This window comes from Phoca vitulina, unplaced genomic scaffold (assembly GCF_004348235.1).
Source record: "Phoca vitulina isolate PV1807 unplaced genomic scaffold, GSC_HSeal_1.0 scaffold18, whole genome shotgun sequence".
Lineage (NCBI taxonomy): Eukaryota > Metazoa > Chordata > Mammalia > Carnivora > Phocidae > Phoca > Phoca vitulina.
Genome location: NW_022589721.1, coordinates 34551118 through 34616758, shown reverse-complemented (window position 1 = coordinate 34616758; position 65641 = coordinate 34551118). Strand labels below are relative to the sequence as shown.

The 65641-nt window shown below is 63.0% G+C and overlaps 4 protein-coding genes across 19 annotated transcripts in view; all 4 read left to right on the top strand.

Moving 5' to 3' along the window:
• The first annotated feature begins 11360 nt into the window (after positions 1-11360).
• Positions 11361-24374, top strand: LOC116639543 (epiplakin-like). Of its 2 annotated transcripts, none has more exons than XM_032416049.1 (2): positions 11361-11418; positions 16496-24374. In XM_032416049.1, exon 2 carries the CDS (start codon positions 16548-16550, stop codon positions 23808-23810), a length of 7263 nt encoding a protein of 2420 aa, XP_032271940.1. In that variant the 5' UTR covers positions 11361-11418; positions 16496-16547; the 3' UTR covers positions 23811-24374. The 2 variants fall into 2 exon arrangements, with proteins under 2 accessions (XP_032271940.1, XP_032271941.1); XM_032416050.1 differs by lacking the exon at positions 11361-11418 and adding an exon at positions 11637-11723.
• Positions 24375-25964: 1590 nt separating this feature from the next.
• NRBP2 (nuclear receptor binding protein 2) lies at positions 25965-33830 on the top strand. 3 transcript variants are annotated; one of them, XM_032415975.1, is made up of 18 exons: positions 25966-26338; positions 26844-26966; positions 27042-27143; positions 27256-27345; positions 27511-27551; positions 27638-27732; positions 27857-27880; positions 27952-28035; positions 28111-28166; positions 28249-28344; positions 29366-29498; positions 29593-29695; positions 29814-29864; positions 29939-30074; positions 31104-31157; positions 31260-31323; positions 31422-31477; positions 31564-33829. In XM_032415975.1, the coding sequence occupies exons 1-18, from the start codon at positions 26216-26218 to the stop codon at positions 31630-31632; spliced, it is 1500 nt and encodes a 499-aa protein (XP_032271866.1). In that variant the 5' UTR covers positions 25966-26215; the 3' UTR covers positions 31633-33829. The 3 variants fall into 3 exon arrangements, with proteins under 3 accessions (XP_032271867.1, XP_032271866.1, XP_032271868.1); XM_032415976.1 differs by lacking the exon at positions 27256-27345 and having other exon boundaries at positions 25965-26338; positions 31564-33830; XM_032415977.1 differs by lacking the exon at positions 26844-26966.
• Positions 33831-36979: 3149 nt separating this feature from the next.
• On the top strand, positions 36980-49578 carry PUF60 (poly(U) binding splicing factor 60). Of its 9 annotated transcripts, none has more exons than XM_032415919.1 (12): positions 36980-37066; positions 41527-41610; positions 43911-44006; positions 44120-44209; positions 45149-45199; positions 47397-47558; positions 47641-47733; positions 47885-48098; positions 48178-48368; positions 48506-48641; positions 48815-49050; positions 49134-49578. In XM_032415919.1, the coding sequence occupies exons 1-12, from the start codon at positions 37043-37045 to the stop codon at positions 49431-49433; spliced, it is 1677 nt and encodes a 558-aa protein (XP_032271810.1). In that variant the 5' UTR covers positions 36980-37042; the 3' UTR covers positions 49434-49578. The 9 variants fall into 9 exon arrangements, with proteins under 9 accessions (XP_032271810.1, XP_032271815.1, XP_032271813.1 ...); XM_032415920.1 differs by having other exon boundaries at positions 36981-37066; positions 41530-41610; XM_032415926.1 differs by lacking the exon at positions 36980-37066 and adding an exon at positions 37295-37864.
• Positions 49579-50385: 807 nt separating this feature from the next.
• The window catches only part of SCRIB (scribble planar cell polarity protein), an 18118-nt gene continuing 2862 nt past the window's right edge, over positions 50386-65641 (top strand). For 3 of the 5 annotated variants that reach the window (XM_032415868.1, XM_032415869.1, XM_032415866.1), the window contains exons 1-28: positions 50386-50575; positions 51711-51828; positions 51937-52015; positions 52105-52194; positions 52296-52352; positions 52451-52514; positions 52608-52682; positions 52751-52895; positions 53255-53373; positions 53587-53786; positions 53870-54036; positions 54112-54242; positions 54340-54465; positions 55184-55351; positions 55594-55980; positions 56642-56704; positions 57109-57198; positions 57708-57785; positions 58477-58800; positions 58895-58975; positions 59060-59314; positions 59651-59761; positions 59861-60154; positions 60264-60452; positions 64324-64434; positions 64517-64561; positions 64780-64854; position 65641. The exon at position 65641 is cut by the window's right edge and continues 62 nt beyond it. In XM_032415868.1, the coding sequence (XP_032271759.1) occupies positions 50417-50575; positions 51711-51828; positions 51937-52015; positions 52105-52194; positions 52296-52352; positions 52451-52514; positions 52608-52682; positions 52751-52895; positions 53255-53373; positions 53587-53786; positions 53870-54036; positions 54112-54242; positions 54340-54465; positions 55184-55351; positions 55594-55980; positions 56642-56704; positions 57109-57198; positions 57708-57785; positions 58477-58800; positions 58895-58975; positions 59060-59314; positions 59651-59761; positions 59861-60154; positions 60264-60452; positions 64324-64434; positions 64517-64561; positions 64780-64854; position 65641 (3802 nt within the window). In that variant the 5' untranslated portion in view covers positions 50386-50416. The remainder of the gene's footprint in view (positions 50576-51710; positions 51829-51936; positions 52016-52104; positions 52195-52295; positions 52353-52450; positions 52515-52607; positions 52683-52750; positions 52896-53254; positions 53374-53586; positions 53787-53869; positions 54037-54111; positions 54243-54339; positions 54466-55183; positions 55352-55593; positions 55981-56641; positions 56705-57108; positions 57199-57707; positions 57786-58476; positions 58801-58894; positions 58976-59059; positions 59315-59650; positions 59762-59860; positions 60155-60263; positions 60453-64323; positions 64435-64516; positions 64562-64779; positions 64855-65640) is intronic. The other 2 variants (XM_032415867.1, XM_032415870.1) reach the window with 2 other exon arrangements.

Sequence of the window (65641 nt, the reverse complement as noted above, 5' to 3'; positions counted from 1 at the left end):
GTGCACTTGCTCACCTTGAACCATGTCCTCAAGATCCAGGATCCAAGAGGGTAGCCGACAGCCCAAGCCCAAATTATGTGCTGAGGGTGAAGTCCAGGTAGGGAGACAGGAGCTGGTGGGCTCCCTCATCCGCAGGGGGGAAAGCTGTGGGAAGGGGCCTGTTCCTAGACATGCACCTGCCCGGTGGAACCTGGTTCAGGTCATTTTGCCCAGATGCCTCCATGCCCGATTGAATTCACTGATTAGTTCAGCATTAATTGTGCACCCACTGTGTGCCTGGCACCGTGGCGAGTCCTGGGGATGCAGTGGTTTCTGATGGAGCTTTTGGAGCAAGGGAGACAGACTTTAACCGGGATGCTGCCAAAATGAGGGAGGTTTCCTCCCCAGAACTGCCGGGAGGGTGAGCCTCGGCAGCTGTGGGCACAGCTGGCCCCGAAGCCGTAACAGACCCTCCTCTCCCTCCACCGAAACTCCTGTCCTCTCATCCCTCGCTGGTCTGTCGCCGGGTCGTGGTGGCTGTACTTACCATGTACAGGCCCGGACCCCCAGCAGCGTCCCAGCGGACCCTCTGTGCTCCGAACACACCCCTCAGCCCCGGGCAACCCAGCCTCTTGGTGACGGTCCTGCCAGCCCCTCAGGGCAGACTGGTAACCCCTCTCTGCACCTGCTGGTCTATGGGCGTGTGGAGCCCAAAGGAAGCAGGGGCAGCTGATTTAGGTTCAGTGCAACTCCAACTGTGTCTCCCAGGGGAAGCAAACCCTCTCTGGAACCAGGACCCCTGGACCTGCAGCGCGGGATGGAAGCACAGACTCACTTCCCGCAAAGGCCGCCCGAGTGATGATGAGTGGGGCCACGCCCACTTGCACCCCTCCATGCCCAGACCCACATAGCCCACCTGTACGCAGAGTGCTTATACTCCCGTCCCTGAGAGCAGGTGCGGCTCCAGCCATCCTAAGGTTGGCAGCTGCTGGGTGTGGCCCGATGGAGGACAACCGTGGGGGCCATGTCTCCCGCCCCCGCTCTGTCGGGTCACCTCCTTTGCCGTAAAGTGGCTCCTTGGTTTGAGATTGTCTTATGCAAAATCCTACACAGGCAAATCTGTCTGAGCCCTGGGAATGCATTCCTTTCGGCACCCATCAAGAAAGAGGACCACAAGCAGTGCGCGTTTTCTTGGGATGATAACAATGCACATTATATCTTGCCACAGGGCAGGTTACACTCCTGCCCTGTGTCCCAGTATGGCCCACAGGACCCCCTGGTTTGGCGGTGCACAGCGCATCACCTGGGCCCTGCCATGAGGACGTCCTGGTCACGGCACGGGTGATACCGTGGATGCTCCGTTTAGATACCTCCCATCCAGAAGGTGGAGACTGACCGACAAGGGAGAGCAGGGAAGCTCCTGGGCACGAGGAGTAGCATGTGCAAAGGCCCTGAGAGTGCGGGGTGTGGGCAGAGCTGTGCAGGCCCAGGAAGGCCTGGTGAGACTCTGGTCAGGCTCTCGGATGTGGAGGGCACCAGGCCATCTGCTCACTTGCTGTCAGATTTTCTCAGAAGTGGGTCAGGAACTCAGAGCGCCTTGCTCATGCTGCCCTCTGCTCTCTGAAGCCACACGACGTCTCAAACTTCGTAACCTGGGTCATCCAGCCGGTAGGGCCTCAGACCACAAGTGTGCCAAAGGAGCTGCTGCCCTTGTCGTTCCCATCTGCGCCCTCCCACACCCGGGCTCAGCCGCGGGCCCCCTTTCCCGGGGACGTCGTGTAAGGCTTGCCGGAGCCACGTGCGTCTGAGTCACCACGGTTGCCTACTTTTGACATCAGCGAGGTGTGGTCCCTCCTGCCCAGGGAGGTCCCTGGGACCGTCCCCTCCGCCTGCTGCCGTGCGGAGAAAAGACCACTTCTGTGGACAGCCGCTCCAAACTGGACTCCCTCAGCAGGGGGCTTGGGGGCTGCCGGCCCTCGAGCAGCTTCCAGAATCTCGAGCCAGCCTTGGGGCTCGCTGCCAGTACGATCCCCGCGGAGGGCTGCCCAGGGTCCGTCCAGCCTTGGGACTCGCTGCCAGTACGATCCCCGCGGAGGGCTGCCCAGGGTCCGTCCACCGCGACCTGTCACTGCAGGGCTGTGGCCCGCCGGAACCTTCTCTGGCCGCCCACCCAGCCCCCCACCTTGGTCCAGCCTCCAGCCACTTGAAGGAAACGCTGGGGCGGGAGGCTCAGTCATCTGCCCTCTCCTCCGCCCTGAAGGCCATTGCCCACCCCCTCCAGCCATCCTAGCCAGCCCGCTGGTCAGCCCTCAGCCCCTTTACCTGGTGCATGTGCCCAGTCACTCTCCGAGCCGCTCCCTCCCCACCTTTGGGCCACATGATGCCATCCCCAGCCTCCACCTTGGGCAGGAAGCCAGGCCACCTGGAGCCATTTACAGGCCTGTGCCTGGGTCCTACAAAAGGGCCACAAACTGGGAGGCTTAAAGTGACTAGAACTCATGCTCTCCCGGTCTGGAGGCCGGAAGTCTGACCCCTGAACCAGGGGTGCTGCGGCGCTCCCCCTGAGCCCCTCTGCTGAATCCTCCCCGCACCCCAGCTTTGGGCCCTGGGCTGCTGGACCTCGGTTCCTTGGCCTGTGGCCGCAGCGCTTCAACCCCCCCCCATCACCACGTGGGGTCCTCCCCGCCTGTGTCTCTGCCTTCATGTGGCCCGGTCACGTGGCTCTGATGAGGAGACCAGTCCTACTGGATGAGGACCGCCCAATGACCTCATCTTAACTTGATTATATCACCTGCAAAAACCCTATTGCCAAGTAAGGTCAGATTCACAGGTGCTGGGGAGGGTTTCCACATATCTTTTTTTGGAGACACAGTTCATCCCATACCTGCTGGGGACCCAGTGGCAGCCCACGTGATTGGTTTGGAATTTGTGGGAGCGGCAAATGGGTTGCTTTTCTCCTGTGGCGCTGAGGCACACGGGGGAGCTGCGTCTGCCACACCTAACCTAAGACGGTAACTAAGTAACAGAAACTGTAGTCAAGGAAAGGGGAGAAAATGAGCAGCAGGGCTCCATTGGATCCTCTGGACCAAGCTGTCCTGAAGTCTCACTTGCCAGGCTTCTCACGCATGTGAGCTGGGAGCCCCTTTTCTGCCTAACCCGCCTTCTGTGAAGGTCTCTGTCACTAGCAACCCAAGCAATCTCTACTGGTGAGAAACTAGCATAGGGAATGGGCTTTACACGTCGTGGCCCCAGAGGACGCGAGGACGTGGGGTGAGGGGCCCAGAGGCCACCCCCTGCTCAGGGAAGTTGGTGATAACACTTGGCCCAGCCGAGGCAGATGACTGAGCCTCCCGCCCCAGCGTTGCCTTCAAGTGGATGGAGGCTGGACCAAGGCGGGGGGCTGGGTGGGCGGCCAGAGAAGGTTCCGGCGGGCCACAGCCCTGCAGTGACAGGTCGCGGTGGACGGACCCTGGGCAGCCCTCCGCGGGGATCGTACTGGCAGCGAGCCCCAAGGCTGGCTCGAGATTCTGGAAGCTGCTCGAGGGCCAGCAACCCCCAAGCCCCTTGCTGAGGGAGTCCGGTTTGGAGCGGCTGTCCACGGAAGGGGTCTTTTCTCCGCGCGGCAGCAGGCGGAGGGGACGGTCCCAGGGAGGCATGGGGCTCCCGGGCAGACAGGAGTCCAGCTGCTTCGTGCAGCGCACAGCAGGATGTAAGGAGGCTTCGGTGCGGCCTCCCGGCCCCGCTCCCCACTGCGCCCGGGGACACAGCTTCAGGAACCTTGGGAGCAAGGTTGGTAGCTGCTGGGACGCTGCGTGGTCATGCTCTGGAAGGCCGTGACTTGTGCACTTCCAAGGTGCATGGAGGGCGAAAGGCATGTGGGTGTCAAGCAGCCAGGGAGGGATGGAGAACGTGCACGTTTGCCCGTCGCCAGCCCCTCTGCCTGGCCCGGGAAGGACACACGTCCCCTCAGTGCCAACAAAAGCCAACAGACCTTCTCCAGATCTTCCAGATCTTCCAGGACAGAAGCCAGAGGTTTTCTTTTTTACCCCTCCGGCGCTGCGACCGTGAGCCTAGAGCTGCGACCGTGAGCCTGGAGCTGGGGCTGTGCGGGGGTGCCCCGCACCCTGTTGCTCAGCCTCTGTCAGTTCACTCTTGCTCTCTCTTCTCTTACACCAGTTTGAGTTGAGTGTTCGGTGACTGATGAAGGCCTAGGGTCTGCCTGTCCCTCCGTGGGCCCAGAAGGGCCTCTGCCTGGACCTGCCACGTGGCTGTTGCTTCTCCAGCTCAGGGGGAAGGCCCACGGGGGACAGGGGTGCAGGTCCCTCAGATCCCAGGATCCCCCAGACTCTGCACTTTTCTATCACAAAGACACACGCACTGGTAAGTGCCAAACTGCGGCTCTCGCCATGCCTTCTCCCTAGTGTAGCTTTGTGTCTTGCAAAGAAAACCTCTTCTTATTTCAACACACCCCTCCTGCCAACCAAGGAGGTGGTAAATGAGTCTTTGCCTGAATCAGTTCTCCCAGGAGACACCCCCCACCCCATGCCAACCCCTTCCTCCAGGCACTCGGAGCACCCCCCACCAAGGGGCGGGGGTGGTGGCAAAGCCTCAGGCGTGTGAGCTGCCAGGCCTCCCAGGCCTCAGCCCAGCCCTGGTGGGAGCACAGGTCCCTCTTGACGGCTCCCTCCTGACCCCTCCTGGGCCATCTTAGCTTCCTCACCGCAGCAGACTCGCCCCACCCCGAACCTTGGAGCCCTCAGGCTCTAGGCCACGTCAGGCCCCATCCCTCCAAAGTTGGCTCCCACATTGGCTCCAGCCAGGCCACCCCTGGCTACCGCGGCCCCACTTGGCCTCACGGCCACGAGCCCCAGCATGTCCCTCAGTTAGATTCGCCCGACACAGGCCGAGGGGTCACGGCTGTGGGGCTCCCAGCGGCCAGTCTGGGCTGCGTCTGCAGACCTCGTGCTGACTGCATTCCCTCCCGGAGGCCCGAGTCCAGCCAGTCGCGGTGCCTGCCGTGCCCCAGGGCCGCGGATGTCACGGTGCCCGGGCTGGAGCCGGCACAGGCAGGGCTGGACCCGTCCTTAGCCCAGGTGGGGAGGGGGACACTCGGGGAGGTGGGGCCTCAGCAAGGGGTGCCCAGGGAGCATCAGCTTGAAGGTGCAAGGGAAGGACACGCAGAAGGGAGGTCTTGGAGGAGGACGCAGCTGGTGCCAAAATGCAGGAGCAGCCCGGAGTCCTGGGAATTCTGGTGCCCAGAGCCGTGGCTTCAGCACACCAGTTTCTGCTGTGCAGGCAGAGGGGAGCATGGGGCAGCCTGGAGGTCCGGGCCCCTGCTCCTTTCCTCTCCCTCCTGTTGTGGGCCATGCCACGCTGCTGCTGTGACCAGACAGCCTCGCTCAGTGTGGGAGGAGGGCCACATGGCCAGCCCAAGCTGCCACCAGGGGGGCGAGGCCCACTCGGGGTCCCCCTGGGGGGCGGTTACTGTCCCTGCCCTGGGGGAGCCTGGCTCAGCCCAAGACCCTGGCCCCAGATCCCCCTGGGAAAGGCCAGGGCTGCCCCAAGTCCACTCTAAGGCCTTTCCAGGCCCCTGGCCTCCCTGTCCTCAGCCGCAGGCCTTTGGCCAGCTCTGTGGAGGCTCGAACAGAAGTCTGATCCAGCCCTATTTTGGATGGGGAGCCAACCACATGACCAGGTGTCAGGAGGCAAGGTACTCCCTCCTCCCCATGGGAGGCCCAAGGAAGAGCAGGGAAAAGGGGGCAGGGGCCCAGGGGCCAGATGGCACAGTTCATCCGGAAACTCCTGGGCACGGAGAGGACACCCTGGCAGCTGGGTGGGCGCACGGGGACATCTATGTGCCAGGCTCCCTGTGGGGGCCCACACACTAGGGCCTCTCTGGGCCTGAGGGTGGAGGCTAAGAACAGAGATGGACGGGCAGGGTGGGCCAGGCTGCACTGTGGGACGGGCCATCCACCCATAGTGCGTCTGCAGCCTGCCCTGGCCTGTCTGCCTGCCCACTCCACCCAACATTTTCTGAAGGAAAGTTCCCAGGGCAACAGCAGCACAAACCCCACGATAAGGACGAGCCCGGGCAAGGGCGGGCCCGTGGTTCCAGGCTGCGAGGTGGGGGGGGGGGGGGCAAGCCCTCTGCTGTCACGCAGTTGGGGGGGGCCCAGTCTATGCCTCCAGGCTCCCCCAGAGGCTGGGATTTCCCTCCTTTGCAGGCTGGATCTCTGGGCACCCCTCCCCAGGCACAGTGTGCTCCTGGGAGGGTCTGGGGCTCAGCATGGTGATGGACATAGAAGTTTCTAGGCTTGTCTGCTGCACATAGTGTCCACTCCGTGGTCGCAGCCAACAGCGGACGGAGGAATCAGTAGATGAATGCGTGAATGGGCCTACCTGACCGCCGACTGAAAAGCGTGTTAGAAAACCATGAGCTGGCAGGGACCTGGGAGGGCCCCTCTGGGGGGATCACCCCTTGTGCAAGGGGCCTGGGAGAAGGGGCTTCTAGGCAGGAGGAGGGGCTGGTTCCTCCCAGACGGGACAGGAGAGGGAGTGGGCAGCGTGTGGGGTTCCTGGAAGCAAGAGCCACCAGCCGGGAGTGTCGTGCTGGGAAGCCTTAGGTGGGGGGTGGCCAGGCCCCAAGGTGGGGTGGCTAGAAGAGGGGGGAGAGGCCAGTGGGGGCCATGTGGAGGTGAGAGGAGGATGCAGCCCAGGGGGCTCACATCTGGCTCAGGAGGGGTCTTCGAGGCTGTAGAGGAGGGGACAGGAACACCCAGAGGTGGTTCTGCAGCCCCTGCTTTGTTGGTCCAGCCAGAGGGCTCCCCAATGTGTGTGCCTTGCCCCCACTTCCACTGACCCCCAGGTCACACACAAGGCAGGCTTGGTACCAATCACCGGTGGCCCCTCATCTGCCCCACAGCAGTGCAGGTGGGCTGGATGGGGTCTGGTGGGGGTGAGAGCCCTCTGCCCCTCCATGGCATAGGGAACCGAGGAAGGGGTGAGAAGCTCCAGCCCTGCACCCCTTTCCCCACCTGCCCCACACGCTCATGGCTGAGGCCCTGAGACTGTTCTCCAGGAAACAGGGAGACTCGGCGCAGTGGGGAGAGCTGGGGCTGGATCCGGGGGTTGGCAGAGCTGTGCTGAGGGGGAAGGCCAGGGCAGCCCCACGTGGACAAACGTGGCCACAGCTCCAGGGGCTCCTGTGCAGACTGCTAAGGGCAGGAGCTGCATGCCTGAGTCTGCTCGGGCTGGGGCCACCGGCAGTGATCCCGAGACGGCAAGTCCACAGTGTGAGCCCAGAACCGGCCTCATGCACAGAGGTATGGGGGTGCTGGGCAGGCCATGCGGCTCCCCGACCCCGCTGCCAATGCCTCATGCCAGAGGCTGCCCCAGGCCCTGCCCACCTCAGGGAAACCGGCCTGGAAGCTGGGCTGCCTGGGGGAGGGGAAGAGCCACGCCTGGGCCTGCCCGAGGGCCCACGGGGCTGCTCCCACCAGGGATCTCCTGGGCCTGGGGGGACCCCTGTGCCCTGGAGGGGACAGAAGTGACCGAGGAGGGGGTGGGGTCCTGCTGACCAGCCGGGCAGCCAGTCCTGGGGGCCAAGGCAGCCTTGGGTGGGGTGAAGGTTGGGGCTCCACCCAGTGGGCTGGTGGGGTGGGGCAGGTGTGCAGGGAGCCAGGTAGGGGGGCGGGCAGGCTGCTGTACTCAAGGCTGGGCTCTCAGGGTGGTCCTCTCCCTCCCCAACTGTGTTCCAGGTAGAGGTGAAGCCTGGGGGGGGTGTTGCATGGAGCAGGACTCTGAACTGAAGGTCACATGGGGGCCGGGTGAGCAGACTGGGTGGGACCCAGTGGAGCCGGTGAGGAGGGGCTGTAGCCTGAGGACAGCTGGGCCAAAGCCCTGCAGGTGCATCAGAAGACTGGGGGTTGGGGAATAGCTCACCCCAGAGTCGTGGGGGAGGAGACAGGTGACCCCAGACAAGCTGGACAACCTGGGGGCTCTGCACTGGGGCCCTGCCTGCCCGTGGAAGGGGTCCATCCAGGAGAGACCTGCCCTCTTGAGGAGGAAGGAAAGCCGGGGCAGGCAGGGTGACCAATCTCCAGACTTGGTTCCCATCTCTTGCGCAACCTCAAGTCCCCTCCCCGAGCAGGGTCAGGGCTGGAGGCACGAGCAGGCCCGGCTGCCATCAGCACTGGGCAAACTTGAAGCTGTGTTGGGGTGGGGACAGAGAGGCTCAAGGGGGCACCTTCCTCCTGCTCTAACAAGTAGAGCTCCCAATTAAGAGCTCAGTATCGCTATTTATGACTCCCACCCATGCAGTGCATGAAAACATATATTTGGAGCAGGATGTAAAGAAATTTAATTCTGAAGCCCAGGCCGGGCATCTGTCCTAGTTTAATGCCGCCTGGAGACACAGTCTGGGGGTCAACGGGTGCGTCCCACCTGGGCTGGGCCTCCCCCCTCCCCTTCCTCTCTCCTGCAACACAGGAGGCGCCCCGGCGGCCGCGGGGCGCTGAGGTCCCAGGTCCCCTTCCCACCCGCCCCAGCTCTGGTTTGCACACTCAGGCACTGCCTTGGTTTTGCACCGGCTGAGTGGCTGAAACAACACAAACAGCTTGACTGTGGTTCTGGAGGCTGGAAATCCAAGGTCGAGGTGCTGGCAGGGTTGATTCCTTTTGAGGGGTACGAGGGAAAGGGTCTGTTCTCCCCTCGGCAGATGCTGTCTTCCCTCTGGGTGCGTCTGTCCAAATCCCTCCTTTTTATAAGGGTACCAGTCAGGACGTCAGGAGGCCTCGTCCGAACGAATTACATCTGCAACAACCTTCCAAGTAAGGTCACGTTCGGAGGGGCTCGGGGCTTAAGACTTCAACACGTGAACTTGGGGGAGGGACACAATTCAACTCCTAATCGGGAATAACGCCTGTTGGCTCACCCCAACTCTGAGCGTCCAGCGCAATGGCGCCTAATGGGCAGAGGCTGCCTTCCCTCCACGGGCCCTGCCCTGAGGCCCATGGCCGCCCTGGCCGAGCCAGGCCACGGCCCAGCCCTCCTGCTGCACAACTAGGCCCGCCTGTGTCACGACCCCTTGCTGATGAGGGAGCAGCATCAGGTACAGGGTGGAGGGTTCCGGATATGGGGGTGCTGAGGGGGACAGAGGTAGCAGGGCCTCTGGGAGGCAGGCAGGTTATGAGGCCCCGCTAAGGACAGGGGCTCCCGTGGGGGCGGTGGGGAGAACTGCTCCTGTCTGTATCTTTGCCGTGGAGGGGCCCAGCCCTTCACGGAGGGGCTGCCTTTATGGGTACCAACGCCTGGGCCTGTTGCTAGAGCCACTGGGCAGCCTGGCTCAGCATCCAGTCCTTCAAGAGAGAGGCCAGCCTGCCCCGCTGCTCCCTGCTCACCTCTGCCACACCCCGCTCTAGGCTGTGCGTCCTGGAAGCCACAGTGATGCTCTCCAGAGGCCGCACTGTGGAGGGGCCGCTGTACCCCTAGGCTGAGTCAGGCCAAGCCCTGCAGGACCCATGCAGCTACGTCCTAGACCAGGCCAGGGTCAGCATGGTAGCACTGCTCTGGGGTGCCCTGGACCCCCTGCTTGGACCCTCTGGCCCACAGAGCTGGGCCGGGCACACCAGCCTCAGGAGAAATGACCGCAGGTAGAGCGGAGGGCAGGACTGGGCTTAGGGGGAAGCACCTCACTGGCCTCCTGACACCACTCCCCCTCCCGGAGGCCCCTCCCTGCTGCCCGGGTGGCAGGGGCGGGGGGGTAGGGGGGCTGCTGAAGGAGCTGCCCGTGGCCCTGGGGGCTGCTGGGCAGAAGCACTGGGCTGGAGTTCTGGGGTCAGCTTGGGGGCCTGGGGAGTAGGACAGTCACCCAGTCTTGCCCCCCAGGCTGTCCTGGGGAGAGCTGACCTAAAGGCTGCCACAGGAAACCGAGGACGGGGGGAGAAGCGCCAGTGGCACGAGGACCAGCTTGCCCGTGCCTGAGCCCATGAGAGAGACCCAAGCCTGCCAGCCTCATACCTCCTTCCCCCAGTGAAGGCCTGGCACACAGCTGGATTGCGTGGCCCGGCATGCTACCTGCATGGCTTGGCCGTGGGAACGAGTGGCCCTGAGGCACTTGCTGGGCCACAAGCTATGGCCAATATAGCACGCTTCCCAGTGGGACATCATGGACAGTGTCCTGGTGCCTGCTGAGCAGGGCTGGGCACGGATGCAATTGGCCCCACACACCTCGCTGGGACCTGGGCCCATGCCAGAGCTCCTACTCTGTTGGGGTCAGGGCTCTCCAGTGGCCAGCAGCAGCCACACAGAATGGCAAGTGTGGGTCCCATGGATGGGGACCAGCGCCCAGGTGGGCAGAGGCCAGCCCCAGGTGCAGGGATCCTTGGTGAGCAGGTGTGAGTACAGAGCCCCCCAGACCCCCACTGTCACAGGTAGCTGGGAAGCCCTGAATGAGCCTGGTCAAGAATGAACCAGGCAAAGGTGAGGGCTCGGGGAGCAGGGAGACTGAGCCCTCCAGGTAGGGACTGGTGGATGGAGAGGCCTTGGGCTCTGCCCTGGGGGGACGAGGGGCACCAGTACTGCCCTGTCCATCTAAAGTCTCTGGGCAGCCTGGAGGGGGGCCAGCCAAAGATCCCTGAGAGGTTCCTGCCCGCAGCCGTGGCCCCCAGCAGGCTGGCTCTCAAGGTTGTGCCCCCAAGGCTCTGGGCCTCTAACCCCTTGCAGCAGCTGCAGCCCCAGAAGGCAGGTGCTCAGATGGGCTTCCAAGACGTGCGCTAGGTCCTCCTGGATGGACAGGGGACCTCCTCTGAGCCCATGTGCAGGCGCTGGACTGCTGGGGTGGGGCCTGGCCGTCCCTTCCAGACAGGACTGGGGGAGCCCCTGAGGACAGCCCCAGGGCAGCAAGCAAGCCCAGCCAACAGCCCAAGGGGGTCTGGCCGGGACCAGATGGGAGCAGAGCAGCTCTGGGGGCACCGGGCCCTGCAGGCCTGCTCCCCAGCAATAAAGTCGAGTTTTGGGGAGGGAAACCGCGTGGGTGGGTCTGCATTTCCCTTACAAACTCCATTCAAACGCCCTCAGGGGCTCGGGATGCACCCCCTCCTGGCACCCCGCGCCGTGGCTCTGGGGGAGCCGTCCACAAGGGCCGGGGGTACGGCGGAGAGGACAGCCGCCCTCCACAATTCAGGGGCGTTCCTCAACAGGGGTGCTCGCAGGCGGCCAGCCTGCCAGAGCGGCGCGCCCGGGGCGTCGACAGGGCCCCGCGGGTCTCCGGGTACCTGCCCGCCGCACCCGCGGGCGCGCCCCCCGCCGCCGCCCTCCGGTGGGGGCGGGGCCGGGGCGGGGAGGGGCCGGCGGCGCGTTTAAACCCTGGCGGCGGGGCGCACCGGCCAAGCAGCGAGCCAGGGACTAAGCAGCCGAGAGCCGGGCGCGCCGTGCAGGCAGGTGGGACACGCAGGCCAGGCCAGGCCCGGGAGCGAAACCGAAACTCCTCCGAGGGCACCGGGGCCTGGGTCCGGGAAGGCTGGGGCGGGGGGCGCGCGTGGGGGCGCGACGCGCCAGTGGAGCGGCCTGAGCTCTGGGCTCGGGCTGGGCCGTTCTTCCAGCCGGGCCGCTGACCTCCCTACAGCCCTGGTGGGCGAGGGTCCAGGTTACTAGCACGGACGTGGGAGATGCCGCCTGCGGGGATCCTCCCCGACCCAGCGGTTTCCCGGCAGGGCTGGTGTGCCGCTCCGGGCGGGGTCCGGCAGGTCAGGTTCCTGGCCGGGGCGGGGCGTGGGGCACCTTGTGGGGCGGGGCGTGGGGAGGGGGTGCGGACACTAGGGGCAGGAGTGAGTCGGGCGCCTACGGTGGTGGGCGGTGCGAGGTAATCAGGCTGACAAATTGAGGGCGAGTGCTGCTCCTGGCTGGGGCCCCGGCCAATTGGGGTGCTACCTGCTGTCGGGGATGGGTGGGCACAGGCAAGATCCTCCGGAGGCAGGGTCGGGAGGGGCTCTGCCTTCCCTGTACCCTCCTGTCATGCCGAGCTTCTGTGGCCACTGGTCTCTGCCCCACGGAGGTGGGTGGATCCTGCTGCAGTTGCCCACAGTCGGGCAAAGGCCAAGATTGCTGCCTCCCTCTGTGGCCGGAGGCAGCCTGGCCTCCTCCTTCTGTCCTGATGTGGCTCAGGTGGACCGCCAGCCAGCCCTCGCCCCACTCCCATCCCAGGCTGGAGAGGGGGCTGACCTTCAGGGGTATTGACAAATGGCGGCCCACACCCAAGGAATGCAGACTCACCCTCCTCGGGAATTGTCTTCCCCCCCTTGTTGCCTGGGGGCCACCTGAGATGGGGCCACTCCAGGGAAGCCACAGGAAGAGTCCTCCCCCCTCTCAGATTCCCTTTTCTTTCCCGGAAAATCTGCTCAGCCTCTCTCCCCCAGCCCCAAGGCCACTAGCCTCTTGGGTCACACACCATGCCCACATCTGCTGGTGGCCACCTCTCTGGGATACCCATCTTTTGGCTTCTGTGACATTGGGCTTGCCTGGGCCTCCCACCCTTGAAACCCCTCCCTTTCCCACTCCCCAGGCCCTGGACACCAGTCACATGCCCTGGTCTGTCTCTCCCCAGCTCCACACCCCCCTGTCCAGCCGCCTTCCCAAGGTCCCCAACGCAGACTCAAGTACCCACTCCCGGGATCCTCCTCATGCCCCACCTGGGCAGACTCCAGAGAGACTCAGACCAGGCTCAAGGTCACTGTCAGCCAAACGGGGGCACAGGGACTCCCTGGCCTTGGCCTTCACTTCCTGCTCTCCTGCTCCCTCAGACACCCAGCCCCCTCCCTCCCACCATGAATCCCTTTGTGCAGGAAACTGGAGCCTCCGGTTCGGCCGAGCGCATACTGGCTCTAGTTTTCCCATCTAGTGCCTGCCTGGCACTGCCCCCCACCCCCCCAGCACAGCCTGTCTGGCTCCGGGCTGGCTGCCCATGTCCAGGCCAAGGGCCACCCACGGCCCTGCTCACTTGGCTGCTCCTGTCCCCGCCGTGGCCCAGAACACACTTCTGTCCCTCTGCTGGGTAGTGAGGTGCCTCTCTTCTCTCCCCACCCTTGTCCCCTGCCAAGGGAAGGCGCACTGTTCTCACTACCCCACAGCCCTGTTACCTGGAGCTCCTGCTGGGACTGGGGCAGGGCTGGGTGCGGGCCGCGCGGGGCTCCCCTGGGCTCATAGGCCCTCTGAAGGCCGTCCTGGAACGAGGCACACTTTACAAACGTGCCAGTCATCGGTGCCGCTGGGCAGCAAAGCTTGCGTCCAGGTCGGGTCCCAGAAGCAGAATCTGACAGCAGGAGTGTTAGGAGTGGGCTCAGGACGGCCCCTGCGGAAGGAAGCCGGGGCGGTGGGGGGGAGGACAGGAGCCAGCTGGCCTGTAATGCAGCCTCACCACCGGGAGGAGGTCAGGGTGGCCTCGCACCCACCACCGGCACTCAGGGCACCAATGGGCTTCTCGTCCTGGGGAAGCCGCAGGACAAGGGCCTCCTTTCTCTGCTCTGCCCCTCATTCCCCGGACCGTCCCCACTGCATGTGTGCTGGGCTCAGTGCCCCCCTCAGGTGACAACACTGTGCGTTGGCCACTAGAACCAGGTGTGGGCCTCTGGGGCCCAGCCGCCGCCCTCACCCCGGCACAGACCCCACGTCCTCCTCGTGGTCAGGTCACTCCTCTTCTGGCCTCTTGGTCCGGGACACAAGGAGCCATGGCCCTCAGTGCAGTGGGACTGTCCCTGACAGAAGCCGTCATCCTCTGGAACTGACCCCGGAGCCACAGGGACGGGGAGTGGGGTCATTGGAGGGATGGTGGGGGGCCACGTCTGCTTCCATCGCTTGGCTCCTGGACCCATGTGGTCCATCTACGGGGGACAGGTGCGTCACATTTTAGGTAGTACACCCCCTCCCGGGGGATGGGGCCACCTGGGAGCTGGTGCTGCAGCTCGCCCCTCTCACGACGGCGCTGCCCCAGCCTGCCCTGCAGAGACCAGAGCCTCTTCACTGGCCACTTTGAAGCCCCAGGTGCCCACATGGGCTTTAGATGCCCAGCTGGTCCCTCACAGCCGTTTGTGATCGTCTTCTGAAGCTTGGTTGCTTAGCAACACCCCCCAATTCCACTGTGTGCTCCGTTATGAGCCCCCTTCTCAAATGCCTGATGCTACGCTCGCTTAGGTGAGAAAGCTGGTGGGTCGAGGCCCTTCCTGGAGCCCAGCACCCGTGGCCAGCCAGGTGGCAGCTACCCTCCAAAGCCCCACTCAGTTTCTGCCTGGTCCTGGCACCGCCTGTCTGAGCTTCTGAGCAGCACATAGCTCCTGGGGTCCAGAGGCTCAGGCCCCACATCTGTGTATGGGAAGGGAAGGGGACAGGATTTCGCCCACCCCAGGGGTTTGCAGAAGGGTCCCAAGCCAAGTCGAGGGACTGAGCCAGTGCAGCCCTAGGAAGGGCAAGGCAGTTCCTGAGGGGACAGAAGTGGGGGCCATCTGCCCGCAGCCCTCCTTAAGTCCCGGATGGGGTCTGGGCAGCACCTGGAAGCGTCCACCCTACCAGATCTGTGTGTCTGCTGGGCCATGCTGCCCCCCGCACTGCCCTGGCCACTGAGGCTTTCCCGTGGAGGTCTCAGCTGCCCACCCCCTCGATCACTTGCTGCCCCCACCCTGCTCCAGGGCTGGAGGCGGTGGAGAGGGCAGGAACAGGGAAGGTGGTCTCAAGCGACACCACAGGTCCTTGCAAGCTGTGAGGCTGAGGGGTGCTTGGAGGCCATAGGCACCAACGTGAGGTGGGCGGGCATGATGAGGACCCCTGGTGGGGCCAGCAGGGGCAAGAGAAGGTGTGAGGGATTCAGGGCTCCGGCTGGACAGAGTGCTTGAAGCAGAACCTGAGCACGAGCAGTTGTGGGGGTGCCGCGGAGTCTGGGGCTCCTCAGGAGGCAGCCGGGCACGTGGTTCCAGGACCCCAGGGCAGGCTGGGCTTCTGATGCAGATTTGGGGGACTGAGGGCAGTGTGAGGGGCTCCCTGGTTTCATGGGTAAGTCACCAGCGAGAAGGCCGCGCAGCCGTGACCCAGAGGCGGGGTAGTCAGATCCAAAGTGCATTTGTTGAGTTTGGCAGCCAGAGTCCAAGGTCACCTTAGCCAGAGCCGTGGAGTGGGGATGCGCGTGCGCCTGAGCCTTGTCCCAAGGCCTGCGTGCGATGCGGGCCGAGAGCTGGTCGGGAGGCCAGGGCAGGCGTGGTCAGGCTCCCGAGCTGAGGGCCAGCACCAGCAGGGAATGAAGTGTGGTTCTGCGGAAACCGGGTGTGGGCCGGCTCACGGGGCGGAGGAGAGAGGGAGGGCATGGCTCCCTGAGCTGTCGCAACATTACCATAACCTGGGCGGCTTCGCACAACAAACTCCTCTCACAGTTCACGGGGCCAGAGTCCAGGGTCTGCTTCTGCGCGGGGAAGTGGTCCTGCACGGGTGCTCCCCTCCGCCTCTGTCTTCCCGTAGAGACACCAGTGTCAGGGATTAGGGCCCTCCCTGCTCTGTGACCGCAACTGAGTTACAGATGCAAAGACCCTATTTCCAGGGTCATAGGTCCTGGAGGCTAGGACTCAGACATCTCTTCTGGGGGGACATGATTGAACCCCACCGGAAGGGGATGGGTGTGGGTGAAGGGGGTTAGTGCGCAGGTGTGATAGGGGATGGGAGGTGGGGTACTTAGGCCCGCAGCTCAGAGAATTGGGGCACACAGCTGTCTGCTGAGAGGGGACAGCTATGGGGCGCTGGGACTCTGAGCCAGCTGACCAGAGCCCAGTGCCTGGCCTTCCCCACGGCTCCTGCAAGACCAGCTCACAAGCACTGAGTCTTTGCTCTCTTCAGCCTCCGAGGCCAGGTGTGGGCACAGAGAGGACATAACCGAGAGAGCAAAGGGGTTGGGGAGTGGGGGCAGGGAGGACACCGAGTCAGACCGAGGCAGGAGACTCTGGGGGGTTCCTGCCTGGAGCCCACTGGGGGTCTGGGAAGGAACAGAGGCCAGAGCAAAGGCTCCAGGGTGGGGTGGGGGGGTTGGAGGAGGTGACTGGAAGGGGGAAGGGCACTGGTGTCCCTGAACCCAAGGGGTGGCAGGATAAGGAAAGAGCTCTGGGGAGCAGAGGGGAGGCCTGTGAGGCTGGAAGGTGTAAATTAGAGGCGGAGGATGAAGGTGGGTGGGGCCACAGGCCGGGTGGCACGGGGCTGCCCCCACCTGGAGCGTGCAGGCCCCTCCAGGCCCGGCCCACACCAGGACCCTGAGGGTGTTGGGCTGGGACGGGGGCCACAGGATGGCCCACAGGAGAAAACAGAGCCCACACATCCTGGAGGCTACCCTGTTGGCCTGAGGTCCCTCGTGGTCCCTCCTGGGACCCCACGGGGCAAGGCAATGGACCTCACTTGGATGCTGATCCCCGTCCCCCAGGCTGATTCCGGGCTTGGGGCTGACCCCTGACTGTTCCCCTCCTGCCTGCCTAACAGAGCCTTTCTCCCCCCGCAGGGAGCAAACACAGTGGGCCTTGGGGGAGTGAATTCTGCACAACCAGCCAAGCATGATGAATGGCCACACCTCTCCTCCTCTTGATGTCCTGGCCACCAACGGCACTGAGCTGACCACCGTCCCCAAGACCGTGAAGGCCATGCTGGGAGCCAGCACCCCCTCCGGGCCCCAGTCCAAGAGCATCGCTGGGGTATATGTGGAAGCCTCCTGCCAGGCTCAGAGTCTCTACACGGCCATGAAGCAGGGCCTCCTGTCTGGTGAGCTTGGGCTGGCTCTGCTGGAGGCCCAGGCCGCCACCGGGGGCCTTGTGGACCCCACGCAGGGCCACTTCCTCTCTGTGTCTGAGGCCGTGCGGCAGGGCCTGGTAGGCCTGGAGCTAAAGGAGAGGCTCCTGGCTGCTGAGCGGGCCGTCACTGGGTACCCCGATCCCTACGGTGGCGGGAAGCTGGCACTCTTCCAGGCCATCAGGAAGGAGGTGCTGGAGAGAGCACTGGGGTACAGCTGGCTAGAGGCCCAGCTGGCCACTGGGGGCCTGGTGGATCCCGTTCAGGGTGTGCGAGTGGCCCCAGAGCTGGCCTGCCAGCAGGGCCTCCTGGACCAGGAGACGTGGCGTGGCCTGGCAGAGGGCGAGCCCAGCTCCGGTGCCCCTGGCTTCCTGGACCCCAACACAGGCGAGTGGCTGTCCTACCGTGGGCTGCTGGGCAGGTGCGTGAGAGCCCCCAGTACAGGGCTGGCTCTGCTGCCCCTCAAGACCACTTTCCAGACCCTGAGTGGGGCAGTGAGCTTGGCAGAGCTGCTGGAGGTGGGGGTCCTGGATGGGGAGACTGCCCAGGGCCTTCAGGAGGGCAAGCTGGTGGCGTCAGATGTGAGCACACGGGCCGCCGTGAAGCGCTACCTGCAGGGCACGGGCGGCGTGGCAGGGGTTGTCCTGCTGCCCGCGGGCCACAAGAAGAGCTTCTTCCAGGCCATCACCGAGCACCTGCTCCCGATGGGCACGGCCCTCCCGCTCCTGGAGGCTCAGGCCGCCACCTGCACGCTGGTGGATCCAGCCACCGGCCGGCGCCTAGGGGTGGATGAGGCCGTCAGGGCAGGCCTGCTCGGCCCGGAGCTGCACAGGCAGCTGCTGGTGGCCGAGCAGGCGGTGACGGGGTACGATGACCCCTTCAGCAGAGGGCGAGTCTCCCTCTTCCAGGCCATGAAGAAGGAGCTGGTGGACAGGCCTCTGGCGCTGCGACTCCTGGATGCCCAGCTGGCCACAGGTGGGCCAGTGTGTCCAGCCCGCAGGCTCCGGCTGCCCCTGGAGGCCGCCCTGCACCTTGGATGCCTGGACGAAGAGACGTGGCAGTGTGTCTCCCGGGCCACTGGCTTCTCAGACCCCAGCACACAGGGGAGCCTTGGCTATGGGCAGCTGATGGCCCGCTGTGTCACCGACCCAGAGACAGGGCTGGCCTTCCTTCCTCTCTCAGACGGGGCCCTCGGAGGGGAGCCACAAGGACCCCCATTCATTGACCACAGCACCCGGCAGGCCTTAAGTGAGGCCACGGCCACCATTTCCGTGGGCAAGTTCCAGGGCCGGCCCGTGTCACTCTGGGAGCTGCTCTTCTCCGAGCCCATCTCCGCAGAGCAGAGGGCGGCACTGGCCCAGCGACACCAGGAGGGCGCCATCTCGTTGGAGGAGCTGGCGGCGGTGCTGAGGGCCACCCTGGAGCAGGCTGCAGCCACGGCCAGGACCACCTTTGCTGGGCTCAGGGGGCCCGTGACGCCAGATGAGCTGTTGAAAGCAGAGATCATTGACCAGGACGTGTACGAGCAGCTGAAGCGAGGACAGACCACAGCCCAGGAAGTGGGCAGGCTGGACTCGGTCCAGAGGTACCTGCAGGGCACCGGCTGCATCGCGGGCGTGCTGCTGACCAGCTCCCGGGAGCGGCTCAGTATCTACGAGGCTCGCGCGAAGGGGCTTCTCAGGCCCGGCACGGCACTCATCCTCCTGGAGGCACAGGTGGCCACGGGCTTCATCCTTAACCCAAAGGAAAACAAGACGTACTCTGTAGAGGAGGCACTGAGGGCCGGCCTCATCGGGCCCGATGTGTTTGCAAAGCTGCTGTCGGCCGAGCGCGCCGTCACCGGCTACAAGGACCCCTACACCGGGGAGCAGATCTCCCTCTTCCAGGCCATGAAGAAGGACCTCGTCGTCCGCGACCACGGCATCCGCCTGCTGGAGGCCCAGATCGCCACGGGCGGCATCATCGACCCCGTGCACAGCCACCGCGTGCCCGTGGACGTGGCCTACCAGCGCGGCTACTTCGACGAGGAGATGAGCCGCGTCCTGGCGGACCCGAGTGACGACACCAAGGGCTTCTTCGACCCCAACACGCACGAGAACCTCACGTACCTGCAGCTGCTGGAGCGCTGTGTGGAGGACCCCGAGACGGGCCTGCGCCTGCTGGCCCTCGGCCGCTCACAGCCCGAGCTGGTGGATGGCGCCACCCGACGGGCCTTCCAGAGCCTGCTGCTGTCTGTGAGGTATGGGCGGTTCCGGGGACAGAGGGTTTCCGCGTGGGAGCTGGTCAACTCAGAGTGCTTCAGCGAGGAGCAGCGGAGGCAGGTCCTGCGGGACTACCGACAGCACAGGGTGTCGCTGGCACAGGCGGCCCAGCTGCTGGGGAGAGCAGTGGGGAGGTGGGTGGACATCACGCTGCCCATGCTCCGGGGCCGAGTCACAGCCTACCAGCTCTGGGAGGCCCAAATCATTGACCAGGAGCTGCTGGACCGGGTGCTGGAGGGGGCAGTGAGCCCCGAGGCCCTCCTGCGCGTGGACAGCGTCCAGCGGGCCCTGCGTGGCTCGGGTGCTGTGGGCGGCGTGCTCCTGCAGCCCTCCAGCCGGCGGCTCAGCCTCTACCAGGCCATGAAGCAGAAGCTGCTGGGGCCGGGCGCGGCGCTAGCCCTGCTGGAGGCTCAGGCGGCCACTGCGGCCATTGTTGACCCCCACGGTCTGGAGACCCTGTCCGTGGATGAGGCCGTGCGCAGGAGGCTGGTGGGCCCAGAGCTGTACGGCAGGCTGAGGCAGGCGGAGGACGCGGTCAGCGGCTTCAGAGACCCCTTCTCTGGGGAGCGGGTATCCCTGTTCCAGGCCATGAAGAAGGGCCTTGTCCCTGCAGAGCAGGCTGCCCGCCTCCTGGATGCCCAGGTGGCCACAGGAGGGGTCATTGACCCCACAGGCCACCATCGCCTCCCCATGCCCGTGGCCACCCAGCGTGGCTACCTCGACCAGGAGATGGCGATCGCCTTGTCCAGCTCCTCCAAGACCTTCCCCACGCTAGATGGCCGGGGACGCACCAGCTATGCCCAGCTCCTGGACCAGTGTGTGAGGGACGAGGCCTCTGGGCTCTACTTCCTGCCCCTGCCAGAAAATGCTGCCGCTGTCCCCACTGACGAGCAGGTCCAGGAGACCCTGCGGGCTGTGCCGGGGGCTGAGGACGGCACGTCCCTCTGGGAGCTCCTGAGCTCTTGCCGCTTCACTGACGAGCAGCGGAAGAGCCTCTTGGAGGACTTCAGGGCAGGGCAGACTACCACGCAGCAGCTTCAGGAAACGGTGCAGAAGCGGGTGCGTGAGGCAGAGCTCCTGGCACAGGCTCGTGTCACGGTGCCCGGCCCAAGGGGGGAGGTTCCTGCCGTCTGGCTGCTGGATGCTGGCATCATCACCCAGGAGACCCTGGCGGCGCTGGCTCAGGGCACACAGTCACCTGCCGAGGTTGCTGAGCAGCCCGCCGTGAAGGCCTGCCTGTGGGGTACGGGCTGCGTAGCCGGCGTGCTGTTGCAGCCATCGGGGGCCAAGGTCAGCATCAGCCAGGCCATGAGGGACGGCCTCTTGCCTGAGGGCCTGGGGCGAAGGCTGCTGGAGGCCCAAGTGGCGTCTGGCTCCCTCATTGACCCCCTGAGCAACCTGAGGCTATCTGTGGAAGGTGCCATCAAGGCCGGCCTGGTGGCTGGGGCCCTGCATGAGCAGCTCCGGCAAGCCGAGAGGGCCGTAACCTGGCACACTGACCCCTATTCAGGAGGCGCCCTCTCACTGTGGCAGGCCATGGAGAAGGGGCTGGTGCCCCAAAGGGAGGGCCTCCCCCTCCTACAGGTGCAATTGGCCACAGGGGGCGCAGTGGACCCTGTCCACGGGGTGCACCTGCCTGAGGCAGCAGCCTGCAGACTTGGCCTCCTGGACAAGCAGGTCAGCCAGGTGCTAACCTCAATGGCCGAGGACAGTAAGTTCTTCTTCGACCCCAGTGCACAGGACAAGGTGACGTACAACCAGCTCAAGGAGCGCTGTGTCCTGGACACTGACACTGGCCTGTGGCTGCTTCCACTTGCCCAGGACAGGGTGCTTAAGGTGGACGAGCACACGCTGGTGGCCCTGAGGGCCATGAAGGTGCCTGTTGGCACTGGGAGGTTCAAAGGTCTCAACGTGTCACTGTGGGACCTGCTCCACTCAGAGTACGTCGACATCCACAAACGGCGGGAGCTGGTGGCGCTCTGCCAGTCCGGGAGGGCCACCGCCCTGCGGCACGTGGCTGTGGCCATCACCGCCCTGGTTGAGACCTCAGAGAGACAGCCCTCGCAGGCCACCTTTAGAGGACTCCGGAAGCTAGTGTCGGCCAGTGACTTGTTTAGGTCCCGGCTGATTGACAAGGAGACGCTGGATGCGCTGAATCAGGGCAGAAGAACAGTGCAGGAGGTGATGGAGAGGAGCAGCATCAGGTGGCACCTGGAGGGAGGCAACTTCATTGCTGGGGTCCTCATCCAGGGCACAAAGGAGAAGATGAGCATCTACCAGGCCATGTGGAAGGGCGTCCTGCGGCCCGGCACGGCCCTGGTCCTGCTGGAGGCGCAGGCGGCCACCGGCTTCGTCATCGACCCCGTGCGCAACCAGAGGCTGTCCGTGGAGGAGGCGGTGGCCGCGGGCCTGGTGGGCGGCGAGATCCAGGAGAAGCTGCTGTCGGCCGAGCGCGCCGTCACCGGCTACAAGGACCCCTACACCGGGGAGCAGATCTCCCTCTTCCAGGCCATGAAGAAGGACCTCGTCGTCCGCGACCACGGCATCCGCCTGCTGGAGGCCCAGATCGCCACGGGCGGCATCATCGACCCCGTGCACAGCCACCGCGTGCCCGTGGACGTGGCCTACCAGCGCGGCTACTTCGACGAGGAGATGAGCCGCGTCCTGGCGGACCCGAGCGACGACACCAAGGGCTTCTTCGACCCCAACACACACGAGAACCTCACGTACCTGCAGCTGCTGGAGCGCTGTGTGGAGGACCCCGAGACGGGGCTCTACCTGCTACAAATTGTGAAGAAAGGAGAAACCTACATTTATATTGATGAAGCCTCAAGGCAGCTTCTGCAGTCCCAAACTACGACCATGCACGTGGGGAGGTTCGCCAGTCAGAAGGTCTCCCTTTGGGACCTACTGTCGTCTCAGTACTTCACAGAAGAAAGGAAACGGGAGCTCATCCATGAGTACAGAGCCCGGAATGCGTCCCTAGAGCAGCTGTTGGGGGTCATCACTGCTATGGTGGAAGAAACAGAGGAGCGATACCAAGGCATGAAGGTGGCAGCCATCCGTGGAGAGGTGACAGCTGCAGAGTTGTTCAACTCTGGAGTCATTGATAAAAGGACCCTGGATGCCCTGTCCCGGGAGAGATCAGGGGGGCAGGATCTCAGCAGGTTGGCGCGCGTGAGACCCTATCTGGAGGGTACTGGCTGCATTGCGGGGGTGACTGTACCTTCTACCCAAGAGGTGATGAGCTTCTACGAGGCCAGCAGGAAAGGACTCATCCCCATGGGGTTTGCGGCTCAGCTGCTGGAGGCCCAGGCAGCCACGGGATTCATGCTGGATCCCTGCAGCCAGAAGAGGCTCTCCGTGCAGCATGCCGTGGCTGAGGGCCTGGTGGGTGAGGAACTGCAGGCAAGGCTTCTGGAAGCCGAGAAGGCCGCCCTAGGCTACACGGACCCAGCCACGGGAGACACGATCTCACTGTTCCAGGCCATGCAGAGGAGGTACGTCGGAAGAGAGGAAGCGCTGAGACTGCTAGAGGTGCAGGTGGCCACGGGGGGCATCATCGACCCCCTGCACCACCACCGGCTCCCGCTGGACGTGGCCTACACACGGGGCTGTCTGCACCAGGACACATACCCACTCGTTGCAGATCAGAAGCACATGAACAAAAGGTATGTGGATCCAAACACTCAGGAGAGGGTCACATACCAACAGCTACAGGAGAGGAGCCACAAAGAAGCAGGGACAGATTGGGCTCTCTTCCTGGTAGTCAGGGACCACCAAACCTCTGCCTATGTTGACGAGGCAACAAGGAGGGCCTTAGAAGCCGAGCAGGTGCAGGTCCCGGTGGGAAGGTACAAGGACCAGAGGACATCAGTGTGGGAGCTGCTCAACTCTGAGTACGTGACCCAAGAGATAAAAGTCCAGTTGATCAGTGACTATAAAATACATGTGACCCAGGCATTGGAAAAGGTAGTAAACATTATTTTAGAACTAATAGATGAGAAAGAAAAAAGCAAGAAGCAACTATGGTTCCCAGGGATCCGAAAACAAATCACGGCTTCAGAACTCATCGATGCAAAAATCATCAGCAAGGAGGTGATGGGTGACCTGGCCCAGGGCACCAAGACCCTGCAGGAGGTGACGGAGATGGACTCGGTCAAGCGCTACCTGCAGGGCACGGGCTGCATCGCGGGCGTGCTGGTGCCCGCCAAGGACGAGCCCGGGCGGCAGGAGAAGATGAGCATCTACCAGGCCATGTGGAAGGGCGTCCTGCGGCCCGGCACGGCCCTGGTCCTGCTGGAGGCGCAGGCGGCCACCGGCTTCGTCATCGACCCCGTGCGCAACCAGAGGCTGTCCGTGGAGGAGGCGGTGGCCGYGGGCYTGGTGGGCGGCGAGATCCAGGAGAAGCTGCTGTCGGCCGAGCGCGCCGTCACCGGCTACAAGGACCCCTACACCGGGGAGCAGATCTCCCTCTTCCAGGCCATGAAGAAGGACCTCGTCGTCCGCGACCACGGCATCCGCCTGCTGGAGGCCCAGATCGCCACGGGCGGCATCATCGACCCCGTGCACAGCCACCGCGTGCCCGTGGACGTGGCCTACCAGCGCGGCTACTTCGACGAGGAGATGAGCCGCGTCCTGGCGGACCCGAGCGACGACACCAAGGGCTTCTTCGACCCCAACACGCACGAGAACCTCACGTACGTGGAGCTTCTCCAGAGAGCTACTGTCGACCCAGAGACGGGCCTCTTATTTCTTTCCGTTATTTGAGCAGAATGGCCTTTCTTGGTGTTGTTGCTTCGTTTTCTAAAAACATATTGCTGTATTTCAGCAATCTCAGAAAGTCCGATGATTTTAGTAATCTATACTACTTGTTATAAGTATACATATTTCTGGAGACAAACCAGTAATTTCCATTTTCCTTCTAGTGTTTTCACTTTTCCCATGTTGTGCTAAAATGAGTGTATGCTCTCAAGATATTCATATGTACATCTCCAGGAAGTTTTACTTGTCAAATTTTAGTCTTTGTGTATCTCAGTGATGGATATTAGGTGACCTTTTCTGGTAAACTTTGTTGCAGTTAGCGCTAAGAAGCCTTTCCTTTGTTTTTTGTTTTTGTTTTGGCGTATTCCACTGAATAGTATACATCTGATTGTTGTTTTCTTTTTTTATTGAATGTACTCTCATACATTTGAAAGATATGCTTCTGCTTGTGGACTAACTCATTTCCTATCAGTCAGTGGTCTGCGGCTCTTTGGGGTCCCTCTTGGTGTCCGTGCTTCCCACTCTGTGGTCAGTGAGGGTCTGAATCTGTCTTAGAGCAGTCTGTTACATATGTCCCCTCACAGGGGTGTGACTGGCATGTTTTGGAGCCATATCCTTCATAATTTACAGAGAAATATTCATGTTTATAAACAAAAGTTTCTTCTTTTCAGATTGAGTGTTCAGATGTTTTAAATGTAGAGATAAGAAAGTAAACAATAAAAAAAACATGTCACACACGTAGGGCAACAGGTCTTGGAGCATGACCCCTGGAAGATCCTAGAACTTCAGTCCTTAATTAAAGGGTGTCTTGTTGGGACATGGGGCCCGTCCTTCCTGGTCTCCCTGTTCACTACAGAGAGAGTTGTGAGCCGCTGAGGGACATTTCGGTGTGCCTCCTGCTGCTAGATGGCAGCCGGGACACAGGGAGCAGGCTGCTGCCAAGGCCCTGGCGAGCAACGTGGGTCATACAGGGATGACAGCAGTGGGGATGGTGAAGGGGTCAGACGCCATCTCTGGCAACATCTGGGGAAAAGAGAGGTGTCCCTGTGGACTCTGATACAGCAGTGGGGCTGAAGACCACTGAACTGAGACGGAGTAGGAGTTCAGGGCTGGGGTTCGAGTTTGAGAGAAGGCACGTGTGTGTACCACTTTTCTCCCTAGAAAGAGACGATGAAGGATGGGGGAGGAAATGAGCAAGTGCGAGAGAGTGAGATCATGGGAAGGCAGTGGGGGTTGTGGGGTAAAGGGAGATTTTAAGCAAGAATTCTAGAGCGTGTCTCTCGTTGACATGGCCAGAGGATGTGATGAGGGGCCTCCTGAAGAGAAAGGGGCTGCATGTGAGTAGGGTAGGGTTCCCTGCTTTGGCCTCCTCTGTGTCACCGGAAAGGGAAGAAATGGCCATTTCGGAGTGTGGGACAGTAAACGCGTGCAAAAGAATAGAAAGAACAGAGCTGCGAGCAGTGGGAGGTTTGTGATCATGAATTAAAGTCACTGGGTCAGCCTGCTATTATCACTTCAGTGACCGTCCCACGTGTTCCTTGGGGGAGGGGATGCTCCACCCCAGGCCTTCCCCCAGACCTTCGGGTCCAAGCCCCTGGAGACTGAACGGGGTCTGGGGCTGGGTTCGGGGTTTGCGTAGCATGAGTGTGGTGGGGAGGCGGTGCAGGAAGAACCTGCAGCTCCAAGAGCTGGGCAGGGACCTTTCCCGGAGCCCCTGACCCGGTCCCACGCAGGTCGCAGAGCGCCCAGGGAGGATCCGACGTACCCGGGTCCAGGCCGGCGCCGAAAGCCCTGAGGTCGGTTCGCTGGAGTCAGGCTGGTGGCGGGGACTGCTCTCCCTGCAGCCGACAGCGGAGGCGTCCCGCGGGAGCGGGGCGCCTGGCTCCCAGCAGGACCTCCGGGGGCGGGCGCTAGACGGGATAGGCGGGGCCCCGACCGGGGCGGACTCCGTGGGGCGGGGCCTTAGTCAGGGACAGGGAGGGCTTCAGGCAGGGAGAGAGACTCATAAGGGATGGGGCTCGCGAGTGGGGGTTCTGCCCGGGCGAGCCCTCGGGTGGGGCGTGGCCGTAGGCGGGGTGGGCGGGGCCCTCGTCGTCGGGCGGGACAGGGCGTGGCTTTGCCAGGGAGTGGGCGGGGCCCGGGCTGGGCGCGGCACGGGGTCTGCCCTCCGCCGGGATTCTCCATTAGGGCTTTGGCCCGAAGCCGCGGCTTCGGAGGGGCGGGCGGCTTCTACCCCCCGGCCGGCCGCGCGCCCTCGCCTCCCAATTCCAGGAGCAGGGTGGGGGCTCGAGGCGGCGGCCGGCGGCTCCGCTCCCGCCTGGACGTCTGGGCGCTGGGCCAGGGCAGGCGGCGGCGGCGGCGGCGTGGGGCCGCGGATACCACGGAGGGCGGCGGCCTGGGCCGGCTGAGCCATGGCGGCCCCGGAGCCGGCTCCGAGGCGGGGCCGGGAGCGGGAGCGGGAGGATGAGAGCGAGGACGAGAGCGACATCCTGGAGGAGAGCCCGTGCGGCCGCTGGCAGAAGCGGCGAGAGCAGGTGGGCACGGCCGGGCGGGGGGGGGGGGGGGGGACGGAGAGGGTGGTCGCCGCCCACCTCTGGCGGAGGGGCGGAGGAGGCCACGCGGGGCCATGGGCAAGCCAGGAGGCCAAAAATCTCTCCGCGGCCTCGCGCAGGCAGCCCCCCTAATTGGCCGGCCCTTGGACCCCTTTGGCCTGGTCCCCACGCCCTGCTGAGGGACCCCCAGTTCCCTAGGGTCCAGTCTCCTCCCAGGATCACCTCCCCATGCCTCTGCGACCAGACCAGCTGCTAGCCCCATGAAGACCATCCTGAATCCCTTGAAACCTGCTCCAAAGCCCCTCAGCCCAGCCCTTGGATACCACTACTTGGCTAGTAGAGGCCCACCCTCCTCCAGGCCCCCAGAGGGGGTCAGGGCCAGCATCCCATGCTTGCTCTCCCCTCCAAGGATGTGGGTAGAGACCAAGCCCCCACTCTGTCTCCTGACACGTACCAGCACACTCATATCCCCCACCCCCACTGCCAGGTGAACCAGGGGAACATGCCAGGGGTCCAGAGCACCTTCCTGGCCATGGACACAGAGGAGGGGGTGGAGGTGGTGTGGAATGAGTTGCACTTCGGGGATAGGAAGGCCTTCGCGGCCCATGAGGTGAGGCCTCCCACCCCTTGAGCGACCGCGCCCCACCCCCCCCCCACCACCCGGTGACCGCACCCCCCTTCCCAGGAGAAGATCCAGACCATGTTTGAGCAGCTGGTGCTGGTAGACCACCCCAACATTGTCAAGCTGCACAAATACTGGCTGGATGCCTCAGAAGCCCGGGCGCGGGTGAGCCATGGGCACAGGTCCACCACAGGGTGGGACGTGGCCACAGCGGGGGTGGGGGTGGGGGTGGTGGCAGGGACCCACCTGCAGTTGGCGGAGCCCGTCCGCCCCGCAGGTCATCTTCATCACAGAGTACGTGTCATCGGGCAGCCTCAAGCAATTCCTCAAAAAGACCAAGAAAAACCACAAGGCCATGAACGCGCGGGTATGGGGAGTGGGCTGGGGCTGCATTGGGGATGTGGGTGAGGGGCAGCTCTGGGAACAGGACTGGGCTGGGGCCGGGTCAGGGATGCGAGGTGGGGGTGTAGGGTGGGCACCACAGGCCCAGCCGCCTCTCCACACCGGTCCGATGGAGTCTGTCCACCACCAGGCCTGGAAGCGCTGGTGCACGCAGATCCTGTCTGCACTCAGGTGAGGGCCTGGGCTTGCCCTTGCCACGCCCCTATGCCCTCAGTGCCCCCTGACCTGACTACACCTACTCTCCTTCCCTCCTTCAGCTTTCTACACGCCTGCAGTCCCCCCATCATCCACGGGAACCTGACCAGTGATACCATCTTCATACAGCACAACGGCCTCATCAAGATTGGCTCTGGTGCTGGCAGGCTTGGAGGGGGGTTGGCGGGGCGGGGGGGGGGCTGCCGGAAACCGTGGGCAGAGGACACCCAACGCCCCATCACATTGACGCCTACTCTTTCTCCCTGTGGTGGCCGGTGCAGTGTGGCACCGCATCTTCTCCAATGGTGCGTGGGGACTCAAGGGGGGTGGAGGGCGCGGACAGGTCCAGTCTGCTCATCCTCTGCACTCTCCACAGCGCTCCCAGACGATCTGCGAAGCCCGATCCGTGCCGAGCGTGAGGAGCTACGGAACCTGCACTTTTTCCCGCCAGAGTATGGTGGTGAGTCCTGAGTCCGGGAGCCTCTGCTGTTGCTGCCTCTTCCCTATCCAGCCTGACTTGCTGTCCCCCTTTTAGAGGTTGCTGATGGCACTGCTGTGGACATCTTCTCCTTTGGGATGTGTGCACTGGAGGTACTAGCCCAATGGCCTCATGGCCTTCCAGCTAGCTCACCCTGCATCTCTTCTCCATGCCTGACCTGGCCCTGCCTCCTAGATGGCTGTGCTGGAGATCCAAGCCAATGGGGACACCCGGGTCACAGAAGAGGCCATAACTCGTGCCAGGCACTCACTGAGCGACCCCAACATGCGGGTAAGCAGCTGGCCTTGCCCCTCCCGGCTGGCTCTCAGGAGTCCCAGGTAGGGCCAGTGTGGTGCAGGGACGGGCCCAGAGGTGCAGCGGCTCAGTGCCGTGGAGGGGTGTGCCAGCCGCACTGCCCCGAGGCCTACCCACAAGGAGGGCCTTACCCATGGTGCATGTTGGGTTTCAGGCCTGCAGGCCTTAAGTGACTTTCTAAGGAAGGAGAGGCCAGAGAGATACTCCATCTGTGAGCACTAGTGTTATGCTTGTTTTGGAGACGAGAAAGAGGTTTGGAGAGGCAGTGTTCCACTCCACGTCCCTGCCTTTAAGCTCCAGGAAGCCAGCTAGAGGCGGCGTGGCCCCAGCTTATGTCGGGGGCGTGGTGGGGAGGAGGCAAAGGGAGTGTGGGATGGAGGCTGTGTCCACAGTCTCTCTAGGCTATCTGGCTTGATCACGTGGCCTCTGGGGATCAGGGTCAGAAGTGATGGGGACTGGATGGGGCTGGTGAGAAGTGAAGCCAGAATAGACGTGAGGGGCAGCAGAGGACATGTATGTGGGGTGGGGTATGGACCCATCAGGTCATCTCCGGAGCTGGGCCTGAGCTGAGGCAACCAAAAGAGGAGCAGTCTGTGGGTAGGCGGGTTTATGCTGGGCTACACGGACCTCCAGGAGCCTGGGCTGATCTGCTGGCCCTCTGCCCAGCACCCCTCCTCCCCCTGCCGGGACCGCAGGGCAGGGCTTCAGTCCTCCCTCCACAGTGCAGGCTTCATCTGTGAACTGCGGATGACGACAGTGATCCCCTACGATTTCTGTGAGGGTTACAGGAAGTAGAGAATGGCAGGTTCTGGGCCCAGGGCCTGATTGTCCTACTTGTAGAATCAGGTCCCAGCTTGGCTGCTAACAGTATACTTCTCCCTACGCCCGTTCCTGCAAGAGGACTCTCGTAAGGACTGGACCCTAGGGGTCTGGGGACTTCAGGGGCCTCCTCTCCTCACACTGCACCCACTTCGGCCTCTCCTCTCCACGCCCCCAGGAGTTCATCCTCTCCTGCCTGGCCCGGGACCCCAGCCATCGGCCCTCTGCCCACAACCTCCTCTTCCACCGCGTGCTCTTCGAAGTGCACTCGCTGAAGCTCCTGGCAGCTCACTGCTTCATCCAGCACCAATGTGAGGGGCCCGTGGTCTGGGGGCGGGCCAAGGGCCTGGGGGCGGGGTGTGAAAGGGCCCCCTTCAGGACCCTGAGTGCTCCTGCGGCCTGCAGACCTCATGCCTGAGAACGTGGTGGAGGAAAAAACCAAGGCAGTGGACCTGCACGCAGTCCTGGCAGAGATCCCCCGGCCGCCCCGGCCCCCGCTGCAGTGGCGGTGAGCGAGGGCTGCCCAGAGGCCTCTCCTCTCCACATGGCCAGCCCCCACCCAGTCCTGCCCCACTGGTGGGGCGGGCCGGCTGGCCCCCCTCATGTGCTTCTCACACCTGTGCCAGGTACTCGGAGGTCTCTTGCTTGGAGCTCGACAAATTCCTGGAGGATGTCAGGTGAGAGCTGCCGTGAGTTTGGGGAACCGGTGGCTACCAGGCCTGAGCCCCTAGCCACCCCAGTGTATCCTCAGGAATGGGATCTACCCGCTGATGAACTTTGCGGCGGCTCGGCCCCTGGGGCTGCCCCGTGTGCTGGTCCCACCCCCTGAGGAGGCCCAGAAGGCCAAGACCCCGACGCCAGAACCTTTTGACTCGGAGACCAGAAAGGTGAGCCCCTGCTCCTGCTGCACCGTGCCCATCTGCGGGCCTGTCCGTAGCCCAGAGGGGTCTCTTGCCAGGGGCTTTGAGTGCCCCCCAGCGCAGCACTCCTCCAGGCTGCCAGAAACAGGTCCTGGCTGACCCTGATGGGGGCATAGGAGATGGTAGGACAAGCTAAGATACCCCCCTTCTCAGAGGCTCCTTGCCCCCTGCAGACCCCTCCCCCATCCCTTGCTGCCCGACCCCCAGCCCTGCCCTCATCGTGCTGTGCTCCAAGCAGCCTTCATCGGAGAATCTCATCTGCCCCAGGCCTCTCTCATCTCCCACCCTTGGCTGATTCCCTGACGTTCGTGTCCTGGTGTCTCCTCCAGGGCCTCCCAGACATTGTGTTTCCCCCAATCTCTCCTCCTGTAAGGCTCCCTCCTGGCCAGGGGCCTGCCCTGATCAGCCTCAGCCCCTCTGTCCCTTTCCACGTCCATGCCTACTGGGTTCCAGAGGCTCTGGCTTTGGCCTTGGGTATGTCTCTGTGGTCTCCACCCCGATCTAGGCCACCCCCCTTTCCTACCTGGATGGTGAACCAGCCCCCAACCTAGCCTCCTTCCTCCTGGCTTCCCTCCACGGTGCAGCCAGGATTCATGTCCTAACAGCCAAAGCTGCCCACAGGGATGGTGGAGGTCCTCAGCTGCCCCCCAGGTGTTCTGAGGCCTGGCGCTGTTGGCGTCCCATGCCTCTGCCCCTTTTCCCGCTGACCCCTCCCTTCCACCACTTCTCACAGCTCTCTCCTTGTTCAGGTCTTCTCCCCACCTGTGAAAACTCTGTTTATCCTTCAGTGCCCAGACTCAGTGTCTACTCTTCTGGAAGTTTTCCTTAACTTGCCAGGCTGCTGGTAGTGAATGTGCTTCTTAGGCTCTCCTTAGAGACTTACCCCCATTTCTGGTCCTTACCGTTCCTTCTGCCCCCTGAGGCGGCCTCTGCTCTTACTGCTCAGCTGCTGAGGTCCAGCCTGTGTGGGTGACCTTGGTCAATCCCTATCCCCAGGTGATCCAGATGCAGTGCAACCTGGAGAGGAGCGAGGACAAGGCCCGCTGGCATGTGAGCAGGGCAGGGGTTGGGGCCCACAGAGGAGCAAGGGAGGGGAAGCAGTGGGGGGGCTGGGGGACTCTGGGAGCCAACCATGCCCCCCTACCTCCGCAGCTTACTCTGCTTCTGGTGCTGGAGGACCGGCTGCACCGGCAGCTCACTTATGACCTGCTCCCAAGTAGGCCAGGCGGGGACCCAGGCAGGGACGGGTGCGGGTGTGGGCCCAGGCGGTGGCCTCACATGTCTGTCCTGCCCCTGCCCGTGCCCCTGCTGCAGCCGACAGTGCCCAGGACCTTGCCACCGAGCTGGTACACTATGGCTTCGTTCACGAGGTGTGTGGGCTGACCCAGCCGAGCTGCGAGGGGGACACAGCAGAGTCTGCGCCCCTGTCACCCCATGCCTCCCTCCCACCCTGCAGGATGACCGGACCAAGCTGGCTGCCTTCCTGGAAAGCACCTTCCTCAAGTACCTCGGAGCTCAGCCGTGACCTTGCACCCCAGCCCCCAGGGACCAGCCCTGGCCACCCACATGGGAAAGCTCAGCATTGGCCCAGGGCTCAGGGGACCAGGGGCTGACCTCTGCTTACATGCTTGGGGCTGATGACCAAATGCCTGCTAGTGAGGAACTTCTGCCTTCCACAGCTTTCAAGGAGGCCCTGGAGTGGGGCCGGGGGTGGGTGGGTTTGGGGTCCATCAGGGGGTGAAGGAGCCTGGGTTGGGGGTCAGGGGAGTAGTTAGGCCCCACATGTCCTTAGGATCAGGATTCCCCCACCTAGCAGCTTCCACAACTCGCAGTCCCTTCCCATATCGTCCATTTCCTGGCCAAGAGTTCTCCCCCACCCCAAGATACCTGGTCAGTGATTGAGCCTTCAGCATGGGGGAGGCTGCCCTGCAGGGAGCCAGAGTGTGGGGGTGGGGGATCAGTCCTGGACAGATGCGTGCCCAGGGCAATGCTCCAGACCCTGTTGGAACCGCAGCCGCACACCGGGAACCCCCACGTTAAGCCAGTGGTAGCATACCTGCAGGCGGCAGACACGATGCTGGGCACTAGGCAGGGCCACGGCCGGGCAGGGGAAGCACATGGCAGAGGTGCTTCAAGAGTCCCCAGCCTGACACGGCTCCTGCGCAGCCCTCCAGCCCCTGCCCAGTGCACGCCCATCTTGGAGCCCTCTGCTGACTTTCCACTGCTCTGGGACAGGGACCTGCCACCCCCTCTGCAGACTGTTCTGGCCCCTGCAGCCCTCTCCATAGGGCTGTTTTCTCTCCCACATTCCTGGGCCTGGAGGGGTTGGGTTTAGGCATCCTCCTTGCTCCTCGATGTGCCTCCTCTCAAATTCACCACCCCCCATGTAACTGCCCCTTCTGTGGCAGCTGCCTCCCAAGTCCTGAGGATATCAGCCCCTGACTCCCTGTCTCTCCCACTCAACTCCCTCCCACCCCTCACTGCCCTAGCCTCTTTTCTCCTGGACCACCTCCCCTCCATCTTCAAATTGAGTTAAACGTTCTTCAGCATTTTAAATTGCATGTATAAACTTAGTGCATTCAGGTTTCTTTTGAAGTATTTCTATTGTCAAACCAGGAAAGCTCACCACTGTGTTACTTCTCTTGTTGCTATAAGAATTTACCACAAACTTAGTGGCTTAAAACACCACAAATTTATTGTAGTTCTGCAGGTCAAAAATCTGGTACATGTCTCACCAGACTAAACTCAAGGTGTTAGCAAGGCTGCATTTCTTTCTGGAGGTTCTAGGTGAGCCTAGAACTATTTCCTAGGTTTCCATATTCTGCTCCTTCAGGTTGTTGGCCTGCAGGTGTCAGGCATGGCATGGGCACAGGGCACTGGCCAAGAATTAATTTCCTTGCAACAGTAGGGCCAAGATCCCCATCTTCTTGCCTGCTATAAACTGAAGGTCATTTTTGGCTTCTACAGGCACCGCCATTCTTTGGCTCATGTACTCATCCTCTATCTGCAAAGCCAACAGCAGCCGGTAGAGTCTTTCTCATGAACCATCTGTGGTTTTCTGCAGCCAGGAAAGCTTCATGTAATTAGGTTGGGTCCACCTGAATAATCCGTCGCAAGTTCCTTAATCATATCTACAAAATCCCTTTTGCCATATAAAGTAACATTCACAGGTTCTGGGGGTTAGGGCATGGACATCCTGGAGAGAGGGTATCATTTTTCCACCTACTACATTACGCTAACCAAAAACCAAAACAAAATTACCAAGATGTATCAAATAAATTAAATGTACAAACATAATGAATCTCAAGTTGTCTTAAATATCCCAATACTCTACAAAGTTACTCTTTCAACTTAAAATAACAAATCTGCAATAACATACAAGTCTAGCTGGAAATCCTGATGCTATTTTAAACAATTTGAGTGTCAAATGCATAACAGATTGTACCCATGATTAAACTGAACTCAAAAGTATCAATACAATCATTGCTTCGTTTAATCATGCTTATGTTGAGGTTTTCATTTTAACTTTTATCTTTTCAAAGTTATATACATATCATTTTAAAAGTAGAATGGGTTTTTTTAGAGCCAACAATAAATGATCAATGCAGTCTCCAGCTCTTGATCCTTCCCAGATTTAACCCTTAGCTATTTCTTCAGGCATGTAAAATCCATTTTTCACAAACCACACATGCTTTTACTGCTTTTTATTGGTTTTTCTGCATCAGGTGTCCCCTGGGTGTCCTTGGAGAAGGGGGGGGGGTCACTGGCCTCAGTTTCCTGACCCAGCATCATCCCAGTGTGGTGTGTATTATTACAGCTTCATTACTGCAGGTCTTAGCAGAGAACAAGGTGTCCTAGGGTTTTATTTGCTTTCTTGCACAACTTTTTGTTTTGCCTGGAGTTAATAATTGCCTTTCTTTTTTGTTTGCTTAGTTTTCTATACATGTATTAATTCATTCTTAGATTCTCCTGCAGAAGTGTGAACCTCTCAATACTTGAGATTCATTGCACAATTGACTGCTCAGTTTCATCTTTCCCAGAGCCCCCACTATAACAGCTCTCTGCCCCAAGCTGCTTATTTTTGGGCCTGTGGCCCAGCTGTCAGCACGAGTTCCTCCTTCACCAGCATCCTGGAGCACCTCCTTTCTCCTTTTACTCGATCCCTCGCTTTCCTCTTCCTTCATTCACCCTTTGTTTGAGGAAGAACATCCTCTAAGTTTCCTGAGAGAGGGTGCATGGGAAGTTATGGAGTCTGCCTATTTGTCCTTAGTCTACTCTTATATCTGCTTGTTAGTGTAGCTAGGCACAAAAGTTTGCTTAAGTTGAAAACTATTTCTTCCCAGGATTTTGAAGGTATCATGTGATTTTCTTCTAGTCCCAAGACTTCCCATGCCTTTCTGAATTCTAACCTTTTGTGATTTCCCTCCCTCTCTCTTCCTCTTCCTCTCCCTCTCTCCCTCCCTCCCTTTGGAAATGATGTTTCTGGATTAAAAAACTTCTCTTTCATCTATTGTCCAGAGATCCCAACCCTTCAGTTCTAGGAAATTTTCTTTGTTTGGGGCATTTTTTGTTGGTTTTGTTTTTTGTTTCTGTGGGGTTTTTTTTGTTTGTTTTTGCTTATTTTCCCCTCTCCTTATTTCGTGGAACTTTTATTATTTAGATGTTGGAATTATCTTTTGAGAGGCACAATATGCAGTAGTTAAGGGCATAGGCTCTGGGCCATTCTGCTGCTTCCTGCTGTGTGATATTGTGCCCCTACTTCCTCGTCTGTAAAAATGGGATAATAACAGTACCCACTCCATGGAATTGTTGTAAAGATCACGCAGGTAACGTTTGTAAGGTAATGAGAACAGTGCCCAGCACACAAGCACTCTGAATCCCTTATATATCACTGTCAAATTTCATAGGGGAAGCTGCTACCAGAAAGTGGTGCTTGTGCCCCTACCCCCTGCAGTGGTGATGGCAAGTCCCAGCCCATTCACCACTTCATCCGTCCCCCTCTGTTATGGAGACTGGTGAGGTACCAGACCAGTTCTAAGCACTAGAGAATACTGCTCAGTGTGATTGATTATATTTTCTCTTCTCTACCTATCAGGCTTTGTTTTATACATTCTGGAAGATTTCAACTGTATCTTTCAACCCTCCATTAATTGTTCATTTTCCTTTATTTTTAATTCATAAGCACTCTTTCTCATTTGCTGAATGTTCTTTCTTTATGGCCTCTTGTTCTTGATTTTGGTCTTCTTTTAAGTTTTTATCTTACTTCCAGATAGTTGAAATATAGTGTTTTATTAGTTTCAGGTGTGCAACATATTGTTTTGACTTTGGATGCAACATCCTCTCTAATATCTCTGAGGATATGGTTTTAGCTTTTCTTCTTGCTTTATTGTCTTCTGAGTCCCTTTCCCTTTTCCATTTTTGTCTTCCTCCTCCTTAGGTGTCTGGTGATCCTGGGCTGCCCAGTTGCTCTTAAGAGTGGTATCTTACTGGTGGGGCTTATTGCCTGGTGAGTTTTGAGGCCAGGGATCTAGCCAGGCCATTCTCCTGAGCACCCTCCAGCTGCCAGTCTTCTTTTGAGCCAGGAGCTGCTGCAGAGAGGAGCTCTGAGGTTCATGGGTGGCACATGGGTGGCTGGGGCCTAGACTTGGAGCTGGGTGGAGGTGGGAAAAGGGCAAGAATCTCATTAACTCCCTGACTTTTGGAATAGGACCCTGGTCTGAGAGCCCAGCCACTGCCAGTAGGGATAGAGGTGTGGGGTCTCCTTTTTCCAACTACATTTTCACACACAACCCCTCGGACACTAACCTCCAGTCAGCTAAAGCAGATCCCATTGTCCACCTTTCTCCATTTGCACAATATTTCACTTCTGTGTTCATGGGGTTTTGCCTTTACAAAACTCTTTTCCTATCATTTTAGAGGGGAGGGATGTGAAGAAAATATTCTGCCATGTTTAACTAGAGGTGTCTGCATTTTATTTTAAACCCTCCCAGGGTTGAGAAGGGACCTGCCTAACTGGGAAAGGCACTTTGTTGCCTCAGGCAGGCTGAGGTTGCTGGACTGACAATCTCACTGCCTGAGCTTGCAGATGTGGTTTCATTGAGTTAGGGTCTTGGGGCTGGGTGTGACATGTGGCAGACGTCCAGGGCAGCTCAACGCCATGATGGGTGCCTGGAGCCTTTAAAAAATAGTTGGGAGGACTTAGGGGACCCTGGGTGCAGGCCCTTTCCACTGAATTGGTTCACAAGCCTGTCTTGAATTCCGGGTCTACCGACTGTAGATCATTGAATCTAGGACGCCATCATTTTTAAGATGCACTACTGTTTTATGAGTCACTAGGAAAGAGAACGCTAATTACACGAGCGCCCACCATCCACTGGTAGGCACACCCCGACTTCAGAGGGCACGACGCGAAGAAGCAACTTGGAATCTGACTCCGAAATGCGGCCACTCTTTATCACTCTCTCAACATGATCTTTGGGGCAGATGGGAGTTCTTCAGCGCCGGAGGGGATCCGAACTTCCCCTGCCCTGCCCCTTACGTGCGAGCGCGGAGGCAGGGAAGTGGAGCAGCGGCAGAGCGGGGCAGGAGGGTGGAGCGAGGGGCTAACTGAGACAAACTGAGGTGGGCCGGTCCTCCGCCGACTAAGGGGAAGCCCGGCGAGGAGACAAGACACACACAGCACCGAGGAAAGCGGGCACGCGGCGTACACCGCCCGCCCCCGCCTCTTCCGTCCCCTCCGCTTCGGAGCCTTAACTGTCCCTCCCCACACCGGAAGCTCATTCCTCTCTCTCCCCCGCCCCCCAGTCGAAGGCGAAAGGGACTTTTATCGCGAGACTTCCGTCCTCCTTCGGGCGCTTCCGCCGGCGCCCAGATCGCGCGAGACCGCGGAGGGAGCAGGAGCGTGTGGCGCGCGCGGCGGCCGCGACGGACGCAAGATGGCGACGGCGACCATAGCTCTCGTAAGTGAGCCGCCCGTGACCGTGGGCCGCCGCTCAGCTGGCGGGAGTGGGTCGTCGGCCCGGCTAGGGCGCCGAAGGCCCCTCGGAGACGCGGCGGTCGCTCCCGGGCCCCCGCGGCTCTTAGTCGCGAGAGGCGGGGCGGGGCGGGCGCGAGGCGGGGGCCGGACTGCGGCCTCAGCTTCCGGCTCGCGGGCTACAGCTTCCGGCGGTCGGCGTCGCGGGGCCGTGCAGCGCGCGGAGCGCGGCCCCATCGGGGTGCGGCCGGCCCGCCCGAGGCGAGCGGCCCCGCATGGCGCCGCTGAGCTGCAGCCTCAGAGCGGAGCCAGGCGGCCGTCGTACTGTTCTGCCAACGGGTGCGCCTGCAGCCCGGACTTGACGGCGGGGCTCCGGGGAGCGAAGGCGTCTCTGCTCGGCCGAGTGAAGGGGCCGCCGGGCGTGCAGGGCCCGTAGGAAGGAATCTCGGCCCGCTGGGAAGGGTGGCGGCCTCGGCGGCTTGCATCCCCAGCTGTGACTCTGCTGCCAGCTGGTGCTCTGCGGAGAAGGGGTTACCAGCCAACAGGGACTCCGTCCTGTCTCAGGAAGGAGAGAACGTGCTGTCTGAGCACGCGTTTCTCGAGCACAGTGTGTCGGGGCACAACGGGGAACCAGAGGCCGTCCCTGCCCTGTTCGGGGGTCTGGTGGACACGGAGCCCGTGGACTGCGAGCCCGAGGGACCTGTGCTCAGGGTGTTGTGGGCACCCAGAGGAAGGAACCCCTGCCTCCTCTGCTCAGTGCTTACCTACTTTTTAGTGGCATCGAGTGAGTGGCATAGACGGAGAACCCTTGTACACACCACGCTTCCATGGTGAAGTCTCCCTTGACCCTTTTGCCTCCCTACTCCGTTTAAATGAGTGTCTGTCCTCCTGGACCCTTCATGGCATCACTTCATCCCTTTACTTACCTGCCACCCTGCCACCAACGCATAGCCAGAGTGACACCGTGAAGCCTGTCTGAGAGGGCAACGTTTGCAGGTGGCTGGAGGCTGGACGGATAGGGGAGACATTTGGGGGTCAGGGAGTATACTTAGGCTGGAGCTAGGCCTTGGCCAGCCCCTGGGCTGGGGGCTGACACCCAGTGAGGGAGGCTGGACCCATGTCACTGGGGCAGGAACTGCCTCCCAGGGGGGGAGAGGCCCCTGCTTGTGCGGGGAGCCCAGTGTGTGATTTTCAGATCTGGCTAACCTTTTTCTACCACATCTTGTTTCCTGTTGAAGCCACAGGAGCAAGTGACCTTTGTGAGAGAGAAGTTAGAAAAGAGAGGCAGGTGGAGGACTTGGGTTACTGTCCCAGAGAGCGGTTAGGACTGGACAGTGACGGAGAGGGAAGCTTGGAGACAGGGACCCAGACTCCTGGGAACATATGGAATGTGGAGGAGGAAGAGAAGCCAATGAGAGTGGATGATTGGTCTCCCCTGAGCGTCCTAGGGCCACATGAACACCAAGCCTCAGCCTTGGCTGCTCGAAGCTGTGACTAGCAGCACCCTGTACCTCTGGAGACTGAGGGATGAGCTGGCCAGACAGGTGCATCACGGTAGAGGTGGGCGTGGGCAGAAAGTCTGAACCCTGTACGCTGAGGTTTTCAATAGGGCTGTTTGTTGCCCGTTGAATTCTCTCAAGAGGTTAACACGTGGGAACTGTAAAGATCCAGGCTTATATCAAATTCTGGGAGTGAGTTCCAGGCTGTGGCTTGATATGTTCCTCTTCTAACCTGTTCAGTGGACAGATTTCTAGGCAGCCTGTTTTCTTGTCGTCTTAGTTGGGCGTAGTGAGAGCTTGTTCTGTCTTGTGGTCCATGCATGCTGAACAGTGCTGGTTGCTGTCCTAAGATGTGGCTTCAGCTCTTCTGGGAGGATAGAGTGGCACTGAACTTGGCTGATAGTGAGCTGGTAAGGAAGGACACAGACAGATGCAGAAGTGCCTTCCACCTGGTGGCTGCGGAAACAGGCCTCAGCCCCTTCCTATCAGGGACATAGTCTTCTGGTGGCATAGTGTGTGTCTGACTTACCAGACCATTCTTCCCTACCTTTGACAGCTGGGCTCACTCCTGCTTGGGGCCGTTACCCTTGGGTTCCATCTAGCAGGGGCACCAGACCCTCTGCCTTCCCTGGGGGCACCGTCCCTCTCTTCCTCCTGAAGACCCTGGCATGCATGCTACCTCCTAGGCCTCCCTGGCTGCCTAGGCCCAGTGTGCTTCAGTCCCTTTCTTTGCATTTTGTGCTTGATTTTCTTCTTAGTGCTCATGAACCACAGAAGTCCTCTTACGTAGGTGCCAGTTGGCATGTGTCTCATCTGGTTTTTGCTGCATCCAAAGTGCCCAGCACAGAGCCTAGCCATCTGGTAGAGAGCAGGGCACCACGTGAAGAGGACTGGAACAGATGGAAAGCATACTGCCAACGGTTCTGCTTTGGGGATTGGACCCTGGGTGTTACACCGATGCTAATAATCACTAAGATTTGCGGCATGCTGGTCTTGTGCATGGATAATCTGAAGTACTTTACCTGGAGTGACTCACTGAATCTTCATGCCAGCCCCAGGATACAGGCCTGAAGAGCCAGAAACCTGGAAATGTTAAGTAATTACTTAACTTTTCTGGTTTTCTAATGGAAATGATCCTCTTTGTCCTGGGCTGTTGAGCAGTGCTGGAGTTTGGGTCCCAGACTCATGGGCTGCGTTGCCTCCCAGAGGGGACCGCTCCCCCCTTGAGGCACTGCTGCCTGGTGCTGGGGAGCTTTGTGACCACAAAGCCTCCTATTTTCATTGCCACAGGGTGACAGCATATGACCAACTGTGGTAAGAAATAGCAGTTTTCTCCAAGTTTTTTAGTATCTGCTTAGAACAGAAGCTGAGGCTCTGTGGGACGAGGAGCTTGGTTTCTTTGGAGGCGATGGCGATGTCCTGTGTAGCATTCTCGCCTGGACGGATTTTTCCGGAGAAGTCTCTTTTGAGTTGTGTTCTGCTCTCAGCAATGTCCTGTTTCCTGTGTTGGCTGTTACGTTAATTTGGGAGAGCAGGAAGTTGTTTACAAATGTGCCCTCAAGTTGGCTGTGTTCATGGGTCAGGGGACTGGATTGCTTCCCCAGACCTGAAGTGATCTCTTGCTGTGAGCCTTGAGAGGGCAGCCTCTGCTCCGGATGTGCTCCTGGGGTGCCAGGGGACTTGAGGCAGGCCAGACACTGATCCTGTCCCCAGCTGCCATACACCCACTCGGGGGGCACCCGTGTCCTTTGGTTCTCTCTTCCCTAAGAAGCAGTGGCGCTGAGTTCGGAGCAACTTCAGCCAAGTCTCCGCGTGGGCGTTAGCCGCAGGTTCTGTGCCCACTGGCCACGTCTCTAGCACAGACAGGCTTGTGTTGCTATCTCCTTTGGGGCTAGAGAGCCCGAGACACGCTCTGACCAAGTCAGCCTAGCCTCTGGCTTTGTGCACAGGGCTACAAGGGTGGGTATGGCTGTCCCCTGTGTTCCTATACATCGGTAGGTCTTGCAAGGTGGGAGTGGGGAAAGTGTATTCTGCTCTCAGTTCCTGCTGTGTAGCCCCTGAGAAGGTGGAGTGGGTCTCAGGGCCCTTTTACCAAGTCCCCCACGACGTTGCCCACGACATTGCCCACCTCCTGCCCTTGGCCTGTCTTTGCTCCTGCCATCCTGCTAAGCTGAGCTGGGAGCTGTTCCTTCCAGTAGGCTCTGCATAGCCCTGGCCCCACGGCCCCTCTGGGTGTGGGGTAGGGCCAGGCTCTCAGCTGCCAGCCCTGGACAGTTTGACTGCTGGGGGAGGGAGGCCTGTGCGCACAGACCACTGCCTGGCCCTGTCATTCAGAGGGCAGCCCTCCTCAGAGGTGTCTTCAGGAGGGGCTTGGGGTGTGGGCTTGACCAGAGCCTGTGGAAGGCATTGGGACTGATGCTGAGCCGTGTGTGGGGGGGGGGGGGGGGGGGTTGCTAGAGAGGTTTCCCTGTCTGCCTCAGGAGGGGATGAGGGGAGATGGCCAGCTGTGCCCCTTGTCATCCTGTCTGGCCTGGCCCAGCCTGCTGGCAGGAAAGGAACTGATCTTTTAGGACCTCAGCTCTGTGGCCAGGGGCCAGGTTTAGGCCCAGGGGAGGATGCCTTTCCTTGGCATGGGGCAGGAGCTCTCTTACCCTCTGTCCTGTCCTTTCCTGATGACTCCTTGCCAACTCCAGGCTACCTTAGATTCTGCCAGGGCAGCCCCTTGTGCCAGAGCCCTGGTCAGCTGCAGGTGTCCTGGAAGAATGGGTGGGGCGGGTGGATACTGTGGGATGTTCAGGGGCCAAGCCAGAGCTGGGCTTTTCCAGTGCCCCTGCTGGCCTCTCTTTCTCGTCCACGGGCACTTAGCCCTTAGCTAGGGAAGGGGAGAGAGGGCCGGGGCGGGTGGATCTTATGACTGTCCATTACAACATCTCCTTCCTGCCTGCAGCAGGTCAATGGCCAGCAAGGAGGGGGGTCCGAGCCGGCGGCGGCGGCAGTGGTGGCAGCGGGAGACAAATGGAAACCTCCACAGGTACTGACCTTAAGCATCCTTTCCCTCAGGCCCGCCCGCCCACCTGTCTGCCTGCCTGCCTGCCCGCCCGCCTGCGTGTCCCTGGGCCCAGAGAGATGGGGGTGGGGTGGGAGGAGCCCTAGGGACTCTTCTCTGCCTTCTGGGTGGAGTGCCCGTCTTGCTCCCTTACCGCCCAGCCTCCGGCCCGGCTCCCGCCTCTCCCTGTAGCGCCCACCTGCTTCTGTGGTGGCTCGCAGCCTCATGTGTCTTCAGACTTTGGGCAGATAGTGACGATGGTCAGGTGGGGTTGAACCTGAGCCATGTAAGTTGTTAGTCGTCCGTGTCCTACAAGATGGCAGCCATGCTGTTTCAGAATGTGATGGGTATTAAGAGCCAGAAACACAGATTTTCATTTGAAATCTCGAATTTAAATAAAACAACAAAGCAGAATAACGTGCAAGTCAGAGCACGGGGTCTGTGTGGGACGCGGGCCAGGCTTCAGAGGGGGCATGGGCAGATCTTGTCCTGCTCTGGTTGTTTCACCCTTGGGAGCTTGTCCTATAGGAGGTGGAGCCAGGCCTTGTTGCTGGGTAATAAGGTTCTTTGTGCTTTTCCATGGCAGCGTCTGCCTCCATTCGGTTCCAGTGGGGGCTCAACAAGGTGGCCTGGGGGCCTGTTGGAGCTGGGCCCTCCTGTGGGCCCCCCAGCACACTCAGGGGAGGGCTGGCCATGGTATGCAGCCTGGATCCTGGGAAGTTATGGGGGCTGAAGCAGATGGGCAAAGGGGCCAGGGCGTCCCTCTAGCCAGCCCTCCCCTGCCCTGGTTGATGGGAGAAGGGCCTTTTGTTTACCAAGACAAAGAAGAGATTGAAAAGTTTCTAAGGGGCTGGAAGGGGGTTGGCATTGATTACCATGGTGACAGCCTGCTCTAGAGTCACAGCCCCTGGCTCTCAGGGCCTCTGTCCCACTAAAGAGAACCGGGCTTGGGGCCAGCTGGGAGGGCGGAGAGGACAAGCTTCAGGGGCCAGACTGGGTCACCAGAGTAGGGGCCTCCAGGCCCCTTCTGCCCTTTGACCCTGTGCTGGAAACCCAGTACTTGGGCTCGTCAGGATGGTGGTTCTTGGGGTTTGGGTCGGCTGGCCCCTTCCTGCCTCCTTCGTACCTCTGTCCTTGCTCGTCACATCTGCACTGGGGATCTGCCTCCTCTGCTGTCCCTCCTAAGGCTGTGTGCTGGGAGTTGCAGAACATCCCCTCTGGAGGGGGCTGGCGGTGGTCTGTCCTTGCAGTTGCTGGGTAGCCCCAGGCCCTCTGAACTCGTGGGCAGGCAGGTGTGATCTGATCCCTGATACACACACTCTTTGGTCCCGTGGCTGTGTTTTTCTTTTTGCTCGCATGGCTATATTCTTTCCCCTGCAAACAGCTTACAAATGAATTTTGACAGAAGGAATGTAAACTTAATCCTAGTTCCATTGGATTTGTCTGCGGCGGGCTGTGCCTGCTTTATCCCCATCCCCCAGAATATCTTCTATCTACCCATGCTCGCCTGGGTAGGGTGCTGGCAGGTCCACTTTTCCTCTGTGGCTTGTCTGCTCCTGGCTTCTCTTCCCAGGGGGCTAAGCACAGCCCAGGGAGGAGTTTGGTGGAGGTTGGGTGGAGCCCTCCTCTGGGCTGTTGTGACCTGGGAGAGCAGCTCCAGGTTCTCAACAGTGTGCAGAGATGGGGGATGGGGCGCTGCATGGAGGTGTGCTGGGAGGGAGGTCCTTTCCCTTACTTGCTCCTTGAGTGATCCCTGGAACTCCGCCCAAGCAGGGACGCTGAGTCTGTGGCCCTGGCTGGGGCTGCAGGAAGGTGTGGGGGCAGGGGTGGACGCCAGGTAGTCCGGGAATGAGGAGTCCCTGCACATCCAGAGAACGAACCACGGCCCCTTTTCCTTATAAAGGATGGCCAGGGCCAGCTCTCTTGCATGGTAGGGGACTGAGGTTCTGGGGTCAGCTTTGCTACAAGAGCTGGGCCCCTTCTACTACTTGCTGCCTGTCTTCATAGCTCCTGAGGAGGCCATTGTGGCCTGGGCCCTGCAGCTGCTCTGGGTTGTCCCAAGGCCCCCAAGGTACCTGCCTTCCTCAGTGGCATGGGTCTTGAGAGAGACAGGCCTAGGGACAGGCACAGGGATGGCAGAAGGGCAGACCTGCCTGTCCCTAGGAATGGGCTGGGCTGGAGGCCTTGTGCAGTTGTAGGGGGAGATGGGTGGGGTGGGGTTCCTGGGGCCATATGAGGGAGGTCTTGAGCTTGTTCTTAATGACTCCCCTGCTCACCACCACCAGGGGACAGACTCCATCAAGATGGAGAACGGGCAGAGCACAGCCGCGAAGCTGGGACTGCCTCCTCTGACGCCCGAGCAGCAAGAGGCCCTCCAGAAGGTGAGAGTGTACCTCCTGGGGACTGGTGGGCATGGAGGGGGGCAGTCGGCGGAGGAAGGCGCATCTCCCCACAGACCGGGCCCCCCAGTGCTCCTCACCGCCTTCTCCCGCAGGCCAAGAAGTACGCCATGGAGCAGAGCATCAAGAGCGTGCTGGTGAAGCAGACCATCGCGCACCAGCAGCAGCAGCTCACCAACCTGCAGGTGAGCCGCCAGGGCCCCACCCTCTGGCCTGGCGCTGGCTCCGCTGGAGGCCGCCCCCCCCCCCCCCTGGGCCGGGGAGCCTCCGCTGCCCCCCCCCCCGCCACCTCCACCTCCTCTTCCTTCTCTTCCTCCTCCTGTGCCTTTGGCCATCCCCACAAGGTGTTGTGGTTCTGTTTCTCAAGGACTCATTCTTGGGACGCCCAGGTTCCTCCGTGAGGCACGAGTGGCCCAGCCTTACCCAGCTGCTGAGTGCCCATGGCCCCCTCCCCGCCCTTTCGCTGTAGCCGTGCCCGCACCCTGAGTTGGCTCCTCCTCTTGGACTTGAAATTGTCGCCTCAGGTCGCCTCTGCACCCATGTGGTGGTGCAGCATGTAGGGGCGTTCCTCCCCATCCCCATGGCCTCGGATAAGAGCCGTCAGGCCCCGGCCCCTGCAGTGAGTCCACACCAGCTGAGCTGGGGTCCAGGACAGAGAGGACAGGCCGGGGGCACCTCCGGCAGCACCCTGCTCCAGCCCCGTGGCCAGAAGCAGCCGTGGCTGTGGGGGGGAGGCCAGGGCGAGGCTGACAGGCGCCTGGGCCTCGAGCCCCCTGCCCCCTGCCCAGCCCTCAGGAGATGCCCTGGCTCTTCACTGTGCTCCATCTGCACCCTCCTCCTCCTCCTCCTCCTCCTTCTCCTCCTTCTCCTCCTCCCCTTCCTTCCCTCCTCCCCCTCCCTTCCTTCTGCCCCGCCGGCCAGGCTGTGGGGCGGGGCACCTGGGGCTCTGAGGCCCCCCTGGGCAGGTGCCGGCGGCTGGCCAGTTGGCTGGCAGTTTGGGAAGGCAGGCGGACCTCCCTGGCAGGGCGGGGACTCCGGGCCTTGCCGCTGTCTGAGTGAGGTGTGACAAGAGCGGGAGACTGCTCGGCTCCAACAGACTGAACTCTGTCTTTACTGTCTTTCAGATGGCAGCAGTGACAATGGGCTTTGGAGATCCTCTCTCACCTTTGCAATCGGTCAATAGAAATGCTCACTTCTTCCGGGGCTCATGTCCTTAGTCAGGGCTAGAGGGGGGCAGTGCAGCCCGCGTGCTGGGGACCTTGCTCCCCTAGCCGGCCCTGCCCGCCAGCTCGGGACGAGCGCAGCAGAGCGCCAGGCGTGGCGGGGCCAGTGGTGTGGGCGGGCACCCACCCGGGACCGCCCCTGGGGAGGCCTCCATCTGCTCTGAGGTCCCGCCTTAAAACTAACCGGCCAGGTAACTGCAGAGGGCAGCAGGCCAGGAGGGTAGCTGCCCACGCCAGGCCCACCTGCACCCATGTCGCCCTCACGCACAAGGCACAGCGCCTGGGCCTCCAGCTCTGCCAGTCTCCAGGCTGCCCGGGCTCCTGGGTCGGGGTCAGGCCCCCGAGGAGAGAAGAGTCCTAACTCACGGCCCCATCAGACCCTGGAGGGAGGATGGATGGATGGGGTGGGGGGCTGGGGGGTCCCAAGCAAGCAGCAGAGGGAAGGGCAAGGACTTGGTCCTCTGGGCCTGGCTGTCAGCAAGGTGTAGGGGCCATGCAGCCAGGGAGCAGGCAGGGGCTGGGCTGAGCCCAGAGTGGGCCAGGGAGGAGGCAGAGGCGGTAGCTGAGACCTTGGCTGCCGTGGGCGGAGGAGTCTGGGAAGGAGATGCTCCTCCATCCCCCAGAGGCAAGCTGAGGAGGAGGCCAGGCCCCGCTCCAGGAAGTCTGAGGGGGAAATGTGGCTCTTTCCTGGGGGTCATCCCTGAGTGTGCTGCTCTAACAGGGGAGATGTGGCCCCGTTTCTGAGGGCCAGACAGACCCAGTGTCCTCTCTGGAAAGCAGCTGTCTGTGGGGAGATGTCAGGGAGAGGGCTCTTGGCCCACCTGTTGGGAAGCCCGCACTGAAGAGGAGACGTACTCCTATCTTGGGGAATTTTGACCCGAGGGGTAGATGGTTTCATGTTGGGGTGCCTGGTGCAAGAGGGGACATAGTTCCACCTTTGGTGGTCCTTGGTCTCAGCAGGGGCCTGAGGCCTACTTGTCGGGAGCCCAGTTTGAGGAGGGCAGTCCCATTTGGGGGGCGGGATTCCTAGTTTGGGGGATATGTGGACCTTATTTTTAGGTTCCTCTCTGAGGGAGGGGAAGGCCTGGTCTATATACTAGGCCAGCTGGTGTCTAAAGAGGGAGACTGGTCTCCGGTTATGGGGGCCCTTTGAGGGTGAGGGGAGCCCCGGTTCATGGAGAAGCTAGAGCCAGGGCCCTGTCTTTGCCTGTCCTGGGCCTATGGTGTCTTCCCCGGGGCTCAGCTCCTCCTGGTGGCCCACTGCGTGTGGCTGTGGGAACCCCCCTGCGTACCACATCGTGTAGAGGTGGCAGGGGTGGGAAGCCCATCCCTGAGGGCGTGGAGAGGTCCCTTGGCCCAAGCTGGCCCCAGTGCAGGGGCAGTGTTTGCCCAAGCAGAGCTCTGGGCCCGCTGGGCCTGTTACCTCCCTGCTCCAGGGAGCCCCGGGGCTCCTCTTTTTGGCTGCTCTGCCACCTTCTGATGTTCCTGGGGGCCGGGTCTTGTGGCTGCAGATGTGAGCTCCAGCCAGCCCTTTTTTGTCAGGAGTTCAACACACTGGGGGGCTTGCAAAATGCTAAGCCCCTACCTGAGTTGGCCCTGCATGAGCAGCTGCTCTTTGTTCTCTCTCCAGGGAGCCCCCATCTGGGCTCCTGACCTCCTCCCCTGGGCTCTCTTCTGGGCAGTAGCTGCCCTGTCTTCTGCCCCCTCTCTTGCCTCCACACTAGTGGGTCCCTCCAGCTTGGATGGCTTCCCCTTCCCTCTTCCGTCGGAGCACTTGACCAGGACCCTAGGAGGATCTTCCAGCCCAGCTTGGGGTACCTGGCCCCCAGACTGGAAGGTGGGCAGGGTGGGAGGGCGCGCAGCCCTGCCTCCCGACCGCCTGTCAGCTTTGCTGCCAGTCTGCCCAGGACCTGGATGGGCCGGGGTGCGTCCATGTCCTGCCTTTGGGCCTGGCCTTCCTTCCTGGGGGTAGGGTCCTGCTGACCCCTGCTACCCTGACTACAGGAGCGGAGCCAGCACCGTGCTGCCGCGTGGGGAGCCCTCCCCACAGCGGAGCTGGGTAGGTGGGCCAGGAGGGGAGTGGGCTGCTCAGCCTCTTGCCACCCCCTCACAAGCCAGTGGCTCTCTCTCCCCTTGTGTCCTGCTCCAGATGGCAGCTCAGCGGCAGCGGGCACTGGCCATCATGTGCCGGGTCTACGTGGGTTCCATCTACTATGAGCTTGGGGAGGACACCATTCGCCAGGCTTTTGCTCCCTTTGGACCCATCAAGAGCATTGACATGTCCTGGGACTCTGTCACCATGAAGCACAAGGTGGGCTTTAGTCTGCCCCTCCCCACCCTCCACCCTCCCCACCTTGGGCTCTGTTGGCCTCACGGCACGTTCCTGCACCCAGGGCTTTGCCTTTGTGGAGTATGAGGTCCCAGAAGCTGCACAGCTCGCCTTGGAGCAGATGAACTCGGTGATGCTAGGAGGCAGGAACATTAAGGTGAGGGCCGAGGAGGTGGGCCTCAGGGCTGGCACATCAGTGTGCTCTGTTCAGTCAGCCAGGTGATGCAGAGCAGCCTGTCCAGAAGCCTGAAGGCTGACGTGGCCAGGCCTGTGCTGACGGGGGGCTTTGTGCCCTGCCTCTCTCCCAGGTGGGCAGACCCAGCAACATAGGGCAGGCCCAGCCTATCATAGACCAGCTGGCTGAGGAGGCACGGGCTTTCAACCGCATCTATGTGGCTTCCGTGCACCAGGACCTTTCAGATGACGACATCAAGAGTGTATTTGAGGCCTTTGGCAAGATCAAATCTTGCACGCTCGCCCGGGACCCTACAACTGGCAAGCACAAAGGTTATGGTTTCATTGGTGAGTTCGGAGAGACTGTGGTGAGGGCGGGGCCCACCTGGCACGGCGGCTGACCCTCAGTGCTGTTCCTGCCCTGCAGAGTATGAGAAGGCCCAGTCGTCCCAGGATGCCGTGTCTTCCATGAACCTCTTTGATCTGGGTGGCCAGTACTTGCGAGTGGGCAAGGCTGTCACCCCCCCGATGCCCCTGCTTACACCTGCCACACCTGGGGGCCTCCCACCTGCTGCTGCTGTGGCTGCCGCTGCAGCCACGGCCAAGATCACAGCTCAGGTGAGGGCGGGTCCGGTCGCATAGTTCACTTGGTGGGGACAGCTCCCTCCCTCATCCTCTGGGGCTTGGCGCTCTGTGTGGTCTTGAGCGGAGGCAGCCAGATTGGGGACTGAGTGTGGTGGCCTTCTGGGTTGCAGGAAGCAGTGGCTGGAGCAGCGGTGCTGGGTACCCTGGCCACGCCTGGACTGGTGTCCCCTGCACTGACTCTGGCCCAGCCTCTGGGGGCTTTGCCCCAGGCTGTCATGGCTGCCCAGGCCCCAGGAGTCATCACAGGTGAGCCTGGGTGGGTCAGGCCTTCCCTCCTTCCCCTGCCAGTCCTCTGGGCATAGCCCTCTGCGCCCCAGGTAAGACATTGCTCAGTCACGGCTGAGTGGTGCTGGGGTGCCTTCCTGGGAAGGGCAGAGATGGGGGGGGTGTGACTGCTGGACCTGGTGGGTTTGCTGCAGGTGTGACCCCAGCCCGGCCTCCCATTCCGGTCACCATCCCCTCTGTGGGAGTGGTAAACCCCATCCTGGCCAGCCCTCCAACGCTGGGTCTCCTGGAGCCCAAGAAGGAGAAGGAAGAGGAGGAGCTGTTTCCCGAGTCAGAGCGGCCAGAGATGCTGAGTGAGCAGGAGCACATGAGCATCTCGGGCAGCAGCGCCCGCCACATGGTGATGCAGAAGCTGCTCCGCAAGCAGGAGGTGCGCAGCCGGGCCAGGGGCGCCGCAGGGGGTGAGGGGAGTGGTCCAGCCAGCCGTAACTCAGTGTCCCCTCCCGCACACAGTCCACAGTGATGGTTCTGCGCAACATGGTGGACCCCAAGGACATCGACGACGACCTGGAGGGGGAGGTGACCGAGGAGTGTGGCAAGTTTGGTGCTGTCAACCGCGTCATCATCTACCAGGAGAAGCAGGGCGAGGAGGAGGATGCGGAGATCATCGTCAAGATTTTTGTGGAGTTTTCCATAGCCTCCGAGACTCACAAGGCTATCCAGGCCCTCAATGGGCGCTGGTTTGCTGGCCGCAAGGTGGTGGCTGAAGTGTATGACCAGGAGCGTTTTGATAACAGTGACCTTTCTGCGTGACCTTGGCCCGGTTGCCTGGACTTGCACTTGCTCCTTGTTCCCTCTGGGTTTTCTAGTGATGTGTTGGTGTCGCAGGCCCAGCCGCCCGCGGGGGGATAAAGGTGCAGATGCCGTTGGCCCTCGACATCCCTGTGTGGCAGTGGTCCTGTGCTTCTGGGCTCCCGGGGGCCTGGGCAAGGGGGGAGGGCCGGCCGCAGAGTCCGCAGGGGCTGCCCTGCCGCCGGGGGAGGGCGGGGGGCAACCCACCCCACCCCACCCCTCCCCGGTATCACCTGTTCCCGCCGAGTGCTGGGAGAAGCCTGTAGATGGAGCGGGTTGGGGGGGACGGCTGGCCGGCCGCGGTGGGGGTCGCGGGGCCGACCCTAGGGAGGGGGCCGAGGCGGAGGGGCCCCAGGAAGCCTCTGGGCAGGCCGCGGGAGCCCGGTTCTTACGCAGACTTCATGTCCCATCGTACTTTGCGCCCGCGGACGGAGCGGAGCTTCCCGGCAGGCTGTGCGCGGGGCCGCTACGGGTTCTCGGAGGCGCCGGCGCCGCGGGGCCTTGTGGGGGTTGCAGTTCCCGGCCGCGATGGGCGGCGAGGGCGGGCCTCGGCTTCCCGGCGGGCTGCGCGGCGGCCGGCGGTTGTCGGCGGGGCAGTCCGGCGGGCAGCGGCGGCTGTTCCGGCTGCGGCACAGCGGCGGACGAGCGGGCTGGCCGGGATGCGGCGCCGCCGCCTCCCCAGAGCCTGAGCGCCGGCCGGGCCGCGCGCCCACCCCTGCCCCCGGCCCCCACCTCTCCCCCCCCAACACACACCCTCACCCCGCCTCCGGCCGCCGCGGGCCGAGCGTTCCGAGCGCGGCCCGGGCCCTGCGCCGCCGCCGCCGCCCCGCCCCTCCCCCGCCCGGCCGGCCCCGGCGCTCATGCGGACCGAGCCCCGCCCCCCGGCCGAGCCCGCCGCCCGAGCCCGCGCCTGAGCCCGCGCCGCGCGCCCGCCCGCCCGCACCATGCTCAAGTGCATCCCGCTGTGGCGCTGCAACCGGCACGTGGAGTCGGTGGACAAGCGGCACTGCTCGCTGCAGGCCGTGCCCGAGGAGATCTACCGCTACAGCCGCAGCCTGGAGGAGCTGCTCCTCGACGCCAACCAGCTGCGCGAGCTGCCCAAGGTGAGCGGCCGTCCGCACCTGGGCACCGGGCGGCGGGGTCGGGCCGGCTCCGGGCGCCGGCTGGCCGGCCCCACCCTCCTCACCGATCTCGGGTGCTGGCACCAGGTGGCAGTGGTCATCAGGTGCGCGCCTGGGAGTGGCGAGGCCGGGCACAGCCTGGGAGAGCTGCGGTGGGGCGAGCGCCGCGGCCGTGGTAGGTGGGACGGGGTGGACGCAGGGGACGGTGAGCCTGGTCTGGCAGGTGGACACCAACCTGCTGGGCTGCTCCGGAGGCGGGGAGCCCAGCCCTCGCCTCGGCCTGCTCTCCTCCGGGGGCTGAGGTGGGGTGGGCGGGCGCTCGGAGAGATCCTTGGCCCTGGTAGGTCTGAGGTCTGCAGGCTCTCCGGCTCTCCTTGCTGTCGCGCCTCCTGCCCAGCTTGCTTTCCTTCTAAGGCCGCTCTGGAGAAGACGCTGAGGGAAGCAGCTCATAAAAGGATTTCCTTTCTGGAGACAGGGTGCTAAGTGGCCCAGGGCCTGGGGGCTGAGTGCCGCCCCCCGTCCTGGGCTTGGATGGGAGGGCTCTGTCCCCCGCTGTTTCCAGGAGCCTTCAGAGCTACCTGTGCTTGTGGCGCTACACTGCTTTTGTCGAGTTTGGTTTTTTTTTTTTGTAGCTAGCTGTCAAGTTCTTGCCACAGACTCGGGCCGGGGTGGTTGGGCGCCGTGGCAGAAGGCACTGTGGGCCCTGGCAGGCTCCCCTCCTGGGTGGGTAGAAGAGGCTGCAGGTGGCGAGTGGAGGCTTGCGGGAGCACCCAGGGAAAGGACCGGAGAACCACCCAGCCCGGAGCAGATGACTTTTGGGCACGTGAGGTCCGTCCTATGGGAAGATGGCGGCAGGGAAGGTGTCTGAGGTGATGTCAGGGCACCAGATGGCAGAAGCTAAGAAGTTAGAAGTGCAGGCAGGTGTGGGTACACGATTGTCTCTCCTTTTTTTTTTTTTTTTGCTGCCGACGGGGGTGATGAGGCAGGACCCTGGGTTCCTGTGTGGCCTGGAGCAGGCAGAGGCCCACGGGGTCTGTGACTTGTGAATTCGTGTCTGCTCTGGAGCGGCCCTCTCCTACAGGGTCTGTCCTCCCCTGAGCCCACTTCCTGCCCACAGCCCTTCTTTCGGCTGCTGAACCTGCGCAAGCTGGGCCTGAGTGACAACGAGATCCAGCGGTTGCCCCCCGAGGTGGCCAATTTTATGCAGCTGGTGGAGCTGGACGTGTCCCGGAACGGTGCGGAGCCCAGCGCAGGGCTGGGGTGGAGCTTACGGGTGGCAGGAAGGGCTTTGAGCTCTTGGGGACTCTGGGTGTGTCTCCACGGTGAGCCCTCTCCTGTCACAGATATCCCCGAGATCCCGGAGAGCATCAAGTTCTGCAAGGCTCTGGAGATCGCAGACTTCAGCGGGAACCCCTTGTCTAGGTGGGTGGTGGCCGCGGTGGGGGGCGGTGGCGGGCGCGGGGCTCCCACAGCCTGTTCTGGACACCTGAGTTCCTCTTCCTCTGGCGCAGGCTCCCCGACGGCTTCACGCAGCTGCGCAGCCTGGCCCACCTGGCGCTGAATGACGTGTCCCTGCAGGCGCTGCCCGGGGATGTGGGCAAGTGCGTGCCCTCCAGGGCAGGGGTGCTCGGCTCAGCCCCACTCCTCCCTTTCTCCCCACTGTCCTTGCTTCCCTCACTCCCCACCCTGATCTCTCTTCCAGCCTCGCCAACCTGGTGACCCTAGAGCTCCGGGAGAACCTGCTCAAGTCCTTGCCTGCGTGAGTGGGCGCGGGTCTTTCTCCAGCACTTGTTTGAGCCGCGGGCCTGGGGGGCTTGGGCCACGCGACCACAGCAGAACCTGCTGTTTGTTCTGTAGGTCTCTGTCCTTCCTGGTCAAGCTGGAACAGCTGGATCTGGGAGGCAACGAGCTCGAAGTACTGGTATGGAGAAGGCGGGGCCGTCGTGGGCCGGGGGGCAGGTGAATCTCAGGCTGTCCCCTGACCCTGCCCCTCTGTCCCCATCTGTTGCTGCAGCCTGACACCCTCGGAGCGCTGCCCAACCTCCGTGAGCTGTGGTTGGACCGGAACCAGTTGTCAGCACTGCCCCCGGTGAGTGAGGGTGTGGCAGCCCTTGGCTGGCACCTGGCCGTCCCCTGACCCTCTGTGCCCACCCTCAGGAGCTGGGGAACCTGCGACGTCTGGTATGCCTGGACGTGTCGGAAAACCGGCTGGAGGAGCTGCCCGCGGAGCTCGGCGGGCTCCTGCTGCTCACCGACCTGCTGCTGTCCCAGAACTCGCTGCAGCGGCTTCCTGATGGCATCGGTCAGCCCCAGCCTGGGCGCTGGAGGGGCGTGGCTGGTGGTGAACCCTGGCCTAGAGGGGGCCCTGGGGGGAGGGCCCTGAGAGATGCCCCCGAGAAGGGGAAAGGATGCTGGGGTGAGGGGTGACTGGGTGCTGCACCTGAGGGGCCGAGGCGTCTCGTGGGGGCAGGGTGTGGACGGCGAACGGGGCAGGGCACGCGGGTGTGCAGAGCTGTCCCCTCTGGGGCTGGGGAGGACGGGGCAGGCGGCGGGGAGGAGTGCTGCCCTGGGCTTGGGTGGGGCTTTTCCGAGCTGGGTGCTGCATGGGCAGCCGGGCCCTCCACCCCACTCGGCCCTGTCGTCACGTCTCCCCGACCCCAGGTCAGCTGAAGCAGCTGTCCATCCTGAAGGTGGACCAGAACCGGCTCTGTGAGGTGACCGAGGCCATCGGCGACTGTGAGAACCTCTCTGAGCTAATCCTCACGGAGAACCTGCTGACGGTACGGCCCGGCCTGGCGGGACCGGGGGAGCGAGGTTGGGGGGCCGCCGTGTGGTGGGTCCTGGCTGTCTGCTTGGATGGGGGGACATTGGCAGGAAGCAGTTGGCGGGGGGTGATGCCGCATGGGCGCTGGAGACTGCCCTGAGGGGTGCCCCTCTCCTTCCAAACCCTAGCGGATTTCTGCCAACCGCTGGCCCTCCCTCTTCCTGGCCAGGCTCTGCCCCGCTCTCTGGGGAAGCTGACCAAGCTGACCAACCTCAACGCGGACCGGAACCGTCTGGAGGTGCTGCCAGCAGAGATTGGAGGCTGCGTGGCGCTCAGCGTTCTCTCCTTGCGGGACAACCGCCTGGCCGCCCTGCCGCCGGAGCTCGCCCACACGGCTGAGTTACACGTGCTGGACGTGGCCGGGAACCGGTGAGTGCCCAGCCGCCCGGCCCCCGCTGAGCGGACCGTGCCCACCGGCCGCCGCTGAGCTGACCGTGCCCACCGGCCGCCAGGCTGCAGAGTCTGCCGTTTGCGCTCACCCACCTCAACCTCAAGGCCCTATGGCTGGCTGAGAACCAGGCACAGCCGATGCTCCGGTTCCAGACCGAGGACGACGCTCAGACCGGCGAGAAGGTGCTCACCTGCTACCTGTTGCCGCAGCAACCTCCGCCCAGCCTTGGTAGGTCCGGCGACCGCGTCTGCGGCCGGGGTGGGTGCGGCCTCAGACAGGCCCGCCAACGTTCGGTTTCCTTAGAGGCCCCGGGGCAGCAGGGCAGCCCTTCGGAGAGCTGGAGCGAGGCCCCGCCCAGCCGCGTGAGCGTCATCCAGTTTCTGGAGGTCCCCGCGTGCGGCGACGATGCTGACGGAGCTGCTGCTGAGAAGCGGGTATGGCGGGGGGCTGCCTGGGTGGGCTGCGTCCTCCCTGCCCTCCCCTGACCCCTGCCCTGCCCTGCCCCACCCCGCACCCTCGTGCACGTTGCAGGGCCTGCAGCGTCGGGCCACGCCTCACCCCAGCGAGCTGAAGGTGATGAAGAGGGGTGTCGAGGAGCGCCGAGGCGAAGCCCACACCCGCCGGCCGGAGTCCAGGCCGCCCTCACCCCTGGAGGAGGTGCCTGTGGGAACCCGCACGGCAGGCTTGCACCTCTCGGGAGCCCTGGGCGTCTTGTCATCCTGGCTGTGGGGCTCTGGGGGCCTGGGCTGGCCGGGGGGGGGGGGGAGGGGGCGGGGGGGGGGGGGGGAGGGGAGGGGTCCGGGGCCAAGCGTGCTGTGCTCTCCACGGGGCAGGGTCATGTCACGAAGGGCTGTGGGGTGGCCGCGGGAGAGCGTGTGGCGTGGGCGTGCGGGGCAGGGGCGCGGGGGAGCCGGCCGCGGCCGCGTTCCCGGTGGCATAGGCGATGGAGATCGAGACCCGTGGGTCCGCATGCGGGTGGCGGGGGCAGGATCGGCTTCGGCGTAGGGAGCTGGGACCAGAGCGTGCAAACCCAATCCTGCTCCTTTAGAGGCCTGCAGCCACAAGGGCTAGGGGAAGCTTCGGGATCCTGAGGGTGACACCTAGGGGGACGTAGGGCAGGCCCCCCCACCCTGCGAAGCTGCATTTGCAGAGCCGTGCTCCCGTCAGGGCCGTGGGGCTTTCTCAGGCTGCCGTTCTCCTGGGAGCTCGTCTGGTTCTTGTTCTTCAGTTGTGTGGGGAAGATCTTTGAGGGGCCGCGCCACGGAGCTGTGGTTGTGCACGGCCTCTGTTGAGGCTGGGACACACCGCCCCCACCTGTGCAGGGGTGAGCCCGCCCGGGGTGCTGCACACTGACCCCCTGCCCACCCGGCCGCAGGACAAGAGGCTGAGCACCGGGTCTGGTCTGAGTGAGGACTCGCAGACGTCCGCGGGTACAGCTTCCCAGGGTGAACCCGAGGGGCCGCTGGCCGAAACCCAGGGGCTGAGCCAGCAGGAAGCCGCCGCCAACACCCAGGAGGAGGCTGCGGAGGAGACCTATGAGGAGGTGAGGCTCGCGCCGGAGGCTGAGCAGACGTGTGGGCAGGACCGGTCAGCGTGCGGCTGGGCCTCCCGGGCGGGCTCTCCCCTCCGGAGCTCAGCTGGGCCTCTGCCAGCCGTGTGCGTCCCCACACGTTCCCTTGCGGGCTCTTCCCCGGCCCCGAGCACGGTGTCTGGCGCCTCTGGGACGCCGGGGCCCTCGGGGCGGGGGCAGGCCCTGCCGCGGTGCTCATGCCCGGCTTCCCGCAGCCCACCGTGCGCTTCGCGGAGGACACGCTGCTGCTGCCCCCCGGGGAGGACGGCGAGAGCGAGGAGGGGCAGCTCGCGGCACCCTGGCCCCTGCCCGGCGGGCGACAGCGTCTCATCCGCAAGGACACCCCTCACTATAAGAAGCACTTCAAGATCTCCAAGCTGCCGCAGCCCGAGGCGGTCGTGGCTCTGCTGCAGGGGACGCCGCCGGACGGGGAGGGCCCCGTGGGGCCCGCGGCCTGGCACAACGGCCCCCACGCGCCCTGGGCTCCTCGGGCCGAGGAGGAGGCCGAGGAGGACGAGGAGGAGGAGGAGGAGGACGAGGAGGAGGCGGCAGTGGCCGAGGAGGAGAAGGAGGAAGCGCTGGTGTCGGCGCCGTCCATCAAGGTGGGTTCCCGTTCACACACCCGTTCGAGCCGGGCTGCCCTGGCCCCTCCTCGTCAGGCCGCGGTCCGTGCCGGGTCTCCGGCGGCTCGCCCAGTGGCTCTGGGCCCACGTCCCGGGTCTGGCTGCCAGGGGCCGGGGGATTGGGGGGTGGAGGGCACCCCCAAGGGCTGCTGACTCCAAGGTGCTCCTGGGTTGGGTTCAGACGGGCCCCGGGGTCTGGCGGCTGCATCACCGCCTGGACTCTTCCTTCCTCGGGTCCTCCTCAGAGCTGGCCTTCGGGCCCACTGTGGACCCTCACGCGACTCCTGTCCCTGGCCGTCAGGTGGCCGTCAGGGGCGCACGAGAGGTCCCGCCTGCTCCCTGGGGACATCTCGCTCCACGTGTATCTGATGTCGAGGTTTTGTCCTGAGCACGGGCGTGATGCTGTGGCAGCTGAGGGGCCCAGGACAGCCAGGCTCGGCCTCAGCCCGCTGTGGGGTGCCCCCCGACCAGCTGAGGCTGCCCCACGTGGCCACACTTCCAGACTGGACGGGAGGGGCTGGTGCTCAGGCTGCGGGAGCTTGGTGTGGTGGTTCCTGTCCTTTCTGCTCTTGGCGGGGCCGGGTGAGGCGGTGGCGGGCGGCAGCTCACCTGCATGCCCTCGCTGGTCCCGTCCTAACAGGGGGTGTCGTTTGACCAGGCCAATAACCTGCTGATAGAGCCCGCACGCATTGAGGAGGAAGAGGTCTGTACTCGCTCTCTGCTTCGTGCTCTGGGTCCCGGGCTGCTGGCCTTGCTTCCTGGGCTGCGGGCTCTCGCGCCTCCTGCCCCCGCCCTGCTCGCCTGTGCGGACCCCGCCCCATAAGAGCTTCTGTCCACCTTCTCAGGGTTGGGGCCTCCCGGGCCTCTGACACAGACGGACAGACGTGGAGCTGGGGCCTGGGGGAGGCAGCCAGTCTGGACGGGGCTGCCGAGGCGGCATGTGCGGGTGGGGCAGGGCCTCGGGCCCCCATGCAGCTGTGCCCTGCCCTGTGCAGCCCCTCTGTGCTGCGTGGGGCCGCCCAGGCTGCCGGACGGGACCAGGCCCTCCCCGTGCCCTGCCAGGCCCACAGGCGGCCCCCAGACAGCGAGGGTCTGTTCTGTTTCCAGCTGACGCTCACCATCGTGCGGCAGACGGGGGGCCTGGGTATCAGCATCGCTGGCGGCAAGGGCTCTACGCCCTATAAGGGGGACGACGAGGTGAGGAGCTGTGGCCGCCTCGGGGACCCTCTCCCCGCATCCCCGCCTTTTCTCCAAGAGGCTTTTGTGGTTTTGAGGGTGTTGTGCCACCCTGTGGACCTCACAGCCCACTTTGTTCTGGGCACTTGCTCAAGCTCAGGGCTCCCTGCCCCCCCCCGGTGCCTGGCCGTGACTGCTGGCCCAGGACCGAGCCAGGCGGCTTAGTTAGAGCCGGTGGGGGTGCCAGAGTTCTCCGTGGCAGTCTGTCTTCTCTCCCGTATTTGCCTCTATTGGGTTTGGGGTTGCAGATCGTCCCAGGAGGTTGACCTGTGGCCTTGGGCTCCGCGGCACGTGGGACTTGCAGCGGTGAGCCAGCCCAGGTGGCCACAGGCCCAGTTCTCTTCTTCCCATGCCCTGGGGTCTCTGCAGGCTTTGTAGGGGGTGTCCAGGCCTTGCTACCCCAGCAGGACAGGGGGGCCCCTCCACGGCCTCTGTCCCTTCTCTCTGTTCAGCTCCCACTCGTTCTCCAGGGCATATTCATCTCTCGGGTGTCCGAGGAGGGCCCTGCAGCCCGGGCGGGCGTCCGAGTGGGTGACAAGCTCCTCGAGGTGAGTCAGTGACGCGTCTGGGGCTCCACACGGCCCCGGCTGTGTCGGGGGCAGAGGGTCACCTGGGGAGGTGGTCAGCCCTTCAGCGAGCTGGGCGGGGGGGCATTAGTCGTGCCCTGGAGCCTCGGCAGCTGTGTCAGGGGGCTCCTGGGAGACTGTGTGCTGTGCTAATCACTGACGCCCCAGGATGGAGTCTGAGGGCCACCGGCCCTTTCTGCGGGGCCTGGAGGGGGCCGTGGACAGAGGCTGTCGGGCCAGGCGGGTGCTGGCCCAGGCAGGGCTGAGGTTGCACCGCAGCTTCTAGGGGGGAGCCGCCGCGGCCCAGACGGCAGGGAGAGCTGAGGGGAGGGAGCGTCACGGAGCCGCGTCAGGGTGGAGGCACAGGGTCAGACGCCCAGTGACCCTGGGCGTCGTCAGTCGTGGACTACTTGGATGAGGGACAGGTGGCGGGGGATTGCAGGGCTGGGGACCCAGGTGAGGACCAGCAGGAAGGGCATCCCCGTGTTCCCGTCAGCCTGGCTCGCGTCCTGCCCCGCCCCCACCCCCGGGGTCGCGCAGTCTGGGGGCTGGTTAGCCTGCCCGGAGTCCTGCGGCTCGTTCTCCTCCTGTCTCCCGTCGGGGCAGGGCGGGCGGCATGCGCAGAGCCCTCGCGTGGCCGTGGCCCCGTTCGGACAGGTGTCCCGCTCCGCAGGTGAACGGCGTGGCCCTGCACAGCGCCGAGCACCACCAGGCTGTGGAAGCGCTGCGGGGGGCCGGCACCACCGTGCAGATGCGCCTGTGGCGGGAGCGCATGGTGGAGCCTGAGAACGCGGTCACCGTCACGCCTCTGCGGCCCGAGGACGACTACAGCCCTCGGGAGCGGCGGGGAGCTGGCCTGCGCCTGCCCCTGCCCCCGCCGGAGCCCACCGGGCCCCCCCGCCAGCGCCACGTGGCCTGCCTTGTGCGCAGCGAGAAGGGGCTGGGCTTCAGCATCGCCGGCGGGAAAGGCTCCACGCCTTACCGGGCTGGCGATGGGGTGAGGCGGGTGCGGCAGGGGGCCGGGGCGTGCTTCGGGGGGGGCCTGAAGGGACTAGACTCACTGCCCCTGGCTCTCCCCACCCCCCCCGCAGGGCATCTTCATCTCCCGCATCGCGGAGGGGGGCGCCGCCCAGCGGGCGGGCACTCTACAGGTTGGCGACCGTGTCCTCTCGGTGAGTGGGGGTAGCGGGGCCTGCTCACTGCCCCATCCACTCCGCTCACCCCACAGGGCACCCTGACTGGCCACACTCTTGCAGATCAACGGGGTGGACATGACTGAGGCCAGGCACGACCACGCCGTCTCCCTGCTGACCGCCGCTTCCCCCACCATCGCCCTACTGCTGGAGCGGGAGGCCGGGGGGCCCCTTCCCCCCAGCCCTCTGCCACACTCCCCCCCACCCCCCATTGCAGCCACCACCGCCGTGGTCACTGCCACCCCTGGGGACTCTGGGCCGCTGAGGCTGGCCTCTAGCCTGCTGGCTGCTGCCTTGGAGGGGCCGTACCCAGTGGAGGTAAGACCCCAGGCCTCTCCGTGCCTGTGCCCTGCTGCCCCCCCGCCCCCCGTCAAGTTTCAGGTCTGGGGCGTCAGTTCCTCCAGGTGGGAAAGCAGGTGCTCACGCGCTCTCCGTTCTGGCGCCAGGCCCCTATGGGTCTGTTCCATAGGTCGCCGCGTCTGCGTGTGGCCTTTCATGTGCTTGTGTGTTCTGATGTGTCAGGGACCCCCCCCCCCCCCGCCATCCCTAATAACCTGACTGCCCCCACCTGGGGCTCGTACACCCTCTGGGCTGGAGAGGCGCCCCTTTGCTGCTCCAAGAGGTTCATTCCAGCCAGCCCCTCGGTATCCCCAGGAGATCTGCCTGCCGAGAGCCGGGGGCCCTCTGGGGCTCAGCATCGTTGGGGGCTCCGATCACTCCAGCCACCCGTTTGGTATCCAGGAGCCTGGCGTGTTCATCTCCAAGGTAGAGCAGGCCCCGCGGGCGTCCCCGTGCTAGGAGGGCCCAGCCTGGGCACGGGGCAGCAAGGCCTCCGGCCCGCGGAACATCGTCCTCTCCTGACAGGTGCTCCCACGGGGCCTGGCTGCACGCAGCGGCCTTCGGGTTGGGGACCGCATCCTGGCAGTGAACGGGCAGGACATTCGGGAGGCCACGCACCAGGAGGCGGTCAGTGCCCTGCTTCGGCCCTGCCTGGAGCTGGTCTTGCTCGTGCGGAGGGACCCCCCGCCCCCGGGCATGCGGGAGCTCTGTATCCAGAAGGCCCCCGGGGAGAGGCTGGGCATCAGCATTCGAGGCGGCGCCAAGGGCCATGCAGGGAACCCCTGTGATCCCACAGATGAGGGCATCTTCATTTCCAAGGTGAGGCCCCCCCTCGGCCAGACCCGCCCCACTGGGTTCTTCGGGGGGCGGGGGGCCGAGGGCCCAGGTGCCGGGCCGGTCCGGAAGCTCCAGGCCCCGGTCTCCGCAGGTGAGCCCCACGGGCGCGGCGGGGCGCGATGGCCGCCTGCGGGTGGGGCTGCGGCTGCTGGAGGTGAACCAGCAGAGCCTGCTCGGCCTGACTCACGGCGAGGCCGTGCGGATGCTCCGCGGCGTCGGCGACACGCTCACCGTGCTCGTGTGCGACGGCTTTGACACCGCCACCGCTGTCCCCGCCGAGGTCAGTGCCTGTCCCGCCAGCGGCCCGAGGCGGCGCGTGAGGGCGGGGGCGCGATGGAGCCGTGCAGGTGGGCGGCGTCTGCAGGGTGGGGCGGGGCAGCCTCCGGGCCAGGCTCACGGCGACGCTGCGGCCCCTGGGGACCGCTCCTGCAGACACGCGCGGGGACCCCCGGCCCGTGCAGGCGCTCCTCTCCGCTGGCAGCCCCTCAGCAGACAGCTTGCTCCCCGGGACCTTCCACCTCAGAGCAGAAGCCCCGGTGGGGCATGTGGGGGGCCCAGCTGTCCTGCCCGGCCCCCCAAAGCAAGGGCCGGCGGCCAGGACCAGGACTGGGCTCCAGAGGCCCGGCCCTCAGCCCGGCCCGCGTAGTGAGCGACTCTGGCTTCTGAGCCTTGGCGTCCCCTCTGCTCAGGAGGGTCCCACTGTCCCCACGCTGTCCCGCCTTCTCCACTGCTGTCCCTGGGGCCCCTGGGCGTAACTGACACTCCTCACCTGCAGAGGGACAGGCCGGTCAGCGCAGGTCGGCCCGTGCGAGGTGGGTCTCTGGGTTGGTGACTTACTACCAGTGAGGGCTCGTCCTTCGTTGGGTGTCGTCTGCCGACGGGAACAGAGCCTGCGCTCGCGCCCCTCACTCCGGCCCGGACGCCCACGACCACATCTCCCTCCGTCTTCAAGGGAACCCTGGTGGTTTCCGGGGAGGAATTTCTCGTAGGACTTACGGCTAGACCGGGTGGTCCAGAGAAGCCTTTACCTTTTGGCTATTTCATCCGTGCGTTTAGAGGTGTTTCAATCAGTACGTTTACTGATTTTAAAGCTTTTTATTCGAAGAGAAAGAAAAAAACAGCCGCGCAGTGAAGGGCGCGAACATCCACTGAGTTCCGGGGGGGGTGCGCACACTTGGATGTCTTGGCGGTCCCTCCCCGAGTCACGTGTGCCTTCCTCCCGCGGGTGGCTATCCGGGGGTTCCCAGCACATCAGCCAGCAAGCCTGGGAGCCCGTCTTTGGCTTTTAGGGAGTTTGTGCAGGAAGGCGCCCTGGGGTGACCTGACCCTGCGTGCCCCCCACCCCGGCCGCCAGCCTGGGCGCTCGGACTCGTTTCTCTGTCCTCCCATAACTGACGTGCGCTCTTTCACCTTCTGAGTATCAGCCTCTTGTTTCATAGAATACAAATGTTTTTGTCACTCTTACTTTTTAAGAAGGGCTTCTCTGAGGCTTTAGAAATCTAAGCCTTCTGGCTTCCGGCTCACACTTGCCCAAGCGCATCTTCCACCGGCTTCCCCAGAGAGCCGGTGCTTGGGCCGTGTCCTCACTCACCTTCCCCTTCAGCCCTCCCTCACCGCCCGCACTGGGGGGGTGCTCCGGTCTGTCCTCTGTGCATCGCTCTCCCACCTTCTGCAGAGCTGCCTGCAGGGAGGAGCCCCCCCCCCCCCAGCCACGCCGTCCAGGCTCCCTTCCCTTCATCTTGTCCGCATTTTCAGGAACAAGCTGGGGTCTTGGAGATCTCCGGAGATGGCAGCTGGAGTGTTTTTCTCTTGCTGAATTCACGGGTCCGTATGTTGTTGATGTTTGTGGCCACACTGTGCCCTTGTCGGGTGTGCGGCTGTCTGCCCGGTGGGACACCTGTCACTCGACAGCTTCCTTGCTCTCTGGAGTGAGCGGGTATCCAGCTGTTTCCTGCCCTGGCCCTGGAGCCGGCCGTTTCCAGGGAACCCTGGCCCTGAGAGCCCAGTCGGGCCGGGCAGCACTTGGAGCCTGGGCTGTGGATGTTTCTAGAGAGAAGCTGTGAGCTTGTACTGTTACTTTGTAAGTAGCCTCCACGGCCAACGTGGGGCTTGAACTCATGACCCCGAGATCAAGAATCGCAGGTTCTTCCAACTGAGCCACCCACGTGTCTCTATTATTTCTTTGTGCAAAATACAAGCAAATACGTAAAATAATTTTAAACTTGGAAAAAAGTGGCAAGAACAGGCCATAGAATGTCTTGCTCAGAGGCCCTGTGCGCGCCTCTCTAACTCTCCAGCTGACCCACGGCGTCCTTCATAGCAGAGGGCTCGGTCCAGGGTTGCACAGGCGTCTGGTCGCCCCATCTCCCTAGTGTCCCCGACCCTGACCTCATGCAGAGTGTCCCAGGGCTGCTGACCGCCACACGGATGGCGGCGCAGCCCGTCGCCGACGGCCTCCATAGGGCTGTCCCCGGGTTGCCCCACCCCAAAGTGGCTCTTTCCCCTTTGGAATTAGTATGTGTTTTGTGGGGGTACTTCGAGAGTGTTCGTCCCGTTCCTGGGCACGTCCCCACCCGCCAGCGCTAGCACCGTGCTGTTTGCTGCATCAGTCCGGCGCGTGGGCCACAGCCATGTTCTATTCGTGGCTCCTTCCGCGTTCATCCGTTGGCTCTGCGCTGCTAGGGCGAGGCTTCCTTCCCCGTGGTGGGACTCCCCCGTTTGCTGTTACTGCCCCTCTCCGGCCTCTGCGTTCTTTCACGGGTGGCGGTTTGTCGCTGTGGCTGCTGGTTTTGTGCCCCGGATCCGGCTTCCGGCCGGCCCTTCTAACGTGGCTCAGCGTCCCGTGAGCAGCCTCCTTCCTGGCACCTGACACCCTGCGCTCGGCCCGTTCTCTCCCGCCCAGCCCTGCGTCCCGCTTCTCCAAGGAGCACTGGTTCCTTTTAGCGGAAGGTGGTATTTAGAAGCCAAGATCTGGGCCCTGGGTGTGCTCGCGGCCTCGGGACGTCTCATGGCCAGCGCGTGAGTGTCTCCAACTGCGCAAAAGCATGCGTTCACGTCCTGCCCCACGGGCCAGCCCTTCCCTGTGCGCGTGGCCTTCTCTGGCGAGAGGAACCAGGCGGTGGCCTTGCCTCGCATGCTGCCCGCTCGGCCCCGCCGTGGTCTGCCGTCCTCCCTGGTCTGAGGGCCCCACCTCTCTGGGGCATTCCAGAAGTCGGGAAGGTGGGCTCCTTAGTGTCTCTCGCTACATCTTCTACTTTTGTCAGAATCCCAGCGCTGGTTGGGCCTCCCGCGTGTCCCTGCCGAGCCCGCATCTCTAGGGTCTTTGTCCACAGCTCACGGTCGTCGTACCCACCTTGTGAGCAGCACCGTTTGTCGTGACAGCGTCCCCGTGTCTGCTCCGTGCTTCCGGCCTTGAGCTCCCTCTTCCCTGCAGGGGACCCCTCCTGTCCTTGCTTTCCGGGGGGCTGCTACCCCGCTCCCTCCCCTCATTCATTCTCTCACTTGGCCTTTCTGAACGGCAGCTGCACTGGGTTTGTGTTTCGGCCACACCAACAGCCGCCCCCCATCAGTGGGGGCCGTTCATGTGGGGGGGGGGTCTCCCGTGCCGCCCCCACTCTGGTTCCTGCTGTCGGTCAAGGCCAAGCTATCCCCCTCGTCTCTCGTGAGGTTGGAGAGAGCCATTCTGTTTCTGTCTGTGTTCACCTTCCGAGTCTGTGGTCAAGGCACAGTTCATGGCCACACGCTCTTGCCCTCCGTCCCCCGCCCTGCCCGCCGGGTCCCGGCCACCAGGCAGCGGGCTCTCCCTTGCTCGGAGCCGCTGGGTCTCTCCTGCATTGTGGCCTTTGTTTCAGAGTCCTTTCTGGGTGCTCGCGCTGCAGATTCCAGAAACCCACCAAGCACCCCGCGGCTCAGTGTCCACAGTCGGCCTCCCCTGCCTCCCGCCATGCGTCAGAATGGCCCCGGCGCCCATGATGTGCATCCATGACCTTGGCTAGCTTGCGTGGCCAGCGGCGCCGTCATAGGCCTCCCCACCCCAGAGGCCGCCTTGGCTGTGTGGGTCGCTGGCAGGTCCTCAGCTGGGGCTCCAGCCTACCTGTGGAGGGGACGTTGGAGACCGGGGGGCCCTGCCCTCAGCCTGCTCCTGTCCTCAGGTGTCCCCGGGCGTCATTGCCAACCCCTTTGCGGCAGGCCTCGGCCGCCGGAACAGCCTGGAGAGCATCTCCTCCATCGACCGGGAGCTGAGCCCCGAGGGCCCCAGCAAGGTGAGAACCACGTGCAGCCGGCGGCCGCGGGGCTGGGGAGCCCAAGGCTGCTGGTCCCTGACTGTGTGCTCTCTGCCCGCAGAAGGAGCTGCCGGGACAGACCCCGCAGTGGGGACTAGAGGCCGTGGTGAGTGACTGGGCGCCCCTGCCCTGCACACGGGGCTTCTCTTCACGCTCGGGCCCCGGGGTGCTGGGCTCCGGCTGCCCCCTCCCCGCTGGGGCGCTGCAGGGCGCAGGGTGGACCCAGTGCAGGGGGCAGGGGGCTGCAGCCCGCTCTCGGCAGCCTCTGCCGGCCCCCCGCTTGGGTGCAGCCACAGCCTCCCCCGTGTGGACTCTGCTCCCCAGGGCCGGAGCTCGGAGAGCCTCAAGCTGGACTACCGCACTCTGGCCGCCGTGCCCAGTGCTGGGGGCACGCAGAGGGTCAGTGTCCGAGTCACTGGCCTGCTCTCCGTCTGCTCATCTTAGCTCCGTCCTGCCCCTGTCTGAGCCCCCGCTCATCACTGAGACCCCAGGGCACGGAGGTTGCAGGCAGGGTCTGCGGGGGCCATGGGCCCCCACGCTGGAGCTCTGCGTCCTGACCTGACACGGGTCCCTCTTCGTCCTCGGGGCTCCTGGGAAGCCCCCCTCCCCTTCAGAGTCACCAAGCAGGCTGGGGAGTGGGGAGCACAGGCAGCTCGAGGCCACCGGAACCTTTGGGGGTCCTGATGGGATCGGGCAGGAACAGCCTGGAGCAGCTTCGAGAAGCCATGGAGACTGGGGGGGGTGGGGGGGTGGGCAGTGGCCCAGTGCTGACAGCTGGGGGGCACTGGGCAGGACGGAGAGGTGGGCCTCATCCCTCCCCCGAGAGCCATAAACAGCCCTGCCCGAGGCTGTGCCCAGCCGGCCGCGGCTCAGAAGTCCTGCAGGAGGGCGAGTGGTCACTGCCCGGGCTCCGCGGGGTGGGGGGGTTGTGCCGGGGCTTTAGTGTAGACCTTGGCCCCTTAGCCACGAGCAGCTGAGTGGGAAGCCCCCAGGAGGGGGGGGGGCCTAGCTGTGGGGTGGCAGGTGAGAGTTGGGGCCTCCCTGGCTCACACCCCTCCAGAGTACATGGGGAGGGTAGCCGGGGTGGGGGTGCTGCTCACGGACAGGGGAACGGAGAAGCAGAACTCCTCCTCCTGGGGCCGCAGCCCTGCCTGACCCTCCCCCGGCACTGCCTGACCCCTGCAGG

Excerpts from the sequence above, each read along its gene's own strand:
- NRBP2 (XM_032415975.1), top strand. The coding sequence starts at position 26,216 with ATGGCGGCCCCGGAGCCGGCTCCGAGGCGGGGCCGGGAGCGGGAGCGG. Across the intron at positions 28,345-29,365 it reads TGAGCGACCCCAACATGCGG|GAGTTCATCCTCTCCTGCCT; the intron begins GTAAGCAGCTGG and ends CCACGCCCCCAG. Across the intron at positions 29,865-29,938 it reads AAATTCCTGGAGGATGTCAG|GAATGGGATCTACCCGCTGA; the intron begins GTGAGAGCTGCC and ends GTGTATCCTCAG.
- PUF60 (XM_032415919.1), top strand. The coding sequence starts at position 37,043 with ATGGCGACGGCGACCATAGCTCTC. Across the intron at positions 44,007-44,119 it reads AGCAAGAGGCCCTCCAGAAG|GCCAAGAAGTACGCCATGGA; the intron begins GTGAGAGTGTAC and ends CTTCTCCCGCAG. Across the intron at positions 45,200-47,396 it reads CTCTCTCACCTTTGCAATCG|ATGGCAGCTCAGCGGCAGCG; the intron begins GTCAATAGAAAT and ends GTCCTGCTCCAG.